General features: G+C 39.9%; 2 protein-coding genes and 1 long non-coding RNA gene across 3 annotated transcripts; 2 read left to right on the top strand and 1 right to left on the bottom strand.

Annotated features, from left to right (window-relative positions):
• Positions 1-12815: 12815 nt before the first annotated feature.
• LOC106915159 (uncharacterized) lies at positions 12816-13209 on the top strand. The gene is made up of 2 exons (XR_015766337.1): positions 12816-13021; positions 13114-13209. It is a non-coding gene; the product is annotated as an uncharacterized LOC106915159 (long non-coding RNA).
• An 11181-nt stretch (positions 13210-24390) lies between these two features.
• On the top strand, positions 24391-45458 carry LOC106904130 (proteasome activator complex subunit 4B-like). The gene is made up of 16 exons (XM_088016391.1): positions 24391-27049; positions 29486-29567; positions 30251-30404; positions 30870-30936; positions 31040-31165; positions 32482-32634; positions 32734-32838; positions 34260-34351; positions 34502-34633; positions 35329-35531; positions 36933-37018; positions 37201-37329; positions 39111-39266; positions 40882-41020; positions 41189-41322; positions 44280-45458. Exons 2-16 carry the CDS (start codon positions 29501-29503, stop codon positions 44412-44414), a joined length of 1878 nt encoding a protein of 625 aa, XP_087872517.1. The 5' UTR covers positions 24391-27049; positions 29486-29500; the 3' UTR covers positions 44415-45458.
• A 2261-nt stretch (positions 45459-47719) lies between these two features.
• Positions 47720-49858, bottom strand: chac2 (ChaC, cation transport regulator homolog 2 (E. coli)). The gene is made up of 3 exons (XM_014968306.2): positions 49547-49858; positions 48501-48536; positions 47720-48357 (listed from the first exon to the last, which is right to left on the bottom strand). The coding sequence occupies exons 1-3, from the start codon at positions 49679-49681 to the stop codon at positions 47959-47961; spliced, it is 570 nt and encodes a 189-aa protein (XP_014823792.2). The 5' UTR covers positions 49682-49858; the 3' UTR covers positions 47720-47958.
• Positions 49859-56049: the final 6191 nt, after the last annotated feature.

Below are 56049 nucleotides of genomic sequence, written 5' to 3' on the forward strand. Positions count from 1 at the left end.
TTGTTGTGGATCTCCGTCCAGATAACGTTCCAGTTCATCACCACCTTCACCACCTTGGTGCCTTTAGTGGACTGCTCATCTGCTCCGTTTCGACAGACGGATCTCACCGAGGTAAAAACCAGAACAGATGTCAAACACCTCTGCAGATAAAACACAAACAGGACAAGAACCGTGGCGACTTTTAAGATACAAATGTGAAGACTCCGTACATCGTGGGCGCCAAGAGGTTTTCTTTAAAGCATAGTGTCTCAAATCTAAACAAGTGAGTGGTAACTAAAAAGGGCACTGGAACATTTTTACCTGGAGACAGAAGAATAATCGGACAAATCATTGTCTTTAGCTTCTGAAAGATAAAGCTACTCCAACATGCTGCACTTTGACAGAAAGCGGAAAAAGAACTTTGCTTTCCACCATTATTTTGTTCGGAATTAGTGTTGTGTAACCAGCTTAATGTACGTAAAAAATAAAGATTGAAACTAAACGTATTATTCAAAACATAGTTGCAGTATTTGCAAGGCTGTTGTACTTCTGTCGTTGTTTAATTCATTATCCGTTTACGTCTCTAACAGGTAGGACAGACGAAGTAAATTTGAACTCTGTATTTACAAAGTGATGCTTCAAAAGCACCCATCATTACATCCTTTTCATTTGTTGCGTAATTTGACACATAAGTTAGCGTATGTGCTTTCTGTCTTTCTGACAGTTAGAAGAAAAACTTGCATCACTTTAATGTTCCCACCATAAACATTCAGATGTCAGCTCAGCTTAGCATAAAGCCGGAAAAACAGCGTTTCAGACTATCTGACACTAAACGCAGCAAAAACAACAACAGACGACAAAATCCACCCCAGACTGCGCTAATTATCTGCTTATCTGTTGTTGTTTTTCTCAGTCGGCACTAAAAATCAAAGCGTGAAAACACCATGTTGGTCATTTTTCTCCAGCATGGGGACACGGACCGGCATTGTGGGTCTGCTTCCAGCGTTCGTGCCGAACCACTTATTTTCATATTTAAGGGACGATCGCCGCGGTTGGCCGGGATGTTTAATCCCTCCAGCTTGTGCAGGGTCTCGTAGCGGGTCTCCTCTGAGACGGCATCCAGGGGAACGGAGGGGACTCTCAGCATAGATGGGGCAGGGGGTCTTTCTGGAAATCTCACCCAATCTCAAAGTGACATCTTGGCAAGCCTGCAGCGAAAATGCAATTCAGATTTCTTGTAATCACAGTTTTATTCTTGTAGCAATTATCTAAAGATGATTACCATTGCAGATCAAGAGCTTTCCCTTTGAGGCTCGCTTCCGTCAAATGTATCTCCCCGAGTAGTCCAACGGCTTTTTTCCTCAATTAAGCCATAGAAAAACAAATCATAGAGATATTACAGAAACACATTACCTACATTTCTTCCCTGCAGATTGAAAAAGATCTCTGCTTTGCCTCAGCCGGCTTTGAAGACTTCGTGCTGCAGTTCCTGGACAGGTAGAGATAAATTAGCAAGTCAGCCTGTCACTCTGTGGAGCTTTGTTGTCATCGTCAGAATACGGATGTGTCTCTCTGTTTGAAATGCACTAGACTCCCTGCCTCTGGAGTGAAAAAAGCCTTTTTGTGTGTGTGTATGTGTGTCTGTTTTTCTTCTTTTTTTCTTTTTTTTTTTTAAATCATATCGTTGTTGACATTTTCATCACAGACGAGTGTTTTAAGTTTGTGTTTGCGTATGTGTGTGTGCGTGTGTGTGTGCGTGCACAGATGTTTTGCTCTCATAGACAGCAGCACTCTGGAGCAGACGAGAGACGAGACGGAGACGGATACCCAGACTCATTTGGAGAGCCTGGTGGAGCTGGGACTGTCTTCCACCGTTAGTACGATCCTAACACAGTGCTCCACAGAAATCTACGAGGTAGTGCAGAAATACACTCCGTCGCTGATACACACATGTCTCCAAGATAACAAGCCTTCAGTGTGACGTGACCTTTAAAAATGTCTTTTTCGGGTTCAGATTCTTGAAACTAAGCTTCTTGCTTTGACTGATGATATCTTTCATGAATATGAGATTTCAGTTTCTGTTGTTTTGCGAGTTCTTCTTGCTTGATTTGACAATAAAAGATAAATAAATTAAAGACTCAGTTTAGGTGGTGAAATGTGTCATATAAACTCTACATTATTTACCAGCTAACACCGGATGTTGTGAAGGATGAACCCAGACACCCTGCCATTTTGAGAGGTGCTCTAAAAGCAGTTTTCTGTCAGTTTTTTCCAAATTATTATGCCTGGTTTTTATTAGACATTAGTTGCACAAACATCCATTGGAGGCTTACAGTCACAAGCAATAAATTCAGTCCAGAACGAACTGGTTGTGCAAAAGATTTAGGCCTAGGTCTGGGTAAGTATGGAAGAGAGAAAACTTTCAAAACATTCCTTTTTGTAAAAAAAAAAAACAAAAAAACAAAAACAACAACAACAACAACATAGAAATCAAAATACAAAACATTGCACTTTTGACATCAATTTATATTTTTCTAACCATTTATATTTTGGTTTTGGGTTTACTGACTGATAAAAAGGTGAATGCATACTCAAAATGGTGATTTCAGTGCTCATTTGAGATTTAAGCCAATCCACGTTTAGATTTTAAACTAATATATTGTTTACATGTCGGCAATCAAAGCATATTTTATTAATAGAAGCAGAAAAAAGCATTAAATTTAAAATATGTTCTTCAACATATTTTTGAATACATAATGTTATATACAATGTTACAACTTTAAAAGCAACTTTATGGTAATTGTTTTATGCTCAAAAGACTGTTTTGTAAGAAATTATGAGGGGAAAAAAATCAGATTTGAGTAAATTATGGCATTTTAATGTGTAAAAACACTGAATGTGACTAGATGTCATAAAAAAAATTATTCTCAACAAGAATAAACAAGATTGCAATTAGTCTTGTATTTTAAGCTAAAATGCTTATTGATCAAATTGTCTCAAGAAGCATAGAAAATGGGAAATATTGGCATTTTTATGTCAAGAATATTAAAACTAATACGGGTTCAGTCATAACTGTAACATTAGGAAGTGGATTTTCTTCAATTCTCAACTTTAAGACTTCCTCTCCTCACAGGAGGACTGTGAAAGAGGCAAAACTTTAATTTTGTCATTTGTAATTAGAGCCACTGTTTAGTAAGATTGAACTAAATTGGCCTAACCTGCTAAGCTGGGTCTTGTCATCCTTGTGTAATGGTAACAGTTTGGAAAGAATATAAAAATTTTGCCTGTACCACTAAATCACGCAGATTTACGAGACAGACTGAACATTCTGTCCTCAGTAATGTGTAAAGCCCGTTTAAATTAATAAGAATAATTTAAAAAAACACAGAGAAAAATGGAAATTTAAAGCTTTTTGCATTAATGATGCAGTAAAAAATGATTGCTTGCACCAAAAACTGAAAAAAAAACAACAACAAAACAACAACATTTGCACAGACAGTTAATACAAATGAAGTGCAGATGTTGTGACTTTTTTACACTTATGTTGTTCAGTATATTTGCATGATAAGTGACTGATTACAATTATATGTTAAGCATAATTTACATGATGATTATTATTATTATATTGAATATGATTGTATACAATTACAAAGGCGAAGTGAAATATATTTCAGTGTAAGACATGATTTATTTGAATAGAGGAAGTCTTTTATTTTGAAGAATGCTTAAGGATCTGTTACTGTTTAGTCACTATCTTGCTTTGTTGATTTTATTGCTTGGTTACGAGCAGTTGTTGTTGCTGTTGTTCTGTTTTTATCGGCTGAAGCCCTTTTTTTCCTCTTCAATAAATACTGAACAAAAGGGTTCAGTAAAGGAAATACGAGCCTCCGTCTTGTTTGAGAAGAAGCTTTACTCCGCTACAGCATCATCTGATTTTATACTACACTGCATTTTGATCAGGTTGCGTTGCAGAAGCTGTACAACTTTGCCACCTCCAGCATCTTTGAGACGTGTGTGTCAGGCAGAATGGTGGCCGACATGTGCAGGGCTGCAGCAAAGGTAACATTGACTTTGTCTTGTTTTGTTTATACATGTGATGCAAATTGCCTTTGTGTTATTGTACAGAAACCAAAAAGAAGTTTTAAATAGTACACCTTCCTGAGGCCATGCATGTTGCTGAATATTTTCATTCCATTTGCTATGCTCATTTTCATTGCTTCTGTTCTTTTTTTTTTCTGCATGAATGTGTGCTTTTGTACGTTTGGATGCTTTTTTTTTTTTTTTTTTGCATGTTTTTGTGTGTTTGCAGTGTCATCCTGCTGAGTCTCTCCGTCTGTTCGTCCCTCACTGCTGCAGCATCATCTCGCTCATTACTGACAGTCAGTACCACACATTGTAGAACAGATCTGTGTGTAGACAGGATGTGACGCTGCTCGCAAGGCTATTTGAGCCCTCACATGAGCTAAGAATAGGTTTATTCAGCAGGTCCTTTCAATTATACATGAAAGCCGAAGACAAATCTTCAGCCCTTGCTCCTTCTTCAAAATTTCTGATCACCGTAACCTCAAAAAGTTATAAAATTAGCCATCATCTGAGCCTTCAGCACTTCCCTAAAGGAGTAGTTTACAAAGTAAATAGATTTTAAGAATATTAAACTCTTAGGTGACGTAGCCAGAAAAAATATCAGAAGTTATTTTCCATGCACGAAGACAGCCTGGTGTACTCTGTGCTACGGCAGATCTAATCATAACCACAATCATTTTTACACTCGTAGTCTTGCCTCTCTTAACAGGTGTTATTTTTTATGTGATTTGTTTTAAGTGAAAGCTGTTAATTCAAATACATTTTCAAGGGACACAGAGAGTTTATGTCAAATCTCAACTGGAATAATGTGATACAACACTTTGAACCCAAGATTATGGGTCCAAATTAAGCACAAGATTAAGTATTTACACACAAGTATTTGAGGCGAGTAAGTAAAGCTTTCTGTGGGTTAATGTGTTTGTGCATAGATGTGGAGCTGCAGAACGAAGATGAGCTGGATAAGGAGCTGCTGTGGAATCTCCAGCTGCTCTCTGAGGTGAGAGGACAAACTCCTGAAGCACCTTAAAGCTTTAAAAAAACACTCAGACGATCACTTATTGTCATCTGCACCATGTCCGGAATTTGTATTCATTCTCAAAACGACAGGAGAACAGATGCTTGGCACCAATTTGCATTTTTTTGGGAGAAATAAAACGAGAAACAGTCGCTTCAGAATTATAGTAAGGATATTACAAGAGGAAAAACAGCAGCCAAAAGACATTTCTTACAGTGCGCTCCATTCAAGGTCATAAATATCAGAGCGCTTTGTCGTTAACCAGAACATATTGACACTCTTTCAAGTTTTTTTTATTACTCCTGGGAGCTCAACGCAAGGCTGAGTGAGCCAGACGCTGTGATTTACCGAAGATCCTCAAAATTTAAGGCGCAGCTCTCCACTGAATTGAATGTTCTCGGTTATACATGTGTGCGTTTGTGTTGTATTTAGGTAATCCGTGTGGATGGCGAACAGCTGCTAAAATACCAAGGGGAGCTGGAGCGCATCCTGCGCGTGTGTGTGCATCTTCGCTGTAAGCAGGCCTACACACTCGCTTGCAGCTTGCTGGAGCACACACTCCGCTCGCTGTCTCTCATCTATCCCACCGAGTACCGCAGCACCTCTGGGGGCTTCGATTCCGACCTCCCCATCCGGGTAAAGATGCACCGAAACTTTTGCAAAAAAAACAAAAAAACAAAAAACAAAAAAGAAATAGACAAAACCGCACTCATCATTATTTAATTCCATTTTTATAGCATTCTCACATATTTGCACATATTTCCAGCTCAAACTCAGTAATTAATATGTTTAAATTGGGTTCCAATATAAAGATATATAAGAAAATGATTTTAGAGTACTATGTAGATCCATTGGATCCATCTTTCAAAGATTAATAAAGCAGATACCCGACAGTGTAACATAAGTTGGCATGAATTTACACTTCTGAGAAACTTGACTTTCCTATAATATATGACAGTAATTTGATCAGCAACTTGTCGATCCCTCTGATTGTTTTTCTTTTTATTCTTTCATGTTGAATACTTTGAAAGGAATGTTTTTGTCATTTACACCAGTTCAACTCTGACTAATGACTCCGACTCATTAAGACTTTGAAAGTCTTGCTCGTTTAAGATGATGGATCAGCTCGCGCATGACAGAAAGCAACCTATTTTGGATCGAATCTTTAGGCACTTCTCTAACAGCCTGTCGCAAAAATGAAAAATAACACAGATCGTACAAAATGACAGACATGAAAAGGCATTTCAGCACCAATAAAGTGGTTTCCAAACAGCGACGAGTTACTTGACACAAGATGGATCATCAGCAGATTGGATGATGTATCTGATATAAACTGACACGTCATTTTATATCTTGCGTTCATTTATTCTCTTCCCTTATGATTTGAAGACTGCTCCACACAATATGCTGTTACAGTGAGATTCAAGCGGGAGAAAATAAGTGGAAAAGAAGCAAGAAGGAGAAAATTGTGTTGACTTAAAAATGTTGCGGTGGCCTGGATTGTTCTTGAATGTGTTTAGTTGTTTGGATTCACTGAGTAAATTGTAAGATCGGAGGACTGCATGAACATATGTTAATCTGCAAGTGAAAATTAAAACTTTTATCTGCTTATCATATAAATCAAGCCATCTGAACCCAAAAATATCCTATTATTAGTGATTTTATGAAGGAGGATTGGATTCGATGAGAAGTAAGGGTTCTGCTAACATGCACACATAGATGAGACGATTTGAAAGAACGGTGAAAAAATTTGTTCAGATTATTGTTGACTCCTTTGTTCTTTTTAAACTTGCAAATATTTTTCTTATATTTATTCATGCACTTGCCACCTGTTACCTAGCTGTGGTTCAACCAGGTTCATCTAATGCATCGCATCATTTTTCAATTCTGTTTAAGCCTGTTTTTCATTTTCTTATTCATTAAAGTTGCTAGTTTGTAGAAAAGTTAGTGGCGTTATTTGTTTTCTTCTTCTAGACTTGTCTTTGTATCCGTTGCATCTGTTTTAAATATTTAAGACTTTGGTACATGACACAGGTCTGTGGTTTGGAGGTCGACTGGCTGTGCTGATTCGCCTGCCAGTTGTTCCAGTGGAAAAAAGTGGCAACAGCTCACTGCAGCTCTGTGGGTCTCCTCCTGCAGGACTGGGGCCGAGCCGGAGATGTGGCAGCGTTGGGTGTGTGTTGGCATGTGCCGTGCCAGGAGGAGGAAAACTTTGTTTTCCAGCTGCTGTCGTCGCTCCTGCATCCCCAGCTGCAGCGAATCAAAGGCCACGTGTCTGGAGCTCAGCCAATGACCAGGTGCGCAGTCGTTTGTCTCACTTTCAGATCCGCAGAGGCAATCCGTCACACGCACACGTTCAAGCCAAACAAACAGGACGGTGGTCCTCCATTACTGATGGATGAGGTCTGTTCACACCAAAAGAGAAGGCGATACATATGTTTTAGCTGTCTTTCCTGACTTCTTAATCAAGAACGCAGAGTAGGGAAAGTTGAATTTAGCAGCCCAGAGTGTTGGAAAGCCATTGTAGTGCCTCTAGCCCCATACTGCAGAGGAAGGAGTGTGATGTGGTGTGTCGTTAACAGGGAGGAGTTGTGGCAGAGCTTAGCGATCGTGCAGCACTGCCTTCTCGGAGCTGGGAGCATGCTGCCCCCTTTGGATGGCGCACACGTCCCTGACCTGTGAGGCAGCAGTTCTGCACACTAATAGCACGGAAACACGCTTTTATCATGCTGGCTTGTCTCACAATTGGCCTTTTCTCAGGGTGCCCTCCATGGTGAATCTGGGGGAGATCAAACTGCACGTAGGTGTCGAGTATGGTAAGAACACAGCCACGTAGCGCAACGATCAAAAGCACCATCAGTGTCAGTGGGCGATAAGTGCAGCTCATTCTGCATTCTGCATCTATACGGGACGTCTGTGTGTCTTCTTCCCCCCTTCAGATGATTCATGGGAAAACTACAGAGTGTCCATCTGCCAGACCATGAGACTTCTGCTTCGTGAGTGGAGATTTTCTCTTAAAAACTCTCCTGTTTGAAATGTGACTGCGGTGCAAACTCGTCTCCTCTTTCTCCAATCCAGATCACATCCTGGAGCACTCGGAAGATGATACAAAATCCCTTTTTGTCATCATTAAGGTGCCCGATCCTTTATTTCTGCCACAATCACTCTAGGGCATGTCAAACTCCTGGAGGTTTTTCCAATTTAAAACCTGAGACGATAAAACATTACTTCAGATGTCACATATCTTGTACAACTTGATTGGGGAAAAAAACACATAAGTGGAAAAGTATTAAAAAATGTGAAAGTTGCAGTAAAATTGTTGCATAAGTTTGCACATCTTAAACTAATATTTAGTTTGCTTTCGGTATTCATTGTTCTTTGATGGCAGTCTGTCTTAACTTGACTGTATTTGCTCACGCTTCCCTGCAAAAGGTCTTCAAATTTGTCAGATATTTTGGACATATGCACAAAAAATCTCAGTCTCACAGAAGTAAGACAAAAATAAAATACATGTAATATTTCAGCAAGATACATGAGCTTGATTTAAGTAAATGATTCCTTAATATTGATATAAAGTACAAGCTCCACTGACAGATAATTTCACTAATAACAGGACATTCTTCCCATATTACAAGTGAAATAGTCTGCCTTCATTAAATATTTAGGAATTATTGACTTAAAAGGCTCATGTATCATTCTGAAATTTTACTTATAAGTTAGTTTTGTCTCATTTCGAGTATGCTAAGATGTTTGCATTAGAAACTAGACCAAATATACTTGGTGAGATTTTGTGTTTTTGGAGAGTGGATGATACATGAAAGAAAATAAAAATACACACCCACCCTCCAGTAATCCATTGATAGAAATTGACCAATCATACAGTCTAGACTGGGTTAAGAGAAGAGTGTGATAACAAAGACACCACACAACTGAATTGTCACACAGCATCAACATGTTTGATACCACCTTATTTATATCCTCATCATTATTGTGAGTTATCACAGTTTCTCACCACGCTGGTAGTTTTGCTATGTCATTTATTTGATAGTAATGTAGATGCTCAGCTGTCAGCAATTCACTGTGATTGGCCGCTTGCATAAATTTGTTTGATCTGGCGAAACGACCATCATAAAATGGGGGATTAAAGGACATAAAAAGCAAGCAGGACAGAGGAGCGGTGCCTGCTGTTTGCACAGTTATATCCGTTTGACACAGAACACCTCTCCTTTCCGTCTGTCTTTCCACCATTTGCCTGCTGAAAACACTATAAGCCTCATTAAAAGTCCACAATACTCCAAACATTTTGTCACTTTAGAGTCTCTCTTAAGGCCTTTGGTGGTTCGCGGATATTTTTAAAATTCTAAGAAAAGTCTTAGGAGTACTTGCCAAGTTTAATTTTTGTCTCGATTTCTCTGAGTGAAATCCACTAATGCATCAAGATGTCAATACGTCGTCAATCCATAGCCCGTTTTTCCACAAACTTTAGCCAGACCTTTAGGAAGAAGATGCTTTTTTCTTGGAGCCATGCTTCTTAGTCCTGCTGTAAAGGGGAAACCGTGGAGATGGTTGCTACATTTAGGACGCAATCACTATTTGGAAAATTCCTGCACCTCCTAAAAGTGTTTCGATTGGCAGCTTCCCTGACCAGTTTCCATCTTTTCTTTTCATCAGTTTTATCCCTGTTGTCCCATATTTTCTCCAGTTATTGATGACTGTATATACAGTCATGAAATGCCGTGGAAATTTTGATGCTCTTCTCCTGTTTGAGTCCTTTGTACAATGAGATCATTTTGGTCTCTTGTAACCTTTCTGCAAACTATAGCTTTCGCTAAAGTTGTGCAATGGTGCAAACGGGCCACGTCTATTTGAGGTCAGTCAGGCTCACTTTAAAGCGAACCAGTTATTTCACATATTGCCATTTGTGTCTCAGCTGCTTCTAAAAACAGCCCAAGTGATTAAAAAACACCCATACATTTTTTGGTGTATAAGTTTATGTTTTTTAGTGTTTGGAAAATGAACCATTTCAAAAACCTCCTGATTGTTACGAAACAATTGATAGGCACTGCACTGTTACCTAGCAACCCTAACGAAGCCTAGCCTGTCACCTAGCAACCTAAGTTGAGCTCCAGCGTGTTTGGTTCCAGCTGGTTTCAGCTGGTTTTCATGCTGTATGCATTGTACAATGGCTGCTGGGAAAAAAAAGTGTTTTGTTGTTGACTTACATTCAGAAAACACTTGCTGAATAGTGAGAAGTGTGCAGGAGGCTCCACTTCTGCTTTTCAAAGATGTATGCATCTGTTTGCAGCCATTTTTACGTGAGCGTAAACGTTGAGTTTTGGGGGCGTGGCCAGCAGCAGCTTATTTGGATTTGAAGTGACAAGAGGCCCCAAAACAGCTCATCCTGAAAGGAGGTTTGTACACTTTTGAGATCTGCAAAGGGCTCACTGTGCTCCATTTTGCTTGCAGATTGTCAGTGACCTCATGTTTTTCTGCGGCACACACAAGAAGGAGTTTGACTCACGCTGGAAAAGCTTCACTCTTGTCAAGAAGTCAATGGAAAACAGGGTGAGTTGGTAGAATGACAGGTTTAGGCCTGCTTAATGTCATCAGTTTCAATAAGTAACTTACAGGATGATTTAAACGCCTCGCCTTTTCATTTTTATAGCTTCTTGGGAAAAAGCGGCACATCAGAGCACTGCTCATCGACCGGATTCTGCTCCAGCATGAGGTTCGCAACGAGAAACACACTCATGCCCGAAAATAAATCTTCCAGATTTTCCAGTGGTGAAAATTGTATTTATTTATTTATTTATTTTTTTGTTCTTCCTCGCGAGCAGATGAGAAAACTGGTGGTTGAGGGCAGTGAATACAAAGTGGTCCATCAGGAGCTGCTCTGTGATCTGTTGCTGCTTTCTACCAGCACGTACAGCCAGGTAGACAACTAAATTCAGAACGACGTCTGGCTCCCGTTTTCGCATGAGTGCTTAGGTGAAACTGGAGCTAACTGTGCAAACACACATATTCCTGCAGGTACGTAGCAGGGCGCAGAGCGTGCTGATGACAGCGATGGGAACCTATAGCTTCGCTTATAGAGACATGATTCCCCGTATGTTACAACTGCTGTCTCCACAGAACACCGCGGGCACGGAGCAGCAGTTCAAGGTACTGGGAACACACAAGTCCAACTCGTGACTCCTCAGAGCTGCCTCTCTTTCTGTGGTGCTGAATAAGAAAGACATGCTAAAATGCACCATCTTAGTATTGATGGCTTGTTAGTGTCACTGGAATTGGTAATTCTCTGCATTCTGCCCTGATTTTGCATGTTTACAACCAGATGTTGAGGCTGGAAGCCTAGTTTTTCTTTTCCCTGCTCACACTTTACTTTGCAGTTTTTGCTTAATAAGGTCTAAGACACACAAGTCAGAGATGTGTCTTAGATATGATATTAATATCTGCTACCTACATCACTGAGGTATAGTCAGAGGTCTACAGTTTACACAGCAGGCCAACAGGTGGCAATAATTCACTACTAGCATATTTAGCAGAAAAAGAAAAAAGTTCTTATTAGAAATTTAGCTCAGTTGTTGTATCCCCAAACACTAATTCATCCTATTGTGAATAACAACAATGTCATCACACAGATTTTGTTAAATTGTTTTCTAGTTTTGTTTCTCCTTTCGTCTCTATTTGGTGTTGTTTCTTTGTCACTGTGTGACAAACACATTTTATTTTATCATTCCAGATCCATTGTGGCAGCACAATTCACTTAGTCAAACAATCTAAGTTGTTCACAGAAGGGCATGTAATACCCTGCCACACTGGGGAAGATGATGACATTTAGAAAATACTTACGTGAAACCATGAAATGAACACCAAGATTCCAGAAGGGTGCTTTAGTAAAACTGTGCTCTGTTCGGCATTAAGAAAACGTAATATGGACGTAATGAAATACGGGTTTCATGGCACGTCTTACTGTTCGGTGCACACCTCAGCTTTTATGTGATGTACAGATGAGAAACGGCAACAAAAAGTGCACATTTTTGTTCTCATTAGCTGTTTTATGATAGGAACTGTAGCTAAACACGTGTTCACTGAATAGTGTTTTCAAAAATTCTGGTAGCAGTGTAACTAGGCATTGCAATAAAAATGTGAATGTGAAAACTGTCAAATTAATGGTGAAAATGTCACCTTACTTCCACTCTTTGTTTGAGCTGGCTTAAAGATTAGCTTTTTTTTTTTAAATTAATGATATATCTAAAAGAATTTTCAATAATTTCACTGAATTCTGATGGAATCAACTAGCTCTCTCACTCTTTGGTTACCTAGCAACTCGCGCACTCTTTGGTTACCTAGCAACAACAACTTGCTGAGTAACTTACGCAGCAGCAGTTTAAGGTTTCACCACTTATAAATTAAAAGGAAAAAAAAGTGTTGAGTGAAAATTGTGGATAAAACAGAAAAGACTATCTCATTAGCTTGTCCGTATTTCAGATATTTAATACAAAAAAAGGAATCAATAATTATCAATATCGACCAATATGAAACACTTATATCGTGACTCATGTTTTAGCCATATGGTCCAGTCCTGTGACTGACATTGTGGGATTGTGTTCGTCACGTTCAGTTTTGAAATCAGATTGTCATCTTGATACCTTCACATCACTGATTTATAGGCTAATTATATTTTTAAGGGCGTGTATCCAGTTGACCTCTTTCTGTTCTTCTTTTCTTCAGGGTAGTCTGTACTGCCTCTTGGGCGCTCCCAGTGGTTTCTGTCCAGCAACCACACGGGACTGGGATTGTGTCGGGGAAGTGTGGCCCGCTCTGGTCCGATGCGGACTGTCACACTCGGTGACCCTGGAGAAGCCCTCCATTGGTCGACTGTTTGATGACATCATTGATAGGATTCATCGCCTTCACGACACCATTGGAATCTACTTCACGGTGAGACACGCATCTAATAACAATCACCAAACTAGCCTCGACTGTGGTCCGTTAACTGTGGGTCTTTCTCCTTTGGTCACCTCCTTGTCTAGGTGTCAGAGAGATGTGTCGAGATCGCCAACCAAATTGCACAATCTAAAAATCCCACACCTTGTTCGAAGCTCCCGTCCAAAGAAGAAATAAAAGAAGGAATTCAGCGTCAGCGTATCAGAAATGTTGTTGCTGCAAGGTAGGAATATTTTTTTTTAAATCAAATAGGTGTTAATAGTTTTTACTGTCCAGCAGATTTGACATGTTAATGTACCGTGGAGCAGATTTGGGTGAAAAACAGCCAATTTTAATCAGCATAAAAAGACTACAGAAAAGCTAGTGGGAAATTTTGTTGGTCCGTCTTTCTTGCTATTATTTGTAGTCTGTTTAATGCTTCTTGTTTTCTCACAGGAAATATGAGAAGCTAGTCAATGACCTGTTGGACTGCCTTGAAGACAGAGATCTGTAAGCTGTTTCCTTACATGCGCATTTCATGCTATGTGCACACATAACAGAAATTGAAACAAATGATGAGATTAATAGTGTAATGTCATTTTTTTACCAAGCATTAGCAATGCTAGCATTAGCACAGGAACGGTGGTGGTTTTAGCTCACTGGAGTTTTTACAATATGAAAACTATTTAGGCAATTGACAATTGGAGTAAGTGCACCAATACATAAAAGCTAGGGCTAGCTCTCCGGCAAAGCTAGAAGCAACTGCAAGTTACAAAATAGTAGCATTTTAAAACCTCAGTGAGACATTTCTTCAAAAGTAGTACCGGTAGGTTAATTTTGGAGAAGTTTCCTTTCTCCAAAAGGAAACGTTAGGAGAAATGAAAAGACACGGCTATATAAGCGCTAGCGTTAGCTCTTCAGAAAAGCTATCTGTGAGAGTAATTGAGAATTGCTGCAGATTAAAACTATTGTTGGTCATTACTTTAGAAGTTGTGGATTATATACATATTTTATGATTACCTGTCTTAATGACAACCATTAAGACAGGTAATCATGGCCAAAAGAAACTATATAAATGCTAGCATTATCCCTGCAGAAAAGAAGAAAACTAGAACAACTCCTATAAATGCTTACTTTAAAAGTTGTAGATTGCTTATAACTGATTTGTTGTTTTTCTATCACCAATCATTAAGGGGGGGATGACAATAAATAGGAAGTGATTCACACTTACTGCATTTTACATTGTTAGCATTAGTACTGCAGCTAGCTTCAACAGGACGTGAGATATGAAAACTTTCATAAGTTCAAAAGTTATGGAGTTGCATATGATCATTTGTAGATTTTTGCCATGTGGCCAATCATTTACGCAGCTAATAGTTTGAGGAGTAAAAACACATTAGCGTTAGAAATGCAGCAAAATGAGATGCTAAAGAAAGATAAAAAAATATATGTTTCAAACTCTCTTGAGCAATTGCTTCAAAACTTAAGTGAGTCTATCCTTATTTTCTGCCAGGAAACTTTAAATATAGTCCTTTATATTGACTACTGGTAGCTTTTTATTTTACCACAGCACCCTCTGGAATAATTGCCATCCTACTTATCGGCTCCTGCTGGCATAGATGAATATTCATTTAAAATGTTTTTTCACCAGAGTATACTTTGCGTTTCACAGAGAATTGCTTTTTTGCTGCCTGAAATTACTTTTTCTTTTTTTTTTTTTTTTTTTGGTCTCTGTGGTCTATATGTCTGTTTTTGTTTCAGGCCCTGGAAGTTTGAGCACATGGCCACAGACCTGTTGGCTCTTCTTCTGCGAGACGATCATCCTCTCCCACCTGATGCTGTCCTCTACTTCACACAAACCCTTGTCCACGACTCCATTAGCATACGCAAGGTCTGCATCTCTCTGTGTGTGTCTTATTATTGTGTTTTTCTTCATGGTGTAGGGAATCTAAACACTTTCCAGGTATCTGCTTTTCCCTCAGGTTATAAAAATGGAAATAAGGTGGCTGAAGTGTTTTTTTGGTGCTACTTTTCCAGCTGTAACATGATGCCTAGAAACATAAACGCCCATTACTTTCTTATGCCAGAGCACCTTATCAGCATAGATATTGAAAATCCACTCTCACATACAGATTCAGGTGTTATATGACATAGTTTAAACACAGATGTTCAGCTTTCATACCAACATCATAAAGTTTACTCTAGATAGATCTCATTACATTTATCTTCAGCAGTAAATAATATCTAATAACACACAGCAAAGCGTTAAACAAGGTTTATTATGTTGGATCATATCAGATACTATGCAACAGGAAATTATGTGTGTACACTTGGGTGCAGAGAAAGCCGTAAAGAGTAAGTGATTCACACTTACTGCATTTTAATTTTAAGACAAATTTACTCAGTTAATTTTTATTGACATTGCACTGTATATTTCTCTGTTCCACACCAGTAAAATTGCAGTCAACTCTACAGTTACTGATAAAAATGTGTTTTAAGGCCGACTTAAATTAAGATTTAATTCAATCTGATCATGAATAAATTTAGAAAAAACAGCCTATTATCTTAATCAAAATTGATTTATATAGTGCTTTACTAAATCCAACATTTATTGATTATTGATTTATAGTAAAAATGAAACAAAAATAAACATATATATTAGAGATGTGCCGATCGATCGGTCACCGATCATAATCGGGCCGACTTCCGTGAAAAAGTGCATGATCGGTGATCGGCGATCATTGGCTCTTGTTGTCAATACCGATCACCTGCTTCTCATTTCGCAGCCTGCCTGTGCAGCTGGTCTCCTCTTTCCTTCACTGCGCAAACGCGTAGCAACAAATCCTAAGCGATGTGGAACTATAACGCACTGAGTGAATGGGGAAGTTTGCGTGTTGCGGCGGAAAATTAAAGCACGTGGGGTCAAGCAGGTCAAAATGCATCAACACAACAAAGCTAATACGACATAAAAACAATGCCATACTTGACGGAGTTTGGCTACATCGAGGCTCACTGCAGTAAAAAAGACATACGGAGGATCAGACAGCAGGTAAAGCAGCGCACAGCTACAAACACTCACCCGGATTAGCATGACGGTCAGAAAGCTAAACAAATAACCTGGAAAATTATTTAAGTCTTCGAGCTGCGATGTAAGACGCTGGTTCTGCTCTCGCTGTTGAACCGCTGCTACAGGTAGTAATATTTCACAGACGGAGCGCCGCTTCTGCTCCACCTGGTAGTGACTCTCACACCGAACCTCTGTTTAAAGCTGCAGCATCTAACCTAAAAAAAATACATTTTACGTACGTATTAAAACTTTCGCTGTCCTAACATGAGACAGATAATCTCTAAAAAAAAAAAATCGATCTCCTCCCTGTTCTGCATAATTACTCGCTCAGTCAGAAACAGCCAATCAGAGCTAGCAGTAACCAGCTAGCCGCCATGCTATCAGGAAGTTTTCATTCAGTAACTCTGGATTGTTTATTGTAATGGATCCTGTTTTTGCCTTTGAATGTTAAGTTTTATACTTGAACTTCTTGGCAATGTTGAGAGGTTTTATTTTGGCTCTATGCATTATTTAGCCTCTTCAGAGCCTTCATATGTTATCAGTCTGTTAAAGATAGTATTATCAATATCAGTACAATTTGCACAATGCCTGTTTTGTTTAGTTTTCTTCTTGGAAAAAGTTATTAAAAACAAGTTTTTGTCTAAATTAAGGTGGATTCATGATTTTTAATGACCCTATTAGTAATATTTTTACTCATTTTACTGACAAATGCTTCTCAAGAAATAAAATAAATATTATTTAAAACAAAAAACAACAAAAAGTTCATCTGATGGAGTTAACAGTATGACGGAGTTGACACAGAACTGAAGGTGGTGACAAACTAGTGAATAAAATGAAAAACTTGGTACATGTGAAGTAATGCAATTCATGTAAAATACATTAAAATAAATTAATTGCACATTTAAGTGAGATTTGACAAGAATTTCACTGAAAGAGTCAGAAAAACTCTGATGGAGTTGACATCTGACGGAGTTGACAAAAAGCCAAACTACCTCAATTTTTATGTTATTCTGAAGGAGGTCATATTTTAGCTCATCAGGTCCATGAAATATTTACATTATACCAAAAATTAAGCTTTTATTTCACAAAATTCCATCAAAGTTTTGTAAACTGTCAGTTATGGAGTTGACACATCATGGTTGTGACAAGCAACTTAGGAATAAAACAGAAGAAAAAACTAAAGAATAACATAAGCTAACCGGAGCTAACTAGCCCTCTGAGCAAAGGAAGAGAAAAGACAACGTCATGGGGTCCTCAGAAGTTCTGGTGCCCCCCAATAATGCCTGATATTTTTTACATTCTTTTCATTTCTGACGGTGTTGACAAAAACTAGGGACAAATTTCAATGGAGTTGGAAAATATATAAAAATTATTTTTAATTCAATTTATTGATACCTCTATAATTATTTATATAACTACTTGTCACAATATATAATTTTAGTATTTCTTTAATTATTTTAAACTATTATAATGTGTTGAGTTCTGCTCCTGGACAAGGGCTTTTACAGGCATTATCCACCGACTACAACGTTTAAAATAAAAACTTATTCAGCAAATACCTGGAAAATATACATTGTTGTGTTCACATGACCCAGGTTAGTTTAGTCAGATATTTGAAAAAATTATATTTTGTGTATATTTTATTCAAATTTTGTGCTTTATCCATAGGACCTGTTTTCTCCCTATTCTCAAGAATCACTGATATAATTATTAAATATCACATCATGATTTGCTTATGCCAAAAAATTTAATAAAAAATATAAAATAAACAGCAACGTGTTTTCATTGGAGCTCCTGGAATAAATCCGCATATCTAAGTTCATTGCATTTTGATAATAGAAACACCTAAATGGAGTTAGCATGAGTATCAGTAAAGCAAATAGGTGACAACTCACTAAAGCAGGGGTCTCAGACTCAATTTCACCCAGGGCCACTTCAGCATACTGCCCTCCCTCTACGGGCCACATTAATGGTACAATTACCCAATTATACCCTAACCCTTTAAAGATTATTACTCAAAATTATATACATCTAAAGGACACATATCACAAATATCACTTGATTCATTTTTTAACTCTATAAATATCCCCACACTTAGTGAAACAGTCAAATCAGAGCTGGATATCCCGATATCTATAGATGAACTTTCAAATGCAATAGATAAATTAAAATCAGGAAAAACACCAGGTCCGGATGGGATCCCTTTGGACAATTATAAAATATTTAAAAGCAAACTACTACAGCCTCTCTATAATATGCTTGCAGAAAGTTATACCCTTAAAGAATTACCTCCTTCTCTACGAAATGCAATCATAACAGTACTACCCAAACCTGGAAAACCTCTCACCAGATGCAAATCTTTTAGACCGATCTCTCTTATAAATTCTGACGCCAAAATAATATCTAAAGTACTAGCACTTGGGCTTGAGAAATTTTTACCATCTCTTTCTGAACCTGATCAGAACGGATTTATAAAGGAGCGCCAAGCCCACCATGGTACCTGTCGTGTGCTGAATATAATCTATGCTAAATATGAACATCCCGATACAGCTTTACTTTCCCTTGATGCAGAAAAAGCATTCAATAGAGTGGAACATAATTATCTATACAATGTTTTATCTCAATTTGGCTTGCGTAGTTATTTCATAACCTGGATTAAAATAATTTATAATAAACCCACAGCCTCAGTTATAACAAATAAGATGATATCCGATTCATTTAATCTAGCTAGGGGAACACGTCAAGGGTGTCCCCTCTAACCCCTCCTCTTTGTTCTGGCAATTGAACCATTGGCTTTTGCCATAAGGAACAATCAAAACATACGGGTTGTCAGAATAAAAAGTATTGAATCTAAAATCAGACTATTTGCAGACGACATTATTTTAAAGTTGTCTAATCTGAAGCGCTCAATCCCTCAGCTACTTAAAACTATCACTGAGTTTAGTTATATTTCCGGTTACAAATTTAACGAAGCTAAATCCGCCATCCTATTTTTAAATCAGTCCACCTCACATTTAACATGGGGACGACAACTAAATCTAGAGGACTAAATCTTGCTGAAGTTATCAGGTCAAGATAACAGACAACAATGATTTCTAACTTGGCGTTTGGCCTGATATCTAGCCATGTCCTCGCACGTGCTGCAGGCGGCGTATTTTGACTTATTAAGAGCACGAACCCCGTATATATCCTCTTCTTTGGCCCTTTTTTGGAGAACAGAAGTCAATGTTTGATAGTCTGGTCTCCTCTTTCCAGAGGACGTTTCCTCAGCCGAGGACGTTTGCTGTTTTGGAAGATTGGCCAGATCTTCCCCTAGGACAGCTCTCTGAGTCCGGTCTTCCAACGCCACTTTTGTCAGTGCAGAGGTTGAGCTTTTAGACTCATCGGCCTCCTCTGCACCGCCAACTTCCCCAGCCGGGGGCAGATCTGTCTGAAAACTCATTTCAGACAGAGCCGTCCGATATGAGCTTTCAGACAGAGCTGTCTGAAACGAGTTTTCAGACCGATCTGAGTGATCGGTCTGAAAACTCCCACGATGGTCTGACTCACCGCAAACTTTCCCAGCCGGGGAAGTTTGCTGTGAGTTTTCAGACCCATTTGACGTGAAACTCCCACAGTGGCCTGATGGGCCACAGCAAACTTTCCCAGCCGGGGAAGTTTGCTGTGAGTTCTCAGATCCACTTGAGTTTAAACTCCCGCAATGGCCTGATGGACCACAGCAAACTTTCCCAGCCGGGGAAGTTTGCTGTGACGTTTGGCCTTTTGGGGAAGTTTGTTTCACGGTCTGGGAAGGGTTGAAAAGATAGGCGTCGAATTCGTCGTACTCAGTGGACTCGTCCTTGTAACTACTAATATCAAAAGTTACATCAGGAAGGATCTTATTAAAAATCTTCCTTACCCCTGTGGTGATCAAATACCCAGCACTAAAAGTCAGGGGGAAAAACACCGTAGCTACGACCTGTTCCATAGGTAAAATCCTTAAAAAACACAGAGCTTAACATTCAAAGGGAGGCTTGGATATAACCTCCTGTTTTGAGATCCAAACATTCATAACCTCAGATGTTCTTTGATCTATGTCATAGATGATGAGGTCATAGCTGCAATGAGTCTGTAGTTCTCAGAGAATGTCTTGCTTCTGATCGTTGCTATGGAAACGGTCAAATCAGTTCTGCATGACTCAAACTATTAACCCTTTGCAACTGCAACACTTAATCATTCGGGGCGCCATGACGGACTTCAGAAGGGTATATTTCAGGAGGCTAGGGATTAAAACAGGGATTTTAATGGTTAAATATTAAATTTAGATTGACAATGGTGTAATAAATCCCTTAATTTAAGTAGGATTTTTCATCATTATATCAGGTTTAAAATTTTGAATCATACTTGAATTAAAAATATCTTAAAAGTAAAATTAAATGTAACTGCTGCTGCTGCTGTAAATTGCGACAAGAAATTTTGCCTGCTTAGAAAAGAACTACAAAGAAATAATTTTGGTTTTATAATTTATATATACACACACAGACAAAAAAAGCATCAGCAAAACATTGACAATATGTAAAATATATATAAATACCGTATTTTTCGGACTATAATCCGCTACTTTTTCCCCCACACTTTGAACCATGCGGCTTGTGGCCCGGTGCGGCTTTTCTGTGGATTTTTCTTCAGCCACCAGGGGGCGCTTTAGCAGGAAGTGAATCATTGGAAGTCAAATTTGGAAATCAAAGAAGAAAGTGCTCATTTTCAACCATAGACATAAATACGTATATTTCAATCTGGAAAGACTCAGACGAAGAAAAAGGAACAATTAAAAGATTTAATGACAGCAATGAATAACAGTTCTTTGGCGCTCGGGCCCCGGCAGCTGATCTGAGCCGAGATTTGATGTGAACTCGATGAACATCCCGATAACCGATTAGGGATGCTCTCCCCCGGGGCCCGACACTGGTGGTGGAGGTCTGGAAAGAGTGCCATCCTGGAGCCAAAGGATGAGGGTGGAGAAGGGGAGGTGGTGGGTTGAACGCAGCTGGGAAGCGGCCGATGACTTGGGTGTGGATCCTTTTATGCTGAACTTGATTGATGATTGGACACGTCAGGTGAGGTCCAGCGCTGAGGTCGGAGATGAGCATGACGCCGATGGACGAACGGAGGGGATGGAGTCTTCCAGTTTGAATTTTCGCTATTAGCTCCATTTCAATCTGGAAAGACTCAGACGAAGAAAAAGGAACAATTAAAAGATTTAATGACAGCAATGAATAACAGTTCTTTGGCGCTCGGGCCCCGGCAGCTGATCTGAGCCGAGATTTGATGTGAACTCGATGAACATCCCGATAACCGATTAGGGATGCTCTCCCCCCAAAAAGGGGCTGAGGCCGGGGCCGAGGCCCGAAGAAAAGGGGGACCTAAAACTTGTGAGCTGCCTTGAGGGTGCGGAGAGAAACATCACAGTACTGGTAGTCGCCAAACGAGTGCAGAAGTCTAGAAGGTGTTAAGGAAGAAAATATCTAAATTGGATAACTTTGGAAAAAGTTTGGCTCCCTCTTCCTCTGGATCCCAGGTCCTCTCGGCGGGCCATGTGTAGCCACAAGGAAAACAATGCGTGTTGACGTCACAGAATTACAGAGTTTAATCCAATATAAGACAATGCACAGAAACTACCGAACAACGGAGACATACATTCATTTACCTGACATAAATGGAAAGAAGAAGAAAAGCAAAGACATCTTTGGAGAGTTGCCAGAGCAAATCTAATGTGTTACTTCTGTGTAGAAAGTTTTATCTCCTTTAATTTATTCAAATAAGGCGTATCTTTGCTCATCCAATCCAGGAGCTATCTCTGGCCCCTTATCTGAAGCCTAAAACCCCTGCAGTTTACGGCCTTTCACAAATGGGCGCGAAAAGCCGGAACCTCCCCTGTACTGCTCTCCACACAGACAAAAGGCAGTTCAAACGATCCTAGCAAACCATCCGCTGCAGCCACAGGCGAAACAAAGGTCAACAGGCCAGAATAAGTCACTGATTTAAAACCACAATTTAGGCCATTTGAGTCAAGACATGCTCAGTTTTAAAATTAGCTTATTTTAAATTTATTTTCTTAACAAAGGTGAGAAGCTGGTAGGAGGAATCAAATTTGATTGCTAGAGGGGTTTTCATGATATCATGAAGCCCATTCAAAGAATGAAGGCATTCTAAGAGAAAGGCTGAAAAATACCAGGCAAGAAAGTGAAGGATAGTTGAAGGCGCGGAGCCAGGCAGGAGATGGGATCAGTTTCGGGGGACACGATCATCTGGAGACAGGCTGGAGGATAGGTGCCTGCTATATGGGAGCCCTGCTGAAAATATGAGCGAAGAACAACTGAGACATGGGCCAACAATGAGAGGAAGGCTAGGACATGGGCCAGCCGTAGGGCAGGCCATGCTGGGACATGCCGAAAAACTCGGACGTAGAAATGAATGATTGAAGATTTAAAGACAAAATTAATAACGGTTCTTAGGAAATGAATGACAGTTCTTTGGCGCTCGAGCCCCGGCGGAATATTTGAACTGTGATCTCGGGTGAACGCCCCCGACTCTGATTAGGGATGCTCTCCCCCCCAAAAGGGGCTGAGGCCGGGGCCGAGGCCCTAAGGTGAGAGGAGGGAAAGGGCAACTAATCCACCTGTACATACTGCTGTAAACACCGTCTTATCTGAGCTCTTCATAAGAAACATGCAAAGGTAATAAAGCGAAATAACACAGACATGAAGCAACATGGTTACATTTCTCTAAAGCAGCAACTTTGAACCTGAACGGTCAGCTGAAGCAGATCTCTGACACCAGAGCTGGGCTACTGTTAAGCTATGAGGCTTGTTGAGCTTCGTCAGGCTTCGGAAGCTAAAGCCCGAACCGTAACCTCCCCCGTTAATCTCTGACACTAACGACTTGAAAATAGAATAAATACATGTCCGTTAGAATGTTTAGATACTTAATTAGCACATTTTTACAAGAACAATGGCAGAGAATATTGCCTACTAGCATAAGCTAAAGTTAATGTTAGCCACAAAGTTTAAGTAAAACTCACTGTCGTGTCAGTGAATGTATAACTAGGCGTGCATCTTAAACATTTCTCCAGCTGACTTGTTGGGGCTTCGGATCGATGTACAACCTTGGCCAAGCACTGCAAGCACCTAGTGCAAATGATAATTGTAATGGATCGGAAACAATCGAGCCGCTCCGCCCGGAACGCGGAAACTGAGGTGCAAAGAGTCCATAGTGGGACTCTGAACCTGTGAGTTGATTTGGGGGACAGGAGGAGGAGAATGCTGAGAGGAAAGAAAAGGCACAGCATACAAGTGGTCAGCCAATAGGGATGTTGATCACGAGAAAAGGTGAGGCACTGATGGAAGGAACAGATATGAGGTGACAGATGCCACGAGGAACTTGGTGGAAGAAGGCCAGCAGTGATAAACCATAACATGATGCCAGGCTGGAGACAGAGTCAGCGGAGGAATACTCTGCGAGAGTGAGACCAGGCAGGAGGAAGCAGGACAGCTTGGTGGTTAATGTGATGGCGGGGCCAGGCAGGTGAGCATAAACAGCTTGGGGGCTACTGGGATGGAGCGGAGCCGGGCAGGTGAATGGGGGCCAGCCATGGGGATACGGGGCGGCGCGGAGCCGGGCTGGAGGGTACGGGTCAGCTTGTGGGGATGCAGAATAGCCTGAAGAAAGGCTGAACGACAGGTGCGGGCTGGAGAGGCGCCTCGCTGGACAGACAGAGGGAACAGCTGGGACATGGGCCAGCTGAGGCGGCGCGGAGCCGGCCTGGGGGGTACGGGACAGCAGAATAGCCTGGAGAAAGGCTGAACGACAGGTGCGGGCTGGAGAGGCGCCTCGCTGGATAGACAGAGGGAACAGCTGGGACATGGGCCAGCTGAGGCGGGGCGGGGCTGGGCTGGGGGGTACGGGACAGCAGAATAGCCTGGAGAAAGGCTGAATGACAGGTGCAGGCTGGAGAGGCGCCTCGCTGGATAGACAGAGGGAACAGCTGGGACATGGGCCAGCTGAGGCGGCGCGGAGCCAGCCTGGGGGGCACGGGACAGCAGAATAGCCTGGAGAAAGGCTGAATGACAGGTGCGGGCTGGAGAGGCGCCTCGCTGGATAGACAGAGGGAACAGCTGGGACATGGGCCAGCTGAGGCGGGGCGGGGCCGGGCTGGGGGGTACGGGACAGCAGAATAGCCTGGAGAAAGGCTGAATGACAGGTGCGGGCTGGAGAGGCGCCTTGCTGGATAGACAGAGGGAACAGCTGGGACATGGGCCAGCTGAGGCGGCGCGGAGCCGGCCTGGGGGGTATGGGGCAGCAGAATAGCCTGGAGAAAGGCTGAATGACAGGTGTGGGCTGGAGAGGCGCCTCGCTGGATAGACAGAAGGAACAGCTGGGACATGGGCCAGCTGAGGCGGCGCGGAGCCAGCCTGGGGGTACGGGTCAGCTTGAGGGAGTGACTGAGAAGGCACAGAGCTAGTCAGGAGGGTGAAGGCCAGCTGGGTGTTACAGACTGGAAAGAAACCTTAAATTAAGGGTGTAAAGGACAGAGGGGAAAGATATGCGAAATATTGACAGGATAACATTCACTTGCATGAGGTTGACCAACCACCACCAGAGAATTGCGCAGTGCTCGTCTGGCACTGGATGTTAGCGTAAGGCCAAGAGAGTACCTCGAGACTGGTGAACGTAGTCGAACATAGACTTTTTTTTTTTTTTTTTTTTTTTTTTCTCCCCTCAAGGTTGCATGCATGCAGGGCTTGGAACTACGATGAGCATGAAGAAAAAGCCGAGACTCAGAATGGGGATGAAAACTGAGGAAATATACAGGCAGGATGAGATTAAGCTTGAAATGGGTGACTTGTCTAATAGCAGGACTGGACACAGCACAGGCAGGGAGATAGCTTATCGGCAATGGTGTTAAAATGACCAGATGCAACACGCAGGTATGCTAAATTAAATGGTGGCGATAGAAGACATGAGACAGATGGTGGAGGATTGGCTTATAGTTAAAACACAACTTATAGTGAGCGATGATCGGGATCGCTTGCTGACATTACTCTCCGGAAACAGGTTAGACAGTGAAACGAGTTAGAAAATGCTGAGGACTTGAGCTGCTGAAATGGATGATGCAAGCGAGAATTCATGGCTTGTTTAATTGATAAGGTCTGGAACGATTGTACCGAGATTGTCATGGAGGGATTTAAGTCAACTTCACGATCTGTGGCCAGCAACTGAACAGCGTGGGATGCCTCACAACTGAGGCAAAACTCCTAATTACTGGATGATTAATACGTACTCGTGCAGAGACAATTGGCAATATGACTTGAATTATGACACAGTCAAAGACAGCATAGTCTTCGGTTGACAAGTTGGCTGATAATGGAGCTGAAATAAAAATGCGGTAGCCGACACCCGAGACAATGGGCTGCATGGCTCTCAGTAGCTGAGTGCGCATACGAGTGCTGATATATGAATGAGTAATCCCTCTAGGCTGCCCCGACTCCAGACGAGTTTAACATGAGGGCATTGGCTTATGGGGGCAGAAGGTACACTGCAGTAAAACTACCCATACGAGGACATTTCCAAAGCGTTCAATAACGAGGGACCTACACTCTTTAGAACATATCAGCGGGCTACAGGCCACTAGTCGACGAGCTGAAGGTGCTACATTGTATAAACTTTCATTATTATTTAACGTTGCCTGCCTCCAACGCTTGCTCGACTCAGTCGGTTAATTGAGGAAACTGTGCAAAGCTCTGCGAATTGCTGGTTGCTGCCATAATTCGAACACACACGGAGCTGAGACAGCAGCAGCAGGTCTCTTTAGCTGTCGCACGGGAGTAAACCCGGTGAAGAATCTTAGAGCTCGAATGGCGTTTTAAAGCGCCTCCCCAAACACGACAAATCGATTCTTCAACATGCAGTTAAAAGCTCTCGAGCATATTGGGCGCAGCCCGAGTGGCCTACGAGTTCGGGAGAGAATAGGCTAATTGAAATGCAGTTCGTAATAATGCGAATGAGACATGAGAATGCTACGTCTTACCCCGACAGCCCGAGATGGGCGTAGAGAGGGAAATCCGGAAAGGTGCTGACCATGGCGGCATGCGGAAGAGAGAGAAGCTGTTGACGTGGCTGACCCATCGCGTGGCAACGGTGTGAAGACGATGCGAGAGCGGTGGTGGAGAAATGGAGGGAGAATGGATGGTGAGCTGGGAGAAAAAGGTGACGTGGATCGGTGCAGCGAGACCTTGGCGGGCGAAGGAAGACGGCCTTGCTGCTTCCGTCGGATCCTCTCTTCGTTTCTGTCGTCTTTTACGTGGCATATTTTAACAGGCTGTCTCCTCCACGTAGAGCTCCGCAGTTAGCTAGCTGGACTCACTGACTGTGCGGGAAGCAATTGCGTCGTGCGTCATGGCAAAAGTTAAAAGGTAACGAGGTGACGGGGCTTATTATGACGTTTTTCGAAGGTGGGACGAGGAGTACGGGAAACCCCAGATAGGTGAGAGATAGGCGGGTGAGCCTGCTTGAAATAATCGAGGCTGAGGTCGGGAGAAACATCTCTTGCAACAGAGGAGCGTCTGAGGGGAAAAGAAAAGGCCAACGCAGGATGAGAGGTAGAAGGACGGAGAATCACGAAGCTGTGGAGAAGATGAGACGTGCTGGCTGAGGAGCTGTGGCGAGCAGATGAACGGATTGAACGCAGCTGGGAAGCGGCCGATGACTTGGGTGTGGATCCTTTTATGCTGAACTTGATTGATGATTGGACACGTCAGGTGAGGTCCAGCGCTGAGGTCGGAGATGAGCATGACGCCGATGGACGAACGGAGGGGATGGAGTCTTCCAGTTTGAATTTTCGCTATTAGCTCCATGATGTCTATGATTTTCAACAAGCACATGCTAGCAGCAGGCGCGGCGGAGAAATTTCTTCAAACTCGTATGATGCAGCTTTTAAGGTGAGGGCTATCGATCTGGCAGTACAGGGGGGAAATAGAGCCGGTGCACGTAAACTCGGCGTGAACGTATCCATGGTTCGGCATTGGAGACCTTATGGAAAACCGAGAGCGGCGGAGATACCACCGGCTTATAACCCGGTTCAGCTTCTATATGTACATTTCCAGTTTTTTTTTGTTGTTGTTTTTTTTTTTTTTTTTTGTAGCTGCGGCTTATAGTATGGTGTGCTCTGTAGTCTGGAAAATACGGTACCGTAATACTCAAATAAGTCTTAAGTTTAGGCTTAAACATAACTGATCTACAATCGTACATACATTGGGAAGGAGTGCATTCTGGGAGCAGTTTCAGTAAAGGAGCGATCACCCCACTGTTTGTACGTCGACCTTGGGACTTCTAAGAGGCCTTGATTTGAAGATCTTCATGCATTTATTATTTGGGGGGAAATGAATCTCATGTAGCAAAACAATTATTCAATATTTTTTTGTACTGCAATGTATCTAAATGCAATAGAAACATTTATTTTGAAGCTATTTACACATATTTGCTCGGCAGTAATCAGTCCACTTTGCACCAGTAGTGAAAGGGTTTGAGAGAAAAATGCAGATCTTCATGTTAAAGGAATAAAACTATTAACCCCGGCTCCTGTTATTGAGATCAGTGTTAATTTTATAACAAACTCCACTGAAACAGACACGATTTGTCCCGTCCCTTATGATGGAAGCAGAAGAAACAAAGCAGCAAAGTATATCCACCTTATATATTTTGTTTCATAATGGCCACTAACAGCTGTTGATCATAATTCAGTAATAGCAGTTAAATCTTGCATAAAAGCATCAGCATCAGCATTTTATCAGCGGCACAGCAGATGGCCAAACTCAGCCAGATCACATCTGCTACTCAACAACTCGCTCTCGCTTTTCTGCTTTTGGTTTTTATTCTTGCAAGTTGTAAATTTCCTCTTCTTCTTTTTATTCATCACTGTAACTTGCTTAAAAGTAACCGAATTTAAAAACAAGGTACTCCGCCAACAGAAATGTGGGGAAAAGACGTGTAAAAGCAGATAAAACGACTGCTCTGCTGCATCACAATAAACAGTCAATTAGAAAATGCCAGTAGATTCTAGTTATGTTGGACCTTTACTCTTTTTACTCTTTGCTAATAACCTGATTTGTGATGCTTTGCAAGAGTATTTATAACCCTAGGGTTTCATTTTGTCACATTTTGACGATAAAATATATATTTTGTTGGGATTTTATGCGGAAGACCAACGCAAAGTAGTTCCTAATTGTGACATAAAAGGAAAAAGTCGCATGGTTTTCACAATTGTTTATATAAGGAATCTGAAAAGTGTGGTGGGCATTTGTATTCAGCCCCCTTGGTCAGTATTTTCCTGAACTTTCACTGCATTACTATTGGGGCAAGCCTCTACCAGAATTACACATCTAAAGGAAAAGTGTTGCATCTTTACGATGCTGTTTGTTCTCTGATGTTCTCTAAAATGGATTTTATGTGGCGGTATTAAAGTAAAGGAGTTGGTTACAAACTTTTCGGATGTTCTTAAAACAAATTTTAAAATCGTGTATTATCTTTCTTCAACAATTGTGCATCAATTTTGCTGGTTGATTATATAAAATCCCATTCATTCCACATGTAAAGCCAAGTGATTCCTAATAAACAAAACTTTAAAATAATATTCAAAGACTTTAATAATGCTCTTTACCATAGAATTCAAAATAAAAGCACAAAGCCATTATTGTTAGCATTCAAACTATGCACATTTTTAATATGATTCAGCTCAAGTTACTAATGTTTTTATGTGTTATTACTGGGAGGCATTGTTAAGCATTTTTTCAGTCAGGTAAATTTAGATGATATTGCACCATAGTGTTTTTAGTCTTGAAGAAGTAAAATAAGGAACATTTGAAGATCACATAACAGCAGTTAGCCAAAACTTTGAGGAGAATAATGTAGCAAAGAGAGGAAGAAGAAAAAAAAAACATAAATGACTGTGAAGGACAACTAAAAAGAGAAATGTGGTTCAAAAAGTGTACAACAACAGAGCTGAAGCCTGGACTATAAAGCATGGTTTTTGTTTCAGAAAGGTGATTTAAAGTTTAGCTGTGATGTTAAAACAAAATGTCTGAACTATATTTGTGATATTCGAGATGGCTTTGTTTAGGAATATAACCAGGAAGATATCTGCTGAGGTAAAAACCCAGTTATATTTGTACTCATTCACAAAAATGAACTTTAAATCTATAACACAATAAATAATTATTTCCATCAGATAAACTCAGCATTAGACGTCTGTTTTTTTGTGTGTGTTTTTTCCTTTTATTGGGCTTTTAGAATTGTGGAACAAATTTAGATTTAACTTTCCCCAACTGATAAGCATTTAAAGCATTTATGATAATCAGTTCAACCTTTCTTTCTGTTAGGTGTCCATCTCAGCCATGGCAGGAATCCTGAAACAGCTGAAGAGGCCGAGAAAGAAAGTGGCAGTTAAGCCTTCGGATATCAGTGAGTTTATACGCTCCAAGCTAAATCCATGATCAAATTAGAAGTAGAATGCTTGATTCTTGTTGGAAAAGGGCTTTAGAAGTAAGTTTTACAACATAATCTTGACTCTTGTGTAATCTGTGAAACCAGAGTGCCTTTTCATAGCTGTATATTTGTGGATTTTTCTGTGGAACATGACTCCCAAGTTATTTGTGTGCCCTGACATGTACATGTTAAGGTTGTCAAAGTCAAGCTAGCATAACTGACCTACTTCTCTTTCTCTGGCTCTTTTATATTAAAACGTTTTACTGAATTGTGGACTTTACCTTATTGTCGTGGATTTGACAATTAATAGGAAAGCAATGCATAATTTTTTCTTTTATATATCACATTTTAGTACATTTAGTGCGTTGACAACTTGACAGCTAACACTATTGGTAGTCATGGTCGACAAGCGGTTGTTTTGCCCTGCAGCAGGAAACTGGATCTTGATGTCACACTGCAGTGTATCTGTAGACAGGCATATTGTTACAGCTTTTATTTAATAACCACAATCATGCAAGAAAGAGGAATATCCCATTTTGTCCTTTTCATAGAGCAATTCTGCCTCTGACGCTGCGAGGTAACCAGACCCATCCTGCTTTCTGCCTAAGCTGACATGTAAATGCACTTGTTGTAAAATAGTGGCTTCTTTCTCCATTTAGGTGGGATCAAGGATCCAGAGGGGATTTGTGTTGGGGATCGTGAGGGAAACTGCTGGCTGCAGTACGACAGCAGCAACCTGCCTCTGAGTCAGGAGCAGTGGGACTTGCTGCAGTACGTGGAGAAAACTCACTGGGGCTACTACTCATGGCCCAGGTAAATACAAAACGACTAATTGTCGCGCTGGTGGATTTGGAAACTGGAAGGCGGATTAACTGCTTAGTTGGAAGGAGCAAATTAGCTGATTGACTCAAGTGCCCGTTTGATTTGAGACGGGTCTTTGTGGCTCTGCGGCCACGGTTATGTCCGACTGGCTGCCGGATGACTGATCTGGGTTGCTGGATCACTTGCGGGGGGTTGAACTGACTTCCTGTCACGGCCCGGCCCAGATAAGGCAGAATGAACGACTTACTGCCTACCCCAAATAGAAGAATTGATGCATAGGCAGAGGCGTGGCTGTCTTGGTATGCGAGCTGCGTGCTGAGTAACTGACTTTGTAATCATCCATTTATCCTCGCCGCTTATTTGAAGACAGTGTGTGTCTATCCAGAACTTTTTCTCCCTTTGTGTTGTTATCTATAAATCACAGCAGCCTCTTCTTTTGTCTGCCGCTCCTTTCAGAGAAATGATGATCTATGCATCTTCCGAAAAGCCACAAGATGACCTGCCATACGAGGAGATGAGTGAGGTGTGTGCTGATGCTGCACCACACACACGCACACACACGCACACAATAAAACAAAGATCTCTCTGTGGCGCTTCATTGTAGCATTCACTTGTGTGTCAATCAGGGCGAGAAGATCATCTTTGAGTACTTCTCGGACCCTGACTTCATTGACCAGTTGATAGAGTTTCTGTCTCTGGAGGAGCGGAAAGGGAAGGACAGCTTCAACCCGCGCCGCTTCTGCCTCTTCAAGGTGTGAATTTAACCTGTCATCCACTGACAATGTGACAAATACAAACTCTAAGCAGGATAGGTTTTCTAGTTCCGGGCTGCAGCTAACAATTATCCTACTTATTCATTGATCTATTGATTATTTTGACAATTACTTGATTAATCAGACAAAAAAAAATGGCCACATTCTGCAGATTTGTCTTTTAACTATATAAGTGTTTTTATACATTATTATAAATACATTAAAACATGTTATCAAACGGATCTTACATGGACACTTTATTAATCAGCATGGCTGTTTTGGGTGCGAGTCCCTGACATTTGTCAAATAAAGGTGCCAAAAATAACAATAACAGCCTTTTGCGAATTTAAACCACGCAATGCAAAACTTAAGCCACTTGGAGAGATTTTGGCAGAACATTTTTACAGACAAAGATGTTTTATCCTAAATACAATATATATATATATATATATATATATATATATATATATATATATATATATATATATATATATATATATATATACTGCTCAAAAAAATAAAGGGAACATTTCACTTTAATTTTGTGTGTGGCTCCAAATCCAGGCCTCCATTGGTTAATAAATTTGATTTCCATTGATGATTTTTTTTGTGTGATTTTGTTGTCAGCACATTCAACTTTGTACAGAACAAAGTATTCAATGAGAATATTTCATTCATTCAGATCTAGGATGTGTTATTTGAGTGTTCCCTTTATTTTTTTGACCAGTGTATATAGTAGAGTTTTGGCTTTACTTTTTCCTCTAAGTATTTTGTTTTTTTTCAGCAAATTGTCTATTTTTTTTTTACAATGAATTGATTACTATATTAGTTAATTCAATAATCAATTAATTACAATTAATTACTGGTTTCATCCCTAGTCTAGTTTGAAGTGCAAATATCTTTGGACACATTAAATAAGACAAAAACTGACTTACAAGACAAAAGATTTTTTTTAAGTCAATAATTTGTTATTCAAAAGTAATAGTTTCACTGGCAGATTAGTTCACTTATGACATGGTAAAAATGTCTTGCAAGTGAAACTCATACTTTTTTTTTTAATCAATATTAAGGAAACAAACTTCTATTTCTTTCAAATGTACTAAGAAACTACCGAAAATACTTGGAAAGATTTAGTGTTTTTGCCATGTATTTAATGGGGAAGCGCCGCCTCAGGCCCAACTCCACCAAGGCTGCAATTACTGTCTTTGTCTGCTGTAATTTGTTTTTTCCACCTAATTAAAAAAAAAAATAAAAAATTGACAAAAAAAAACTTCCTACTTACCAGTCAAACCCGAATGCTTATGTTTGATTGGCAGGGGCTGTTCCGTAACTACGGCAACGCGTTCTTGCCAGTGCTGTGGCCTCATCTGGAGCAACTCGCCAGCAACCCCCACGAGAGCTCCCAGCGCTGCTTGTGCGAGATTACGGCCGGACTAATCAGAGGCAGCAAACACTGGAGCTTCAGCAAGGTGCGCAGCAGAAATTCCCTCTCCGTAGCAAAATAAAACAAAACAAAAAAAAAATCCCATTAATATCAGTAAAAAACTGTGTCCGTGTGTCCGTGTTAGGTGGACAGGTTGTGGCAGCTGCTTTGCCCTTTGATCAGGACGGCGCTGAACAACATCACTGTGGAAACCTACACAGACTGGGGCACATGCATCGCCACAGCCTGCGTGAGTCACTCGGCTGCACTTCAGAGAAATTGATTTTTATGTAGTTATTTTCAGCCTGAGTTTGAAAAGATCAGATTTGGTATGAATCACGGGTTAATTTCCAGCGGTTCTGGCAGCCGCGCTCTTGTGATTATTATAACAGTTGTTCTCCGTTTGGCGAAATGTCTCAACGTTTCTGCGGCGGGAAATCTGTTTATTCTCTTAATAAATTACACAGATTACAATGTCACTGAAAAGTTAATTGATTTAAGCATTCGTCACACACGGAACGATTTATTTCAAGTATTTATTTAAGTTCATTTTGGTTATTTGTGGCTTTCTGTTCATAAACACCAAAACCCACCGATAATGAAGGCCAATAAATACTAATGGTCTGCAGCTTCATGGAAAATAAACTTCTGACTCGACATATTTCTAGCATGTAGTCATTAACACCAAGGCTAGAAAATCATGCAGTTGCAACATTACTGCCAAACATTATATAATGATGTCAGTTGTTTTCCTCACTGCTGCTTTTCTCTTGCTTGTATCCATGATTTGTTCTTTCGGTCACTGACCGGAGCTTGTGACCACAGATGAATGTGGCAGCGTAGATTTGCTGTTTGGCTCAGCTCAGAAACAAAAGCTTCTGCAAAGCAAAAAGAGAGAACAAAGCCAAAATGCATAGATTACAGAACCCAAGACATGAGAAACTAAAGACGAAGAAAGGAAATGAGAAAGGCAAGACGTCTACAAGATTAAAGCAACAGAGAAAATTAATTGAATGTGGCAAAGTGTGAATGATGATGAAAACCCAAACATGATCAGCAGAAAAATTCCCATTGATCATGAGAAAAAGCGTATATATTGTGTACAGCACAAGGATATTTCAAACTTTTTTCTTCCACTCAATTTTCCACTAATATGCTGATACATGTCATAAGAATTTTTAAAATTCTCATTTTTAAAAAGAAATGAATTTCATGTTTTCAATTAAAAGAAATAAATGCTTCAAATATACCAATATGTGTGTAAGGAGCTTAACTTTGTTACTGATTAAATTACCTTATAATTATAAATAAATTAACTTGACAATATAATATCTTCAGATCTATAATTTAGCACACCGTTCCAGCTAACTCTGATGCAACTTTGTTTTTCCTTGTGTGATAACTTGTAAATGAAAGTATCCCCCTGTCTTATTTTATCTGTATAAATATGTTTTCGTGATCTATTCTAGAAAATCTCACATTGTTTGATTTTATTAATGTAGGAAAACCAAAAACATCAGAAGGGCCTGCAAACATTTCCACATTAATAATCCTGCTGACACACAAAGCAGCCGAGTGCGCGACAACTATTCGGCCGTGTGAGATAGACGGGATAAAAATAACACTCTTCTGGTGCGTGCGTGTGTGTGTGTGTGTGTGTTTGTCCAACAGGAGGGCAGAGACCCCAGGAAACTCCACTGGCTGTTTGAGCTGCTGATGGAGAGCCCCTTGAGCGGGGAGGGCGGCTCCTTCAGGGACGCCAGGTATGAGTAACTATGCGCACGCTGTGTGTTTGTGTCACCTACAATATTTCCTGGGATTCAGATTTCAGGCTGCAGTAGTAACCTGAGCTGACACATGCTGCCGCAGTATAACAAAACAGCCCCCTCCTCTTCCTCCTCTGTCTCTGTCAGTTTGCTGTATGTGCTTCAAGGAGGTCTCGCCCAGCAGCAGTGGAGGGTTTCGGAGCTGCTGCACCGCCTGCTGGCTTACCTGGAGCCTAAACTCACCCAGGTGTATAAAAACGTCAGGGAGCGGATAGGGAGGTAATTACTCGATTAGATCCTCAAGTTTATATTAGGGTGTTTTCACGCCTGATGGTCTGGTAGACTCGACTCGATTGGGGAGCAAAATTGCAACATTTGTTACATGTTCATCTGATGTTGTTCGTTTTTCACACTGAACTGTGTGAAACACTTTTGAAAACCGTCTTTACCCCTCACCTGTGGTGGCGCTGCATCAAGAACCACTGAAGGAAACGACACAAAGACCTCTGAAGGAAGACATGAGCGCAACTGACTATTTTGGAAAATGTAAATGAAAATGGAGTAGCATCACATTTTAGCGCTCGTCAGATTTCACTTTTGTCTGGTAAAAGACCACGAGCCATTTCTCCTGCTAGTGCTGGACTTGCAGGTTTGCTTTGGTTATATTTATCCAGAATGCCCTGCTTTTGGAGCTGTCCTCGGTTCGCTTGGCGTTCACATCATACCAGGGATGTCCAAAGTGTGGTCTGGGGTCATTTTAGGCGGCTCAGTTTGCTTTTTTGTTCCACATCAGAGTTCGACTTTCTCAGCAAACAAACCAGATTTCGATTAAAGTGGACTAAACAGCGCTGGTGTGAACACACCCATAATCTCCTTCAATCGTCCATCTTAAAGCTCAGATTCATCTCAGCCGTCCACTTTGTTTTCTCTCCCCCTACATTACCTCTTCCTCTGCCTTCCCACCCTCTCTCCAGTGTGCTGACCTATATCTTCATGATAGACGTGGCGCTGCCCCACACCAGGCCCACCTCTTCCCCCCATGTGGCAGAATTCGTCACTCGGGTCCTGGAGCGGCTCAAGCCCCTCACGTCGGAGCCCGAGATCCACAACCACGTTCACGAGGAGAACACCCAGGAGACGGACGAGCGCACCCAGGCTGTCAAGCTGCTCAAAACGGGTCAGAATGCGAATGCGGGGAACGAGACGCGGCCTTCGGAGGGGGCGGGGGGGAAATATCTAAACGTGCCGTGACAGCTTGTTCTCTTGTTGAAACGGAGGAACAGACTGAATGACACAAGTTAAAAGCTTCTCATTGATTCACCTTTTTAAATTCATTTTTGAAAAGGTAGTGAGGTATTGATCGACGGCATATTCCAAGGGTGTGTGTTGAAGCATTTAAAAAACAATTTAGGGGAAGGACACCGATTCATTTGTTTGGAGGTTACCTTTAAGATATAATTTTACAGGTCGTACAGTTCAGTAATTGCTGCAGGATTTTGTTTTGTTATTGATTTGAGCTGCGAATAGTTTTAATTTTAGTCTGGAGAGCCTTGTGCTGCTTTCGACTGAGTAAAATCAAAAGTATTTGATCTTACCTGGGCCTGTGCATGAAGTGTAGTTAACAGGTTACCCCACTTTCTATAGTTTCTAGTGCAGTTGCCTTAGTACATTTGAAATAAGCCAAAACTAACTTTGAAGTGACTTTTTATTTAGATATATGAGCTTGTTTTAAGTCAGTAATTCTTTAATTTTAATAAAAAAAGTACTCAAAGGCAGATTATGTCACTTATAACAAGACATTTTTCTCATAAGTCTAATAATCTAAGACTTATCTATTAAAGTAAGCTCATATTTCTTGCTGAAAAGTTAGTTCTGAGTTAGTTTTGTCTAAATTGTACTAAAAACTAGAACACAAATACTTGGTAATATTTTGTGTTTTACCGTAACGTTTCCTAACTCAGCATGTTTTGTGACAGAATAGACTCTTCAATGTTTAGCTTCTAATTATATGCAAACAATGAACTTCCTGTTGCAGCAGCCTTGATAAACATATCTGTTTTCTACAACCGTCTGGCTGCTTTTGTGCTTCCTCTGACTTTAAACACATGTAAACATCTTTATTTGAAAACTCAGTGATGTTATAAACGATCAACTTAGTCTTCTTTCGTCAGCAGTAACTTCCACACCAAAGAGTGTGGCCATCAGCGCAACAAGGGAAAATATTTTGTGGTTTTTAACGTCTGAATGGCCATTTCTCATTTATCTCAGGTTTTTTTTTTTTTTTTTTAGATTATATTGACAACTTAAACAAATCTACCAAGGAATCGTTTAATTTCCCATGCTAATTTCACGGAAATGCTAATCTTTCAAGTTCTTTACTCGCCATTGCACAAACAAAATATCTGCTTGTACAAGTCATTACTTACTAAATGAGATGAACCGTTTTTTTTTTACCGACAGATTAATGCAGCAAGACCACAGCTCCGAGTTTGCATGTCGTCATTTACCAGTGAAATCTCCTCCGTGTGTTTGTTTGTGGGCATATCAATGACTTTATACGCACGTTTGTGTTCTGCAGTGTTGAAGTGGTTGATGGCGAGCGCAGGGCGAACCTTCACCACTCCTGTTCAGCAGCAGCTACAGCTCCTGCCTGTGCTCTTCAAGGTAACAACACGCACACGCGCGCGCTCACACAGGCTAACTCACAGGTCCCAGCACAGCATTATTACCCACTCAATCTTACTTGCCCATTAAACACAATTTCTCTCTTCATTTACTGAAAATGGCGCGTTGCTGTGTGTCTTCCTGCCTCTCTGTCTCACTCTTGTGTTTGTCTCCCCCCGCAGATTGCCCCAGTAGAGATTGATGAGAGCTATGATGAGATGAAGCAGGATGCGCGCACGTGTCTCTCTCTCATGTCCCAGGGCCTGCTCTATCCGGAGCACATCCCTCTGGTTTTGGCAGCACTGGAGGAGGTACGCACACAAAGCGGGGATGCTCATAACGCATGCTGCCCTATGGACCTGCTGTCAGTGTTTCAATCCTAATGCTGCCCAAGATGCCGGGTTAGAGAAAGAACAACCTGGAGTCATTGTAGAAAAAGTAAAGGTATTTTTACTTTAAAAGGTTTCTAAAAGTTCAGGGCTGCTCTTCATCAAATCTGACTGAACTTGGTGTTTTACAGAGAACGGGGTAACGTTTTCTCTCTTTAGCAGCTCCAGATACAGACCGAAATATATGCAAATGTAATTGAAACAAAAAGTGGCTTTATAAAGAATTAACACTTCTGATTTCAATTTACGAATATTTGAAGTCTTTATTTTCCTTCTGCTTCACAATTATGTGCTACTCCGTGTTGTTCATTCACATAAAGTCACAGCCAGAACCTTGAAGCTTGTGCCTAAATGTGTAAAATTGTCCCAAATGCAGTGCCTATGAAAAATATTCACAACCTTTTATCAAATCAAACATGATCAACAAAATTGGTCTTTTTTTGACAAAAAAAAAAACTCTTTAATGTCAAATTGAAAACTTCCTGCTAAAATAACTAAAAATATTTAACACAAATTAAGTGATTTCACAAATATCCTTCCTTTTAAAGTGACTTAATTCAACAGAGATCCAGCCAATTGGTGCTACCAGGCACAGTGAGTGGAATAGAAATCACCCGTCTCAAGTGATCAATCGTATTGTGTTTGGATCATCTATTGACCGAAGATGCAAGAACTCTCCAAGCAAATCAGAGAAAAGGTTATTAAAAAGCCAGGGTATGGGTGAGCATTTATCATGTTGTTTATCATGAAAACATTCTTAGCATAATTTTGATTTATTTCCTTTACTGATGGGAAATAAAAATAAAAAAAGCTGAAAGTATGATCAGAAATTGCATTTTTGCCATTTTCTCCACTGTTCCATGAAAACTAAGTCCATATCGCCCACTCCAAAAGTGTGCAGCGCTCTCATCATCCTGTTCCAGCATTAAAATTAAATCACGTTCTGAACTTTGAGTAGAACACTGCAAACCTGTAATCTCATGTTCTCTTTCAGGATTTGGTTTTACTTTTCTTTCTGTGTGTCCAAAATTCAAAGATGCAAACTGTTTTTCAATTGGCTTTCATGAATATCAACAGATACCGCGGCCGTTGAGCCTGAATCGCAGCATTCAGACGAACCTGCAGTGAGGATTATGCATCTCTTTTGAATGTGTTCCACCTGGGGATAATCTCTATAATGAGCTCATAAATGTTTGGCAGTGATCCGCGAACCCTGATAGATATTTGCTTCAGATGTCATCCCGCCTTGGCAATAGCCAACACAATCACTCCAGAACAATATTTTTATAAAGGAGCTCATATTCCTGATGATAAGCTAATCAACACGTTTTATGACCAACAGCTGTCTCTGTTTGTCAAACACTGACAAGGTGTAATATGTAAGTTGATGTTAATCTGAAGTTGGGTTTGTCTAATTTTTAAACTCGATAAAGAACGCCGTTTTAAATTGCATCCGGATATTACAAATGCTCTGGACATCTCCTTTATACTAAGCTTAACTGTGAACAAATTGAGATCTCCGGCGGCAGTATTTGGTCTTTTAACGCTTTCTAACGTGCATACAAAGAATACGTCTTCATTCGGCAATATCTCTTGGGTAAGAAAAACTAAAGTGATCCAGAGATAAAATGACGATGGGTTCCCATCACATCCTTTTTACTGTGACCGAGTCGTTCCTTTTCTGTGTCCTCCTCCGTGTTCAGATGGCGGCCAGCAGATCGTGGCACGCTCGCTTCTCAGTACTGACCTACCTCCAGATCACAGTCTTCTACAATCTGTTCACTCTGCTCAGTTTGCCCGCTGAGGTTCTGCGCATCCGAAAGCTGGTGATGCAGCTGCTCCTGGATGAACAGCTTGAGGTAATGTGCTTAAAAAAATAAAATAAAATAAAAAGCTGGACAGGAAGCGCAGGTTGGATGCTGCCATTTCTCATAAAGCCTAACTGACAGAGGATTATAAGAGGCCACTTATCCCTTTGCTCATTCTCATTCCTGTCTGTTCATGATTGTTGCTTAAAAATAACATCACTTCTCACTGCGACTACAGATAAGTTAATGGAGCTGCTTTGCATGCTTTTGGACTTTTGTGTTATGTCTAAAGAAGAGAGTCCAAAGTGCGGACTGGGGGCGATTTGCGGTCCTTTTGATGATTTTATGTGCAATTCTGCAATGGAGCAAATCTAGCCGGTTGATGCATTTTTTTTTTTTTTTTTTTTACAGAAAAAGCGGTACAATAAAAATAATTTCTAATTCATTAACCAGATTTCTGAATTCAACTTACTTTTGTAGTAAAGAGAACTGCAGACAACCAGCAATTTTTATTCAAAAGCAGGTACTGCAGCAAGAAATTTGGAAGAAAAATCGACTTCCTGTTCTTATTGAGCTTGGACTAAAAAGGCCAAAAAACAAAAGAAATAAACCCAAAAAACATTGTGTGCCCATCTTATAATAATGCAAAACCCTTTTTATGCTTTGGAGCGACAATCATTTATTATAAATCACTTTTTTCTTTCTTTTTTTTTTAAATTTGCTAATTTTGTTCATTTCAGTAAAGTCTTGCAAGTTTTATTTAATATTGAGTCGATAAAGTAAAAAAAAAAGTGCAATGAATTTGATTTAACATTTCTTATTTAAAATAAATAAATTTTTGTTGCCCTCCAAGTGGTTCCAACTTCATCATATTCATACAAAAAGTTTCAAAGTGGATACAATTATAAACTTATCAATATTCCTACATTTAATTAAAACCCCGAACTCTAATTCTTTGAAAACTACATTATTACAAAATACCAACAAAAACTGATTTACAATGTAGAAATTAAAACTACTGAAATCCATCATGTGAAACTTCAAACTCTTGAATAAGGTTTGATCCACAAACCTGTTTGTGCCACTTAGCTTTTCATAAACATATTTGGGACTCTAACGTCCAAAATTTCGGCGGAGCTCTTAGCAATGATAATCGAAACAAACAAAAATAAATGCTTAAAATATATGCTTGTGTGAGTAGTGAATGCATAACATTGGAGCTTCACAATTATCCTTGTAATTTTAAACAAATTACAAGGATAAATTAGCTTTTGTACTTTAATTTACTGAGATGCACCTTCTTCAGCTTTAACTTTTAATCTTTCAGTAATTTCTGTGCACCGTCTGCTAAAACGTCAATAGTTTCTCTTTATTTGTCTCACTGGCCCTACAGTAAAACCTCTAAACTGATTTCTGATCTGGAGTCACAGCGCAGGTAAAAAAAGAAAAAAGAAAAATCAATGGCTGCCTCTGAATTACAATTACCGTTTATGATATTTAGCAGAGTTGATGAGTGATTTGAAACCGTTCTCCTTTTGCTCAGTACCCACAGATTTATTTCCTCTCTGCTCCCTCTTATTTGTCCCTCTAATTTACTGCTTTGGATTTTTAACGGTCTGGTATTCCTTGTTGCTCCTCTTCCCATTTTTCTCCGTCTTCCCTAAAGGTGAGGGACATGGCCTGCACCACCCTCAGTGGTTTACTGCAGTGCCAGTTCTTCCCTCTGGACTCCTGTCTGCAGACACAGCTCCAGACGCTGAGTCAGACTTCCCTCCCCAAGGCCAGAGGAGAGCTGGCCTCCATGGGTACACACATAAAACACACACGCAATTACACAGCGAGGCAATCACAGTAATACTTGCCCTGTTACCCTTTCTTATCACAGGGGAATTGTGAGCCTTGAAATTCTGAAGCCTGTTTTAACTCTGTGCGTGTGTGTGTGTGTGTGTGTGTGTGTGTGTGCGTGCGTGCAGACTTGGTGCGGCGCCACGCCGGCGTGCTCGGTCTGAGCGCGTGCATCCTGTCGAGCCCCTACGACGTCCCACAGTGGATGCCGCAGATCCTGATGGAGCTGAGCGACCATCTCAACGACCCGCAGCCTATAGAGGTACGCACGCACACGCGCGCGCCCGCAGCCAAACGACGCGCTTCAACCAGTGCAAGCTGAAAGAATACAATTTCATTCTCCAATTGAGGAGAAAATTATGTCTTTGGCCTTTCTTCAAGCATGAAGCAGACGTACAATGTAATCCGCAAAGCAGACAGTGCGCTGGTGAGGATAATTTAGTGCTTCTTTTGTCGCAAAGCGGAGGAGATGACGAGGAATAGGCAATAAACACATCTGGGAGTATATATTCATATGTAAAACAACTAACTATTCTGTTACACAGGATAGTTGGAGTAAAGTCCATAGAAAATTACACGTATTTGAAAAGGAAGCCAGAGGTTTAGGTGCATCCCCCCCCCAAAAAAAAATATAACCTGGAATTCAAATCTGTTTCATTGGAGTTTTGAATCCAAATATTCATAATTATGAAACAAATGAGGAAAAAGTTGACCTCTTAAAATCTTATGTCCCGTTTCCAGACTTCATACATGGATTTGAAAATGCACTGACATTAAATACAATAAAACACAACTTAATGTCAAGTTTATGTAATATATTATGTTTGTACAATATATTGCTACATCATAATGTAGCAATATATTGACATCCATGACAGCAATACACTTTCTTTGGTTAACAACCTAAATATTTAGTGTGAAGCGAAATATTTTCTCCAACTATTATGTACCGTTACATAAATGTTCAAAATCGTTCTAAACATCGAATTCATAATTACAGACAAACAGTATATTAATTTAAGAGTGTGACACAATCAATACACAAAATAATTATAGATTGACATAAAGTGTAGAGATTTCTCTGTGGATTTTCCCCGTCAGGCTCAGTGCCTGAGCTGTGAGCACCAGAAATGAAAACAATCACTCTTTCTTTCACTGTAGTATTGGAAATGATAGCCTGGGTGGCCTGAGGAGAAAATGAAAGGGTAAAAACGTCACACATTAGGGGTCATGCAACGTTACCCACCAGTTTTTTTTTTTCTTTCAGGTCTACAGTTGATGTTTTGTCACAGAAATTGCTGCTAAGCAAGAATCGGTCTTAATTTGCTTCCTAGTCTACTACTCTACTCCAGTTGCAGCTTTTTAAGGCTGTTTCTGTCCTCTAGCAGTAATTATTCTACCTCTTATTGAAACGACAGGTAAAAGTGGAACATATGTTAAGATTTTCTGAGTAAAATCCTCTAACATGTTGGTTTAAAATGCATCTTCACACTGGTTTTAAAAAAGCACAGTAATAAATAAATAAATCTTTGAGTTTGGGTTCCTCCTTTTCTTAAGAGCTCTGAGGGCAATAGTGTAAAACAAACGTGCTCCATGTTTAAATGATGAGAACATCTCTGAGTTTCACTGATCCACGGCTTAATGCCATGTTTTGAGCTCTTGTTGAATCAGATGACTTTTCACTCAGATCTTGTTGTGCTCTAAATAATTGCTGCCCTGCATTTTTTAAAGTTATATCTGGCATTTGAACATAAATAAATGATTGTTGCCTCATTAGATTTTTATCAGCGTAAACATGCAGGACGATCGCTGCTGGTGGATCCAGCTCTGCATATTTTAAATCGCTTCAGCTCACCTTCGTTTTTGCACTCTGAAGATAAATTTTTACATCGATTTGATGGCCGTTTTATGTTTGCTTAACTCCAGAATTAGGCCTAAGTGTGGGTTTTATTTTAAAAATAATTAGAGCTGTTTACAAGGTGCAGAAATGTGCTTGTAAAACAGCTGCTATCAATATTGCACTTTATTGGAGGATTTTACCACAAAGTCGAATGGAAAGCTGCATTGAACATCTAAGATTTTATATTTTTACCTTCCCAGAACAGTTGATGTGTTTACAAAATTATTCACACGCTTTGCACTTTTTCACATTTTGTTGTGTGTCTGTGTTAAAGCTACAAACAGTTGTTTGTCTCCTCATTTAAATGCGACATCACCTTTATTTATAGTTTTTGTACACATCTACAGTTGGAAATGTGTCATTTTTAAAAGATCCACCATTGTTGTTTTCATTTTTAGGGAAACATAAAAGTTTTCCAAAAAGAGGATGAATGCATTTAGGTTGAAACCAGTTGAAATTACAAGAATCATCCAGCTTGCAGCTCTGTACAAACACCATTAATAGCGGATGATTTATGCAGGCTCGGAAGCAACATGTGCTGACATTTTTCAGTAAAGGTCTTGTTTATTTCAGGACAGCAAAATCAAGCTACATCCTGCATCCACTGCAGGAGCAGCAGCAACAGGTCTGCAGTAAAAGGTGCTAAATTTGCTCAGCTGCAGACCAAAGAGCCTGTAGTAAAAAGCAGGATTAGTGGCTTAGTGAGGAAACTTTTAGGGTCATCTGTGGGGTTTTGTGCCACAAATCTGGTTCACTTCTGACTCAAGATAATAAAGAAAATCACTGAAAGGGAAGAACAGTCTACCATTCAGTTTCTTGGGGAAACATAAAACAAAAACATTACTACAGCTGTTCTGTGCTCTGTGATTAAACAGTAGTAGCCAAGAAAACACTAATTAATCAAGAAATAAATTGAACTGACTTTTAAAAATTAATGTAAATCAACCCAAAACAAATCCATCATAGTTTATATCTGCCTTTTGTGTTTGCACTAATAGTTTTAAATTATTTCAAAATCCCTCTCTTCTTCCTTGATCGATATTATGTCTAAATATTTGTGAAAAATTAGTTTGCTGCTTTTTTTTTCACATTTTCCATGTTCCAGGATTTTCCATGAGATTTTTAAGCCACTTTTACACGTTAACATTGAATTCACAACAAGCAGATCCAGTCCGGTCCTCATATCAAATCCAAGGATGTTGGATTGTCAAAAATGGACGCAGAACCATCATATTTCATCACTAGTCTCGGGTTATGTTGCCCTCTAACTGCTGGCAGGTTGCAGGAATTCATAATGTTTCTATCCTTTTGCTTTAAAGATGACGGTGAAGAAGACACTGTCAGAGTTCAGGCGCACTCACCACGACAACTGGAAGGAGCATCGGCAGTGCTTCACCGACGACCAGCTTCTGGTGCTCACCAACCTGCTGGTGTCGCCCTGTTACTACGCCTAGACGTTCGCCTACCGCCCCCTTCCACGGAAAAATAATCCCGCCCTTAAGTACAGCTGGGGGCTTCTGTCTGCGATGATAAAGACTCATCATTCCAGGGAGGAGATCTCTGTCTGGACCCTCACGTGCCGCTGCTGGCCTTTCGCCGGAAAGCAGCTGGGGACAGAGAGGTTTTCAGTTAGCACGCTGCTCAGTGGGGTTTGTTTTGCACGCTGAGGCGGCCATGGCGATGATGAAAGTGTGTTTTCAGTCTCCTGCAGCTCTGATCTACACAGAGACTCCAAATCTTCTTCTTCCTCTTTATTGCACCACCGTCACTTTGAAGGAAGTTTCTGAATAAAATCTTTAGGGTAAAATTTTCTATTTAAATACAGTCATGTGACAAAACTAGGACATCCTGTGAAATATTTGGTTAATTATTAAGAAAAAGTTAACATATTGATGTCTACTTTTGTATTTATTTCAGGAAAATAAAGTGATTTAACTGCAATTAACTGAGAAATAAAAATGAACCTTCCTAAAAAGATAAAAAGTGCCGTTTAGCTAAGGAAAAAGTTAGGACACCCAACCCCTGGTAGTTGGTGTTGCCTTCTTTGAATGAAATAACTCGATAACAATACTGGTATGTTTTGGGATCAAGTTTTCTTCAAGTCCCTTCTCATAGATGATAGCTTTCATTATGGATTCTGTGATGGTGAAAATGGGAAGGCCTAGCTGCAGCAACGCACTCCTAAACCATGACACTACCACTTCGATGCTTCTCGGTTAGTTTGCCAAAGGTGTTCAAAATAATTCAGTTTTAGACTTCAAAGTCTGGGCTTTTGTCTCTCTGGAAAACTGGCCTTTGTGAGGGTTTTTTTTTTTTTTTTTTTTTTTTGGTCAAGTTCAGTCCAACTTAAACAATCGGTACACATTAACTTGATACACCTCCTCTAAAGTATTAAGTAATTAATCATCGTCATGCGCCACTGATTTCATGTGTGGGTTTTTGAGGCGTTTCCAGTGCGAATACATATGAGGGTAAAGAATAAATATTGTCTTCTAAAATTTTAACCCTAGACACTGAATTTTTGGTATATATATTTTACGTTAAATTCACCTGGAAAAACTCGCCTGCAAATGTGGACTTTCTGGTCACCGAGAGTCCAGCGGCCTATCAAATTAGGCTTCTATCGCTTGTCCGACAGTTAGCTTGTTCAGCGTAGCTAACGGCTAGAGACGCCACACCAGACTCATTGGTGTCACGTGATCAAAAGAGCGTAATTTGATTGGCTAAAAGCTTTTCACTCTATGTAGCGCTGATGGTTTTGGTTTGGTTTATCAAAAGGCCACCACATTTGCAGGCGGGTTTTTGAAAGTGATTTTTTAAAAAAAAAAATCATATACACGATTGCACGTGATATATATATATATATATATATATATATATATATATATATATATATATATATATATATATATATATATATATATATATATAAACTTGACATTATTTAATTCAATGTCTAAAACAAAATCTGATTCTAATGAGACTATATTTTTCCTTATGAAGGTTTCCTAATTTATTCCTCCCCAGAATTTAGGATTTTTCAGAACATTTTAAAGAGTATTTTTGTTTTAGTAATTGTTTTTCTAGACATTTTCAGTATGTTTTTAAGTTAATAATAAATATTATGTCCAAATACAGTGGAAAAACAAACAGGTGACCTGATCTGTTCACATGATATCACATATATGATTTTATATTATACTGATATACTGATACCAATAGGCTCACATTATTACTAATAAATATATATATATATATATATATATATATATATATATATAGTAAAAACAGCACACTGTTGTGTTATCAGTAGCTGTACATCATATTCTGCAAGGTGCTCAAAGACGCTTTTCTTTTTCCTGCATTGTTAGCTTTTAGTTTTGTGCCAAAAGAAAAATGTAACTTTGTACATACAGACATCGCTGCATCCAATAAACACTGATAACTGGTTCCAGTTGTCTGTGTGTGTGTCTAAAGAGGAAAAGAGGATCGCATATAGAGCTGTCAGTCGCTTGTTCTGAGTATTGATTTCTTTCTGACGTATCGCTGCCGGGTTTGATGTGTCTTTGAGATACGGTGGCAGGAATAGAAGAGGCTGATGGCGGCGCTCTGGTAGATGAAGATAGTGAGGAGAGGCAAGTGTGAGTACATGATAAATGCACTGAAATTCAGTCCTTAAAATCAAACAGCTGGAGGCCCAAATGAAAGAAACAACTGGGCCGAAACAAATCAACATTAAGCTTTTGGAATGCCAAGACTTCAACTAAAAATGTATTTCTCTACCAGAGATCATAACAAGAGTGGTCAAAGATTCAGACAAAAGTATTTCATGTAGTTTGGCTGTGGCTTGTTATAATCCATTAAACCAGATGTTAGTGGTGGAGTCAGTGTATTTTTGAGCATTTATAATTTTGACAATTACCATTTCGCTAATATTTACATTACGATTACATTTATGGAACAGCTATTATTAGAATCCGCAATAAATTTCAATTTGTGTACCCACATCGTATTTCAAGTCTCTGCAGTCTGGTTCTACATTATTATAAGTTCCCATTAATCGTTAAGCGGCCCAAAATTTGAAGCAGAAGATAAGTGTGTGGGAACATCTGATCATGACTGCATGTGGCTTTTGAGTTTTAGCCATTTTGTTTTTTATTATGTCTAATGAACATTTTTAGAAATTAAGCAAACGTTTTTCCACTCTCCTTTGATCCAGCACATTGAATCGCCACAGCAAATCAGCTCTGTAATGAAATGGAATGTAGGGAAATTAATATGGAGATAACAAGAACAGATTTACGGCTAAAATACCAAATAATATGCACCATTATTAGAACGGAAGTGTATTTGTAAACGCGTGTGATTGAGTGCATAAAAACAAGGCTGACTGAAGTCTGTCTGGGAGTGAAAGACCACCCTCGCCCTCCTGCTCTGAAAGCCTGCAATTTGTCACAGCGGTGCTTTGAGCTGAGCACTAACATTAGCATGTTAACACAGCAATCTTCACATGCTGAAGTTTACTTTGTAAATATTAACAGTGTTCACCCATCAGGATATGCAGCCGTGCTGATTAGAGCTTACAGTAACGCACAAATCCAACAGGAGGGATTTGATTTTGCACCAAATACAAAATCGCCTATGATGGAAATGGTTCATTTTGAAGAGTTTAACTTCCAATTTTATAACACTTTACATAGAAAGGGATCAAATAACAATCAGCAATACTTAACATTAAAGACACAATCATTAAAGCCAATTCTTACTTTCTTTGCTTTTATTAAGAACGTATTTTGTGAGTCATGAGTTGGTAATGTCTTGTAAACATGCAGCAAAACCCATTATTACTTGTAAAATTTGTTTGCAGTAATAGTACAATCCTATTGAGATGAACATTTGTTTCAAAAACAAAACCTGATTTCATTTCCTACATCTCAGCCCCATCAACGTTTGAGAAAAGTGGTCTTCTCAATAAATACCTGCTACAGCACGTTTTATTTACTCTTGACATTCTATGGCCAGTGTTTGTTGGCGCTTTTGTAGCCGTTCCCGCACTATTGCTTCAAGGGAAAACAGGTGTCTGTCTGGGTCTTCGGGCATGATAGTCCTGACTGCCTCAGCCAGCTGGAACAGGTACTCCGTGTTTCTCCCACTCGGACCGGTGGAGTTCAGGATCTGGTTGGCTATGTCCTCCAAGGGCGCGGGTCCGAGGTAGTTGGGGTTGTCGTCATTGCCGATGTAGAGCAACGTCGGGCTCGGTGAGTGGTTGGACTCGGGACGGGGGTAGAAGGTCACCGTGATGACCTGGTAGCCGCCTTTTTCGCGATAGTCGAGGTAGCGTTTGACTTCCTGCTCCTGCCCCGTCGGCAGCTTGTAGGCCACGCCCCAAACGCACCCCTGAAGAAGAAGTGACAGAAGAGAAACAGGCATGTTTAACCTGAGCTGGTAGAAAACAGCTGATAATTGACAAACTCAGTCCAATAATAACCTGACAATGTGAGACATTGTCTCAAACATGTAGAACTGGTTATCACACTCACCTCAGGATCCTCTATCAGAGTAACAACACGGCCGGGCTGGAAAGAGAACACAATGAGAGAATCAGAAGAATTGGGATGTCATACATCCAATCATTAATTAGAGAATAAAGCAATATTAATATATGTGCCAGTAATCTACTCATGTGGTCTGCAGGTATGATTATTAACTAATTATAAGAGAACCCCACTAAAAAAATGAGTAACCCCTAAACAAACCCAACATATTACTATTGAGTAAACATAACTTTATTAGATTTTTTTCCCCGAAGTTCACTTTTTACTACAATGTGCTTCTGTTTGCAATAACTTAACTGTCAAACAAGAAGTAGGGAAACAAATAAAATATAAATAACCTCAATTTTTTTTATTTTTAGGTTAAGTTTTAAGAATTTACTTTTACAGTGAAATTCAACCAACTCCATTCAAAGAATTTGAAACCCAGATTCCTCATATTTGTTTTGAGCCTAACATAATCTTATCAAGAAGGTTGTATCATAGAGTCCACGTGCAATTAATTACATAACGTACTATTCCTTGTCTCTCCTTATTTTCATAACTATTTACACTTAGACATTTTCTTAAATGCTATTTAGGGTTCAGTTCAACTAAATATTGATTTTCGTTTGCATGGTGTTTGTGGTGCAAATTTAAATGACTCAAAATGAGTGCAGAGTCTTCATAAGGCAGCTGGACGTTAGACAATGACGGTGAGAGTGTGATAAAAGAAGCAAGTCATCATGATCTAGCGTTAGTCAGCATCAGGTAAAGATAAAGAAGCTGCTTATGTAAAATATAGAAATGACAATTCTTTGACAGGAGCTGCTATTTTTCTGTTCCATCAATAATTATAAATTTTCCAAGTTACAGAGAAACACATCTTGTTAAGGTGGAAAGCTCAATGAGCTGATGAAAGGTGGCACACACTACTTAGAAAAGGTAGATTAGCCCTTTAGAGGAGCTAACTTTAGCGAAATGTGAACTCCCTCAAACTTTAGCTGCTTTTTGTTTTCACATGAAATATCGTCAGACTGTCAGAGAGCACCCACCTTTCCCGGTACTCCACGGTGATCGGTGCTTCCCTGCCAGAACCGGCGGCTGAAGCCCTTTATGTAACCGACTCTCTTCTCCTCGTACGGGAAGTCCACTTTCCAAATCAGGGAGCCGTAACCGAAGACCCACATAATGACACGGTAAGCTAATGGTCCGTTTACGACAACAGCTGGACGGACTGGTACCGGTTTAGTAAGTCATCTACAGACTACAACGGTGGTCGTCCCTTTATAAGAACCGGCATGCTTACCTGTTACTGCTGTTCAACTACCGGTATCACCGGCCGGGTTGTCACCCTGGGAACAAACGGTCAAATCACCTAGATTACGTAACTTTTTCTACTTCCGTTTACTACCTTTCACTGTAAAATGCTGATCTCAAAATTTTGCAAATATCTGGATTAATATTTAAGATGACATTTACATATCAAAATATACTGCATATTATCCCCAAGAATTAAAGGTTTAAGGTTTACTTAGTCTTGACAAGTTATTCCGCTGAGGCGCTTGGCTTTTATTTTGAACGGTGAGTCTTTATCCCGGATGTCTTTAGTCGTTTCAACTAAGAACAAACTATTTAGGTCAAATAGTACAAGAAACTGTCTTAAAGAAATAAACCGGCATCATAAAGTGTGAACTGACATATTAAGAAAAAAACATGCACATGAAAAAAACTTCTAATAATCTAATAATTACAATTTGAAAGAATAGAAATGAAGAAATAAAAGGGGGGTACATTAGAAGAAAAGGTAAACATTTCTATGGTACACAGCAAACAGTTCATTCAATTCCGTTAAGTTTACTGATACAGCCACTATTTCACAACAGATTTGATCTCAAGGCAATTACTAGACAGCTCTAAGTTAGACCTTATCCAATTAGTCATACTATAAAAGACAAATTCAATGGCCCACTTACTGCTCCATCCTAATTATAGCATAGTCAAATTCATCTTATGTTTTCAATTGGTAAAAAGATGAGAAAGCCCAGACGATTAAGTCAGCGACTGCTCAACAGCCCCTCATCCTGAGCAAGCATGTGGCAAGAAACCACAAGTTTTTATGATATTTTTTTATTTATAGGAACTAGTGTTTGTTGCCAACAGACACCAAACATTTCCACATTTTTAGCTCAAGCTAATTTACAATTCATATCCAAATTTGGACCTTTGGTTGAAGATGCAACAATAAAACAAACAATATAATTAAAAGTGTATTGCCACCTCTGGTAAAGTTGTGTACAAAAGTCTTAAAATAAATTGTTCTCAGAGACTTGATGCTCAAGGTTGAACACTCCGCTGCAGCTGCTTTGAATATTCTTACAATCTTCTTCACTGTTCATTGAAGCTGGGTGAATGTGTCATGTGCTTTATAACTATGTTTTTTTATTATTAAAAATCATACATCATCTTGAATTACATTTTTTTAATTAAGTTCAAATACTGTGGGTCTTGAAATTTTGCACACCATTTTAGAATTTATTTTTTTTTACATTTAAAAACTGACACAATAAGTAATTAAAAAGTTTAAACAATCATGGAAAAAAGCTGTCACTTTCTTATTTGTTTTCTAAGTTTTAGAGTGTAAATGAAATGTTCTGAGCAAAATGAAATGATAAAATTAGTTTCAGTTTTTATTAACACCATTGTTTACTTTAATATGGATACAACCTAAACATATGCCAAGATGTCTGGTAGAAATTCATACTTCTTAGAATGTATAAGGAATATTTTCTTGATCCAACAAGATGTTCTTTTTCAAGATTATGGCAAATTTCAAACCACACTGAAAATATTTTAGATATTAAATATTTAACTTATTTCTAAATTCTAAATTAAATCCTTTAATTCTAAATTAAAGGATTTTATGTGTCGCATTCTTTATTTTTCAGTCAAGACCAAAGGTTGCTCAGATCCAAAACGTTGATATGTTGCATGATATTAATGAGAGAATGCCAGCAGCAGTGTTAATGTTGCCTTGTCCTTTGGTGGTATAACTCTCATTAAAGTCTTGTATATTTTTCTACCTTTAAACTGAGCGATGAACCTATTGGTGAATGGAAACCGAGGTCAGAAATGTTCTAGCCCTCCACTGTGGTGTAGCCTTTGTTTTAACAGCAGTAAACATCTGGAGCAAGATTTCAGCATAAAGCTTGTTTCCAGACAGCAGGGGGTGCTAAATTTCTGCTTCCAACAATGTGTCACACTGCCAAATAAAATTCTCTTCATGCTTGCATGTGTGCACCGATTCAGAACCAAATAAAGTGAACAGCACCAGTCTGGCTTGTAACAGCGGCCCTGCTCATTCTGCTGCTTCTGACAGAGGACAGTCAGAAATCCGGCGTTTTTTATGTAACCTGCCAGTGTTGGATTGTGGCTGAAATCCCCAGCTGGGATGGAAGATGCTGCAGAGGAAACATCTGCCATACAGAAACACTTGTTCAACCCTCTGAAGGCTAACCAGCAGAAGACCAAGAGTCAGCTTTACAGAGAGCGGGTATAAGTGTGGCGTGCTTATGGAAATGAAAGCAGTAAAGTTGCACAGAGGCTCTTTGCTTTCCTGGCGCTCTCTTAATCCTTTCACCCTGTTATCCTTTGTCTAAACTGTTGCCATAACACTGGCTTTAATCTAAAACAAGATGTTCTCTACATGCTTCCTGCATTTGAATATAACAAACTAACAACACACTGACAGGAGAGATCCAGATGAACTGAATTAGCTGGTTTGGAATAGGATTCTCTAAGTGGCTTGGGTGGATTTTTGTCATAAACTGGCACAATATAAGAAACTAAATGAAGATAACCAGAACACAACACACAACACACACAACCGTCACGTTTCAAGCTGTTGCATTCGTGCTAGATTTTACTGGGAGAAAAATCTAGAAAAATAAAACATGTCCACATCCTTAAAGCACATTTTGATTGTGTTTCGGCAGTTACAGCAATACATGTTAATTAAAGTGAATTTGATTAACAAGAAATAGAGTTCAGGTTTCCATGTACAGCACCTAATATGAACCAGTACTAACAGGTCATGAGATGGTGGTGGAATTAGATGGTCTTGTAAGTACAGCAAGAAGTTTTGACTGGTTTAAGGAACCCCATTGTTCCAATATGAGCCTGTAAATTATTATTTTTTGCTGTGTTGGTTATTTGCTGATCAGTGAGCCAATTTAGAGGATATACTACTAGATTTAGTTGGAAGTCCCTAGGACGCTGTGAGTGCTGAGGAGCCGCAACTGCGTGTCTCCGCTGCAGGCTGCTCCGCTACAGATTGGTAACACGTCTGAGACGCCTGTAGCCTCCACCTGCAATGCTGGGAAACATTTTCTACTGCATTTAATAAGATTTATGGTGAGTGAGTGAGATGCAGTACTTCCATAACATTTAAAAAGCTCATTTAGAGCCTGTCTGCTTTACTTTATCTGTCCATCGCTGTAAAGCAAACTGTCTGGCTTAAGACATCAGGATGGGGCTATGCCGCTTTAACGCAGTGAGCTTCGAAAATGAAGTAGGGCAGAAATCAAATTTCTAAATTATTTCTGCTATTTAATATTTGGAAGAGCAGCTGGCAAATCGAGAAACTGACAAAGGGAGGATTTTTCAGATTTTATTTTCGATTTGTAATTATTGAAAGGATTTAAAGATTAATTGCGAAAGAAGTATTTTAGTTTAAAATCCACAGTCCTTTGTGTTCCTAGCAGGACTGACAACTGCAGGAGCAGATTAGAAAACCGAACAATTTCCTGTTGTTTTCTCAGCTTCACGGCGATGACGGCAAACAACAGTTAGGGAAAAGCAAACAGTCTGTTCTGCATCACATTTGTTTTCCAAGTAAAGTGTCTGTTTTTCATGATGAAGAAAATGTCAGATTTTTGCTCCCTTAATCCCTCCACTGGATTCAAACAGTAAATATTGTACTTCATGTCTGGAAGATGCCAAAGATGTTGCAGTAAAACATGAACGTAATTCAGGAGGGCTAAATATACCAGGAAGGAGAAGAAGAAGAAGAGTGCAAAGTCTTCTGAAATTTGTCCTGTCTGGTTCTGAATTCTTTTATAGATTATGAAATCGAGTTTAAATCTCCTCTAATCCGCTCTGTGCTCCCAACGTAATCTCATGAGTCACCATATCAACACGAGGATCTAATAAATTAAATAAATCATTGTTCCAAAACAAATAAACACTGCTGAGGCATTAGTGGAGCAGTTCCTCCTCCCTTTCTCCATAATTTCAGAATAATGTTATTATCGTCTTCTCCCTGTCTTCACATCTGTCTTATGCCTAACACACCCTCTTTTTTTTTTTTGGGTGTTGGCTGTGACGGACATCGCCTGAAACCATGTTTGATTTATTGTAAAAGCTCACTTCCATGAACAAGGCGTGTACTTGACTCAACATGTCAAGACACCCGGTAAAGACCGTTCATTACCAGACGCTTCGCCCGACAGCACCCAGAGGAGGAGGAGGAGGTCACTTGGTGCCGTGAAGTCTGCAGCGGCCAGATTGGGGTGAGAGGATCAACAAAACAACAGACCGATGACAGTTAAAATAGATTTTTTTCTTCAACTGTGATCACAGCCCTTCCTCAGCCATGGCCACATGGTTATTAGCGGTTCCCATGACGACGATTGCCCTCCAACCTCAGCGGAGAAGTAATTTTAATTTACTGATGTTGTGATTTTCAATGCCGGCATCAGATCTTAAAATGCTTCTTTGTTTCGAAGGGCATGAACTGGCGTCGCACAACAGCTTGCAATCTCACATGGGTGACTTGTTGAATAGAAAGCCTGTGTTATGAAATGAAATGACATTGGACTGATGTAGCGCTTTTCAACTCTCGAAGGGTTATAAAAGATGCTTGACAATCAAATCAGTCATTCACGCACACGTTGACGATGGCGAGCTACTGGATTGTAGCCACAGCTGCCCTGGCGCAGTCTGACAGAATCACACCATATTTTTTGGGCCAATTATTAAACATAGGAGGTTTAAAAATATATTTTTAATTTAAAATATCGTGGTACTAGTCAGTCTTGCAATGAATCTCACTGAAGACCATTGCCGTATGACAGTATCTTGATTGCAATAATATGCTAACAGCTCAATGTCCGGACAGCAGAGACGATATGTCATAGTCAAGATTGTTGTGTTGCTTTGATAATTTCATGCATGTTTGAGGAATCCTTCAATCGTGCGTGGCAGCCATTCAAGATGCCCAAACAGTTGCTCCGCCTATTTCCGCAAAGCTCCTCCAGCCAATCTTCTCCCTTTAAATACATGCCTCCCCCTTTTCTACTCCCACTTTTGATGATGCCCTGGGCAACTGCCCATATTGAAAACTGCCACTAAATCAGAGGAGGATATGTTTCCCATCATTCTAATTTAAAAAGCCCATGATGCTGTGTAAGCAAAGTTCCCCCAGAGCCTTTGGAGGAGACACAGGCCCGCAGCATCACAATCCTCCATTATATTTACATCTGACTCACCTTGTTTAATCAAATAAAACATTTGATGTATTTATATCTAAAAACAGGACACAGGAACCTCTACTTGCTTAATGTTCAGTGTTTTCAAATAATAATGTTCCAACTTTTTTATATTTTTAGACAGCAGGAGGATATATTCCCCTTGATCATTACTGTTTTGTCTTGAGCTGAGCGGATTTCCTTGTTGGAAATGGGGGGAAAAACATTTAATTTGTTCTGTCCTTTGTCTTTTGTGCCAAGGCCGTTTTCTCTTAACCCATTATGTTTCTTTTTTTCTAAGTAGAGCTTTCAAAACCCAGAGCCTCTCTTGAGTGTTTAGGTTTTTTTGTATTTCTGCCAAAACTGAAGGCCAGGTTCTATTTCATCTTCGCCCACTTAATAAGTTTGCAATCAATATCTTCTTGTTTCTATTTGTAGTCTACCTTTAGCTCCGTTTTCCTCTCTTTTCTTGTCGTGCTCTGGAGACAGATTTCTTTGGCAAGCGCAGCCTTTTCTTCTCAACATGCACGTTCAGGATCTTTTGACTAACCTCCAATATTTAGTTGTTCTCTTGCAGCGTCTGAGTTCTACAAAACTCATCCAAAGGTCTCCCGCATATCGACTCACTCAAGCAGCAGTGGTTTCACACATACACACGCACAAATAAAGCTCTTGAACCTCTGACTCCATCTTCAAGCAGCCATAGTGAGGAATTGGCCAAGTGAGCCATAAAAGTCCCCTATAAGTAAAGAGCAGAGTTGAGAGGGCCATTTCGGGCTCCGGGGCCTCAGTCTGTTTGATCATGAACTGCTCATATGACTCCTGAGATTGCTCTCACAGGCTCAAATACAGGCTTAGTGAATGCAGCCACTTCTATCAGTGGTGCTGTATTCCCCAAAGACTGAGAATCTATTATAAGTAAAGCAGCTAAGGACTCTGAGATAAGGAACATATTCATAACAACTCAGCATATTACGTAATGACACTTTGCATTCATAATCACACAATCCGATTTTTTTCCCCAAAAAATT

This window comes from Poecilia mexicana, unplaced genomic scaffold (assembly GCF_051168715.1).
Source record: "Poecilia mexicana isolate PSO_F unplaced genomic scaffold, ASM5116871v1 scaffold_19, whole genome shotgun sequence".
Lineage (NCBI taxonomy): Eukaryota > Metazoa > Chordata > Actinopteri > Cyprinodontiformes > Poeciliidae > Poecilia > Poecilia mexicana.

What these genes read in the sequence shown, in the direction of transcription:
- chac2 (XM_014968306.2), bottom strand. Translation starts at nt 49,681, where the DNA reads ATGTGGGTCTTCGGTTACGGCTCCCTGATTTGGAAAGTGGACTTCCCG. An exon ending in ACCGTGGAGTACCGGGAAAG is followed by an intron (nt 48,537 to 49,546) that starts GTGGGTGCTCTC and finishes TTCTCTTTCCAG; the next exon opens with CCCGGCCGTGTTGTTACTCT. An exon ending in CTCTGATAGAGGATCCTGAG is followed by an intron (nt 48,358 to 48,500) that starts GTGAGTGTGATA and finishes CTTCTTCTTCAG; the next exon opens with GGGTGCGTTTGGGGCGTGGC.
- LOC106904130 (XM_088016391.1), top strand. Translation starts at nt 29,501, where the DNA reads ATGGCAGGAATCCTGAAACAGCTGAAGAGGCCGAGAAAGAAAGTGGCA. An exon ending in GGCTCCTTCAGGGACGCCAG is followed by an intron (nt 34,352 to 34,501) that starts GTATGAGTAACT and finishes TGTCTCTGTCAG; the next exon opens with TTTGCTGTATGTGCTTCAAG. An exon ending in TCCTGCCTGTGCTCTTCAAG is followed by an intron (nt 37,019 to 37,200) that starts GTAACAACACGC and finishes CTCCCCCCGCAG; the next exon opens with ATTGCCCCAGTAGAGATTGA.